The sequence below is a fragment of the Sander vitreus genome, chromosome 2, assembly GCF_031162955.1.
Source record: "Sander vitreus isolate 19-12246 chromosome 2, sanVit1, whole genome shotgun sequence".
Taxonomy (NCBI): Eukaryota; Metazoa; Chordata; class Actinopteri; order Perciformes; family Percidae; genus Sander; species Sander vitreus.
This window is the reverse complement of record NC_135856.1, coordinates 37,620,813-37,691,420: the sequence shown is the minus strand read 5'-3', so window position 1 is coordinate 37,691,420 and position 70,608 is coordinate 37,620,813. Positions and strand designations below refer to the sequence as shown.

At 41.7% G+C, this 70,608-nt stretch overlaps 6 protein-coding genes across 7 annotated transcripts in view; 3 read left to right on the top strand and 3 right to left on the bottom strand.

The window, feature by feature from the left end:
• The window catches only part of LOC144528899 (ladderlectin-like), a 128,231-nt gene extending 125,853 nt beyond the window's left edge, over positions 1-2,378 (top strand). For both annotated transcript variants that reach the window (XM_078267783.1, XM_078267775.1), the window contains exons 4-8: positions 121-174; positions 349-440; positions 530-655; positions 1,853-1,952; positions 2,072-2,378. In XM_078267783.1, the coding sequence (XP_078123909.1) occupies positions 121-174; positions 349-440; positions 530-655; positions 1,853-1,952; positions 2,072-2,145 (446 nt within the window). In that variant the 3' untranslated portion in view covers positions 2,146-2,378. The remainder of the gene's footprint in view (positions 1-120; positions 175-348; positions 441-529; positions 656-1,852; positions 1,953-2,071) is intronic.
• Positions 2,379-6,736: 4,358 nt separating this feature from the next.
• On the bottom strand, positions 6,737-15,130 carry gstt1b (glutathione S-transferase theta 1b). Its single transcript, XM_078267644.1, has 5 exons — positions 14,939-15,130; positions 13,422-13,509; positions 13,182-13,332; positions 8,533-8,709; positions 6,737-7,010 (listed from the first exon to the last, which is right to left on the bottom strand). Exons 1-5 carry the CDS (start codon positions 15,048-15,050, stop codon positions 6,816-6,818), a joined length of 723 nt encoding a protein of 240 aa, XP_078123770.1. The 5' UTR covers positions 15,051-15,130; the 3' UTR covers positions 6,737-6,815.
• Positions 15,131-17,271: 2,141 nt separating this feature from the next.
• ddt (D-dopachrome tautomerase) lies at positions 17,272-21,783 on the bottom strand. The gene is made up of 3 exons (XM_078267632.1): positions 21,600-21,783; positions 20,590-20,765; positions 17,272-17,623 (listed from the first exon to the last, which is right to left on the bottom strand). Exons 1-3 carry the CDS (start codon positions 21,705-21,707, stop codon positions 17,551-17,553), a joined length of 357 nt encoding a protein of 118 aa, XP_078123758.1. The 5' UTR covers positions 21,708-21,783; the 3' UTR covers positions 17,272-17,550.
• Positions 21,784-28,095: 6,312 nt separating this feature from the next.
• Positions 28,096-33,112, bottom strand: chchd10 (coiled-coil-helix-coiled-coil-helix domain containing 10). The gene is made up of 4 exons (XM_078267620.1): positions 32,935-33,112; positions 30,848-31,070; positions 28,642-28,783; positions 28,096-28,330 (listed from the first exon to the last, which is right to left on the bottom strand). Exons 1-4 carry the CDS (start codon positions 32,973-32,975, stop codon positions 28,311-28,313), a joined length of 426 nt encoding a protein of 141 aa, XP_078123746.1. The 5' UTR covers positions 32,976-33,112; the 3' UTR covers positions 28,096-28,310.
• Positions 33,113-36,810: 3,698 nt separating this feature from the next.
• On the top strand, positions 36,811-57,995 carry LOC144528772 (uncharacterized). The gene is made up of 5 exons (XM_078267596.1): positions 36,811-37,292; positions 39,257-39,387; positions 43,198-43,380; positions 47,567-47,633; positions 54,799-57,995. Exons 1-5 carry the CDS (start codon positions 37,004-37,006, stop codon positions 55,698-55,700), a joined length of 1,572 nt encoding a protein of 523 aa, XP_078123722.1. The 5' UTR covers positions 36,811-37,003; the 3' UTR covers positions 55,701-57,995.
• A 2,444-nt stretch (positions 57,996-60,439) lies between these two features.
• LOC144528769 (uncharacterized) lies at positions 60,440-68,724 on the top strand. Its single transcript, XM_078267582.1, has 4 exons — positions 60,440-60,897; positions 64,692-64,774; positions 65,022-65,136; positions 66,769-68,724. Exons 1-4 carry the CDS (start codon positions 60,663-60,665, stop codon positions 68,010-68,012), a joined length of 1,677 nt encoding a protein of 558 aa, XP_078123708.1. The 5' UTR covers positions 60,440-60,662; the 3' UTR covers positions 68,013-68,724.
• Positions 68,725-70,608: the final 1,884 nt, after the last annotated feature.

Genomic DNA, 70,608 nt, shown 5'->3' with positions numbered 1-70,608 from the left:
GAGCAAAAAACCCAGAAAATATTCACATTTAAGAAGCTGGAATCAGAGAATTTTCTTTTTTTCTTTTCATAAACAATAACTCAAACCTCTAATACAGACCTGTTGTTGCTGGGTTTACAGAGATGGATGCTGCTACTGATGTTGCTGATGGCAGCGAACCTGCTCAACCTCAAGGTAAGAAAATCACATGACATATCTTCACAGTAACATGAGGCGGCTGCTGCTGGAGCGAGAAAAAACTTCTCATTCATCCCTGTCCAGAGATACTGAAGAAAATCACATAATGAGTAAAAAAAGATCAAGTTTAGTATTGATTGTAATTATTATTTTTTTTCCTCATTGTTCCAGCCCGTTTTGATTTCTGCCTTGATGGTTGGCATAGTTTCCGTGGTAACTGTTACTTGTTAGCCAACCAGCCTTATTCCTGGAGCAGTGCAGAGGTAATAACATAGTTTATTACAACAGTACAGTATAACATTGTTTTGAATTAAAAAACCAACTCCTCCTCTCCTCTTGTCCTGTCCTGCAGCGCTATTGTGCCAGTTATGGTGGCAGTCTGGCTTCAGTCCACAACGTCTTGGAGTATAATTTCCTCCAGCGTCTGGTCAAGACTGGGGGCCACACTTTTGCCTGGATTGGAGGTTACTATTTCCAGGTTTGTTCACATATTTAAAAAGCCTTTATTTTCTGAGTGATTTCTAGACTGCAACGTATTCCTTTTTCTCTTGAAAGGGGAACTTTGTTTTTTTCAACCTGGACCCTATTTTTTTTATGTTTTTGTGTCTAAATGACTAATGGTATGGGAGCAACAATATTTAAAATGGGTCCAGTTTAACCAAGATTAACGTTAATGGGCACTTGCGCACCTTCAATTTCCGTCCACTAAAAGTGACAGACTCAGATTATTATTCTAAGTGTCTGACAACATTATGAAAGGATCCCTACAGAGATAGACCTTTTAGTTAAAGAGGAAGATCCTTTTAGTTTAACATGAAACAGCCCCAAAATCGCTATAGCCAATCCCACCAGCCTCCATTTAAATAAACAGTCATTTTAACATTGTGAGACACACTTCATTTAAAGTCTACAGAAATGAAATAAAACTGTCTTGGTTCATCTTTTACTGTTCCAACAATTACCACTCTGTTTTAGCTGAAACAAAACCTTAATTCACCCATTTACATGTGGACATATGATGGCTCTATATACTCTAAAAGTATTGTTTATTTAAATAGAGTCTGGTGGGTTTGGCGATGGTGATTTTGAAGCTGTTTCTGGTTAAACTAAAAGGATCTTACTCTTTAACTAAAAGGTCTATCTCTGTAGGAATCCTTTCATAATGTTGTCAGACACTTAGAATATTAATCTGAGCCTGTCAGTAGTGAAAACAGAACTTTTAGTGGACCAAATTGACAGTGCACATTTGTCCTCTAGGGTTACATTGCAGCCTGGTTCATGGCTGCCAGTTACAGCGCTCTCGCTCAGTACTGGACCGATTGCAAACCTTTTTGTTTACATTACTCACTTAGACACCAATGCATGGTAAAATAGGATCCAGAAATTATCCCTTAACATTTAGCCTAATCTTCAATCAAAGTAGATTATATTGTATTAAACTTAAATTCCATTTTTAGGAAGTTTTCAGTTCATCCATTAGGAATAGAGTTTTGGTTTGAAATGCATTTTGTAAAATATAATATGTGATTCAGTTTTTTTTTTTTAGAAAAGTGAAACATTCTTTGTGAAAATTGATGCAGTCTTTGTTTTTTAGTCAGAAATGCTCTAATTCTACACTAAAGGGTGTTTAAACTAAAGGTGTACTGAAGGGGACTGTAACGTTGATTTCCTCCAGGGTTTCTGGAGATGGGAAGATGGCTCAGTGTTTGACTACACCAACCAGGGATCAATGAGCTCCACTTCCAGTTACCAGTGCCTGCAGGTCAACTCTCAAAGTAAGAATAGAAAACCCACACACGGTCAACTGTCGTGAAAAAAACACTTGATCATACATTAATACAAGTTGATTGATGTCATTGTGTTGACATAGTTGATGATGCTGATGTTTTTGCAGCGTCCAAGGGCTGGTCCAATAACGGCTGCAGCACAAGCTACCCATTCGTCTGTCAGATAAAGCCAAACTGCTAGTCGTCACAGTGTGTGCAGTGCTCCTCCTGACTTCTACATTTGATGATTAAGCTGCTGTTTGTTCGCTATCCAAAGCGACTTATAATTGATATATATGTCAGAGATAACACGCCTCTGGAGCAACTATGGGTTAAGCACCAAAAGGCATGTGTCATATCCACACCCCATAATAAATATTGCTTTATCCGCCTAAAGACTGTAATAAACTGTATTCTTAAACAATAAAAAATAAATTTGTGAGCCTAAAAAGTTGTCTTGAATAGAATGCATGTGTTACATCCACCAAATGAGAGAAAACATACCTCAAAGCTAGACGGGTTGAACAACATGAATAACACATATGATGTTGGTCAATGTAAAAGATGAAGCGTGAAGAAAGTTTGTTTGTCGTAGCACCACTTAGTTTTGTGTGAAACCGCTCAGTGAACAACAGCTTATGTCATCTTGCACAATTTACGTCACCTAGCTTGCTGCTTGGCTTGGTCGCTAGCTAACTAGCTAAGCTATATTCCACAACACAACATTATCTTACCTGATGTGTTCTATCCAGCACTGCAAAAGAACGAACACTCGTTGCTCGTGATCATAGCTTCAGCTGGACATCACTTATGCAACTTTGAAGTGAGTAGTCTTTCTAATTACATATTTTCACAGTCTTGTACTTCTACTTCTTTTAAATTGATGAACAACATATGTTCATGGCTCAATTCAAACGGGATCAGAACATTATTTGTCTGTCCAATTTCACTACTGTAGATATCTTTTCCAAAATGAGGTCCTGGTGGTTGAACACAAAAAATGGAACTTTGCGCACAATTCAGAAAATAGGATGCTCATGAAAAGGACCAGACTCCAGACCATAGTTTGTACATCTATAAAGTATATAAAGTTAGCCTGGTTGACACCAGACCCTTCTCAGTTGTAACTGAGAGGGGGTCTGGGGAAGGTTCATTCACAGCCCATTTCCAAAAGGGTGTCACAAACGGACGCCGCTCAAATGCCTCTGGGCGCAATTGGATAGTCCTTCAACCAATCAGAGCAACGATCCGGGTGACGTAGCAGCGACAGCGGCATCAACGGGACCAAGAAGAAGAAAGAACCAAGCAGGCCTGCCTTGTTGCACGATCCACATTGTCTTCAAAACCTGCCATTTTCAGCGTGTAGCTTGCTAGCTCGAAGTTTGTTGTTTCCCGTAGCGAAGGCAACAAACAGAGCGGAACGAGAGGGACATCGCGCCGGATGTCAGGCTTTATCTGGAAATGTACTTTTTTCCAGTTCATGTTTATTTGAGCAGGGACAGATGCTTAGACATACATGTAGATATGTGTGCAACAAATCTCCAATGTACAGCATCACAGCATTTATAGCTATTGCTAATTTCCAATGCCCGTCCCTAGAAGGGCTTTTAAACAGTCATGAAAACAAACATTGCCACAATTTAAAATACATAAAGCACATAAACATACCTACATCTGTAATGGTTGCACCATGTCACAGAGAGCCTGAGTTGCCTGTTCATGTAAAAACTTCCAGATGAGATTGGAATTTGCAAATGAAATGTAGTTGTCAAATCGTAACATGTTTAGATCTCTCAGGACGTGATAATGATGTGATCTGGTTGGCCTTTTGCCCAATATTTTCTCTCTAATGGTTTAGTCACATATGGACTTGCCTGTGACCATGAGGTAGCACAATAACTGAGGTGTGAAAAAATCATTGTGTGCATAAATATTTTGGCAGCATCAAAGGTTAGACCCTAATTAGTCTAAATAAATATGAGTTGGCTTTTACGGTTCTGCCTAATTTCATCACCTGTTTGTCAAATTTCAGGAGGGGGTCCAGCATTACGCCGAGGTATTTGACCTCTGGAACTTGATTGTTTATCATGACATCTAATGTGGTTGATGTATGCCATTTTCCAGAGGAAAAACAAACACTTTTGTTGATCCAGACTAGGGAGGATGAAATAATAAGAGGTAATAATAGTGGACATTGTGGCAATCTCCTATATTCTATGTATTATAGTCTTACTCATTAGTACATGCATTTTAATATAAAACACTTGAAATGTGCTATGTATTTAAAATGGCCTTGTCCTACATTGCACAATTTTTGTTGTGGCAAACTGCCATGACACAACAGGAGGGGCTCCAAGTCAGACCTTGATGCTGTGGGGCATCCTGATCAAATATTTGTGAAATACTGATTCTTAATCTCACCATGAATTCCATCAAAGCTCTGCTACTGATGTTTTTTCTGAGAGCTTCAGCTACTGTGTGTGTGTGTGTGTGTGTGTGTGTGTGTGTGTGTGTGTGTGTGTGTGTGTGTGTGTGTGTGTGTGTGGGCCCCCTCCGAAAAGCTTTTAGTAGCTTATTTGGGGTCCATTTCACGCGGCCTACACATGATCATTGTACCTTCTGAAATTGTTTTTTAAAAGTACGATGATGACATGTGGAAAATAAATAAGTAAAATAAGTGTGTGTGTGTGTGTGTGTGTGTGTGTGTGTGTTTTAAAGCACATGGCAAATACAATGGCATAAAGGTCCGATATGTAATACTGACAGCTAGCGTTTAAAATAGTTACTGCAGTCCAAATTCAAAAATACTGAAAGAGTCGTCTCCCACGGCCCCTCCTCCCCAGGCTCGAAGTCCACGGGAGTTGCCAGGTCGACAACGCTAAACCCAACGTCACACATGATCAATGTTAGTTTGATGCTAGTCTCGCATTGCCAGACTCCACAGCGCAGCGGAGTTGCTAGAGTTATAAAAGCCCGTTCTCTAGTGGCTGACAGTCACCTTTTACTGACTAACCGTAACAACAACCACCGCTAAAAAGACCGCCACCTTGCGGAGCTTTGTGCTTGACTGACAGTCACCTTTTCTCGGCTTAACGTCACTGCAACAGCCGATAAAAAGACCACGACCTCGCTACACCCGCTGGACATAAGCGGGGGAACAATTTCGGCAGGGGGGAGATTGTCGGTACTACTACTTCCAGACCCGTCACACAGCTTGTCTATACACTGTACAGTCAGTACATTACACATTATGGTTGCATGCCATCTTACTGTCCAACATATCATAACCTTGAAGCTGGCGTTAGCCACAATAACATAATGTTACATGTTACATTGCAAAGCGACCTGTAGAGAACACTGTGTCCCAGTCCAACAATTTAGGCTACGGGCCAAAGTTAAATTGCATGTTTCCATTATGAGGAAGTCAAACTTGCGGTTTCTGGCATATGTCATGGATGCTACGTTAGCAGTTAGTGATATAAATGAATGAAGCTCAACACTCACCTGTTTAGGAGGAAATTAATCAACTCAGTATCCTTTTAGGCTCTAAGCTGTCTACATCTTTTAAATGCATCTCCAATAGAATGAATCTCTCTGTTGATCCTGTTCGTTTGATTGCTGTTTCCATGGCCTACTACAGCTGTAGCGCGCTGGGTTTACGTTTTTACAGGTATATCTGGCAACCCAGCCCGGCTGTCAAAATAGGCTGATGATACCAACACACAGGCCCAAACACAGACAGACATTCAGTCACGGAACGGAAATGTCAAAAGGAGAAAATACTGGCATTAGCATTGTTGTCAGAATACATAGTATTTCAACTTAGCATGTTTCCTTAACATCTGGTGACACATTGTGGTCATTTATTGATTAAATACAGTAAATATATTACATATTGCACCTTTAATTAGTAACCTACAAGCTGAGGGAAAATGGATTTATGTATTGATCGATTTGGTCAATTTAGGCACAAAAAACTACTTGGTTAAGTTTAGAAAACATTGTGGTACGGGTTCAAATCAGACGCAATTCACTTCTGGTTTAGCATATGACGTTGAAAATGGCATAGCCCCGTTAAAAACAAACTTAGTTAACTTTTATTTTCAAATGAGACTTGATGAGCCCCGGTCTCATGGGTGAAAGTCCTGTTTGTTTGACTTGTTTGATATGGCTCTCTTATACTTTGTCACATTACTTTCTGCTTTGCTCCCGTCATAATTGCTACGGCCACTAGAGGCGCCGCCATTATAAGCGTAAATATATCTCGTAATTTCTGCTTTAACAACCGACCTATGCGACACCATCGCTGCCAATATATGTAGAACCTTTTTATATCACACCTCACTACATTATATCCCACTGCAGGAGCCATACGATGAAACACATTGTCCCAGTGTGAACGACTAATCATAACAGACAAACAAAAATCACAAAACACTATTCATTAAAGCTTGAAAGAGCATTAACATGTCTTCTGACATTGAGCACAGCTGATTAAGTGCATTTACTATGTCCACAGTGAAGCATTAAGGAAATAGCTTGATGACTGTGGACACAGACATACTCCAGCTCCCAGAGTAGCAGATATCTCACATTTTACATTCCTCTGTTACATAATGAGTTTAGAACAGTGTCTGACTGCCTCCACCCAGCTCTGCATACCACAAGCTGCCGTACTAATGTTATACATTCTAGTGCTTTTACTTTCAAACAGTGGGAGTTTTTCACACAACAACCTCGGAATTTCTACTGTGTATTATCCAGTGTATAAGTAACAACAGTGCCACATGATGTTATGTGTAATCTCTTTATTGTCAGGAATGAGAAGGGCATTTTGCTAAGACAGTTTGGGCTGAACCATTTTTCTCCTCTTCACATGTATAACTTGATCATGGGCTTGAAGAATGCCATCGTGTTGGCGTCCATCAGTTTCATGTTGTCCTTGGCTCCAAGGACATTCTGGTGGACTTCGTCAAACAGCTCCTTTCCAATGGCGGCCCGGACTCTGTCCCGCCACGCACTCAGCTTGGGTCTCCCGTCAAACACATCTAGACCGGCGGCCACAGGCTGGCGGGGAGAGAATCACAGAGAAGGCCTGTTAATGTGGAACAAGCAGACTCTTCTACTAACCTACATCATTCCTTATCAATGCTTAAAGAGATTATTTTAACACCAGTCCCTTTAGTATGAAGCAAATATTATTAATATACATGCTAATCTTTTATTAAAACCTGTGGCAGTGTTTTAGATACTGCATTTCAATCTGTTTTCTACTTATTAGGTAGCTATTGGCCTCACTTCATTTATGTTAGGCTAATGTCATTACCACAGTGCTTCCCCTGTACAGACCTTTTTTTAAAGGCCAAAAATAACGCAAAATATCCATTGTGTCCTCTATATTCATTCTACAGCACGTATACACATCATGAACTGCTGTGAGTCCATGAACGAGTAAACTGTGGTTAGTTCACGTCTGTAACACCGGACAAGTCGAGTGTGTTATCTAAACTGCTAAAAGTCTGTTGAAATGTTGTCGGTAGCCTAATGGAACGCCACGCCACCGTGCTGATGGATTCTGTGTTAGCTGAGTTAGACCAAAGAGTATTTGGTTGAAACTGATCGGTGATGCTGTCTTGCCCTTGTTGTTCTCTATGAAGTATGCTGGAAATTAGGGCTGCAACAACAAATCGACACAATTGGATTATTAAAACCAATTTATCGGTTCGTTGTGTCGGGCGACTATTACGCCAGTCGCGGAGATGTTGGAGTATAAAACAAATTGAGTTGAGAACGGAGCAGAGCGGAACGAAAGGGGGGAGAGAAGAAAAAAAAAAAAGAGAGCAGACCGGAGGTAGAGGAAATACCATCAGAGACGTAGTCAGTGGTTATTTTGGGCCGGGGCACATTAGCCAGATGTGCCTGCTTGCAGTCAGTTGCCTACTGGAAATATGTCACATAGAATGTGATGAAAGTGATGCAAGTGATGCTTTTGAAAACATGATATTTGTGACAATAAATGAAAGATCTTTGAAATGGCATGTCTATTTTGTATCGGCGGAGCTGAGATGAGAACAATTGGAACACGGCAACAACCCGCACAGCACTGCAGACAATTCACCACTGTGGGTCAACTACATAACACTGTCTACGTCGTGTCTACGTACGTGTCTACGACGGTAGGATTAACAGATAAAATGCCTTCTCCTAAAGCTAAAAACCCCGTTCGCAGCGGTGGAAGCGCCAACGGCCGCTACGAGTTCATGTCACTGACCAAGCCGTTGAACCGGTCCTCGCCGTCGCATCTCCTCCAGCGGCAGGGCTCGCCTCCGAGCATCGGAGAGCCCCACTCGGCGCCGTGTGTGTGTGTGTGTGTGTGTGTGTGTGTGTGTGGTCTGTATCTGCTAGTAACTAAAACAACAAGTATGTATGTAAGTATGTATTGAGTTGATGTAAATTAATGCTTTTTGGTTTTGTTTTTTATCCGATTCATCGATTAATCAAAAAAATAAATCGACAGATTAATCCATTATTAAAATAATCGTGAGTTGCAGCCCTACTGGAAATGATGTAATGTAGCGTTTCTGCTCACCTGCATGATCTCCACAATTGCAACCAGGTCGGCCAAGGAGATGTTATCTCCTGCAATGAAGGGCCTATCCTGGATGAACTTTTCTTCGATGAGTTTCAGGGAGTTGTTCAGGTCCTCCAAGGCTGCGTCCAGCTTGTCCTGCGGGACCTCCATGCCCAGACCCTTGGGAATCAAAACCTACAGCACAAACACAAGATTTCAATTTGAATCAACAGGAAGTACAGCTTAAACAACACATTACACAACTCGATCAATGAGCTAGTTCTTGATACAAAGTGTTGTTTAAATGTCTTGTGTCGAAGTGGTTTGTGAAGAGAATGTCACTCTCATCCTGTCTGTCTATTTGACCTTAATGAGAAACATTGTATGTCTAGTTAGAAGAAGGGTGCATACCTGGATAGAATTAAAATAATATTTTAACACATTCTCTTTGGTGGATTATGCGTTTCCCGAATTACAGGAGATTAGTGCTGTCAGTTAAACGCGTTATTAACGGCGTTAACGCAAACCCATTTTAACGGCGTCAATTTCTTTATAGCGAGATTAACGTTGTTTTTTGGCCTAGCAAACTTTGTAGTTTTTTTCACATGCTGTTGCAACAACTAGTAACGTTACAAAAACTACACCACCACACCGGATCTAGCTAGACCAGAAACAGAACAACAGACACGCCGCACACACTTGTTTGGACTTGCGAGCTGGCCAAAGAGCAGTAGGCTAACGTGACGTTTTGAGTGGATGGTGAGCGCGAGACGCTGAAATGGATGCCGATAAGATTCTGAATGGAAAGTTTACTTTTAAAAAGTTGTCGAGGGGGACAGTAGTTTTCACGGATACACAGCCTGTACGACACGGAGAAAGCAGCCACACTGGAACTGCTGCAGAGTGCAAACGCTGTCTCATTAACCGGTGATCACTGGACGTCAGTGAGGAATCAACATTATTTATTTAGGAGTTACTAAACACTAGATTTACTATGTATATCAGCATACGGTTTTAGGACTGTGTTGTTTGTATCGTTTGACTGTTTTTGTCATTTGGGACATTGTCCACCCCCTTTTCTGTCCAGGAGAATTGTTACATTCCTTATTAACTGCATACAAATTGCCCTTCTGGGACAAAGAATAAACTGAACTGAACTGTAAGGCGAACGCTGCAACTCCTCATACCCTAAATATAGTAAGCTTTCTATGAAGAGAAGCCGAGATAGGGAGGTGGTGCGTCATGACTGTGGCTACACACCCATCCCCTGCCGGTCAAGGCGAACGCTGCAACTCCTCACTCCCTAACTATAAGCTTTATCGAAGAGGAGAGTTTTAAGTTTACTCTTAAAGGTGGTGACAGTGTCTGCCCCCCAAACCCAGACTGGGAGCTGGTTCCACAGGAGAGGAGCCTGACAGCTAAATGCTCTGGCTCCCATTCTACTTTTAGAGACTCTAGAAACCACAAGTAACTCTGCATTCTGGGAGCGCAGTGCTCTAGTGGGACAATAAGGTACTATGAGCTCTTCAAGATATGATGGTGCTTGACCATTTAGAGCTTTGTAGGTCAGGAGAAGGATTTTAAATTCAATCCTGGATTTTACAGAAAGCCAATGCAGAGAAGCCAACAGAGGAGAAATATGATCTCCCCTCTTAGTTCTTGTCAGAACACGCGCTGCAGCATTCTGGAGACGCTTAAGAGACTTACTGTATTTGAGCAACCTGATAGTAAGGAATTACAATAGTCCAGCCTGGAAGTAACAAATGCATGGACTAGTTTTTCAGCATCGTTTTGAGACAGTATGTTCCTGATTTTGCGAATGTTACAAAGACGGAAAAAGGCTGTTCTAGAGGATTGTTTTAAGTGGGCGTTAAAGGATATATCCTGATATCTGATCAAAAATAACTCCAAGCAGTTTTAAACATGGGGAACATGTGGTTAACATTATTTTTATGCACATTTTGAAGTATCGCATTAGAAAATGTTGATGGAAACGGAAAAATTAAAAAAAACGTCTTCAAATTTGCAAAAAAGTCTTTACGGTCGCTTGAGATGGTTTTTGCCTTTTTTCAAAAAAGAGTTGCGCAAAATGGGAGATGGAAACAGCTTTGCCGAATAAGTTGTGACATAGCGATCATGTTAGTCACATGACTATAGTCCCGATATCCATCGGATGGGGGAAGGATTGGGATATGGGTCCCATCCAACACGCAGTACACTTGTGGCACACGGTGCGCTACTGCCCGGGCCTCAGCCACGTCGGGTACAATGACAAATTGGTTTAACAGCTTGAATGGTACGGCCCTGCACACGGCGTGTACACAGTGCTGAACGCTTGTCTCGCTGACACCAAATGTCTCTGCCTGGATTCTGCACAGGTGGCCCACTTGTCCAATGCTACCTCTCTCCATTTAGCCAAAGAACTTAGCTTCTAAACTCTCTGATTTAGTAAAACGGTTTGCAATCTACAACCATGTCTAACGTCAACTTGTGACGAGACTACACTTTGCGTAGTGTATTCGCTCTAAACCAGTTGGCGAAAACGCTTCTAATTCGCATTCTCTTTTTTGCGACATTTTAGAAGTTTGCTTAAAATTTGCTTGACAATTACATGGAAACATGACTCTACCTAAAACCACTATATGTAACAGGTTTAGGGAAAAATTGTGTACGTGTAACATAACTACAGCGACACATGGGACATGAACCACGGTCTCCTGGGTGGAAGTCCTGTGTTGTTCAAGTGGTGTTTGACACCCTGGGAATGAAAACAGGCTGACTTTTCCATAGATGTCCATTTTTGAGCCACAACAATAGCTAAAATGTGGCCTGCAACTGACTAGGTAGGCTCATTTTTAGCCTAGCCCATTGCCGAAAACGCCTTTTGCTATGAAATTTGCAGAGATAATGACTGAGGGTGCAATTATCGAAAGGAACCGCTCCAAAATCATGGACATACAGTATACAAAAAGGCTGATATAAATGACGTAAAATGATTCGCCTTCTGAAATGAAAGCCTAACACTGGCCATACAAAGAATGTATTGTATTGATGCTTTTGTCTTCCTGTCACTGCTGAGGTCACTCTGTTTGTACAGAAACAGGGAGCGGCTTGAGGAACAGAAACTGACCCAGAAACCTGGATAATGTTAGAGTGACGTTTACAGGGAGGTTTCTCAATGTTCCATGTAAAACTCTTGTGTTGATGTGAGAGAATAATCTCCACTCTTTAGGTTCCGGACATTTACAGGAAGCAGAGCACATTTAGGCCCCGTTTACACGAATACGCTCACGGGTGAAAACAACAAAATATTTTATCAGCTCTGCCTCTCGTTAAGACGGCGACGGCATTTTTGGGGCTTAAAAAACGCAAAAAAGTGAAACCACCCTCCAGAGTGGAAATCTTAAAAATGCTCCACTGTCGCGTTCCCATCTAAAAGGGTAAAAACGCACTGTGTGTGTGTGTGTGTGTGTGTGTGTGTGTGTGTGTGTGTGCCATGTGTGCCTTGTTTGGAGCAATAACTCCACTTCCTCGTCTGTCCAGACTAAATTGTCAGCTTTTGTTGTTCTACTAGGGAGAGGAGAGGGAGAGAGGAGGAGGAGGAGGAGGAGGAGACAAGTAGAAGGAAGGTTCTACGCAGGCGTGCAGACTTGGTGGATCGAATTTCACACACATTTGCGTCACCAGACGCACGCAGATATCCCCCCCCCCCCCATAATGGTCGTCTAAACGTGGAATAAAAAGTGAGAACGCAACGCCACTTTTGCGTTTTCTCTTCAGATCGTTTCCATCTAAACAGCCTCAATGTCACACTGATAGAGTATGAAAAGAAAAGGAAATAGGATACAACAAACTTCTTTGAAACCAGCTACCAGCTAGCGCTAGCTAAATTGGTTGGCAGAACACTGAAGACATTTCTAAGTGACGTTTAAGATGAAAACATGGACAACACACAAAAACACGGTTATTTTAATGTACACAGGCCTCTAAGCCTCTGTTCTGATTGACAGGTTGGTCAGCATCCCCTGCTTTCTAGTCAATTCAAAAATAAATGGGACCATCATTTACTAAATGAACATCATGCTGTATTGAAGAAGACTTGAAACTGACGAAGAGGTCATAAACCTGTTATGTTAATATGGGTGTGTGCTTATTGAGGTAATAAATCAAGTGAGAAGTAGGGTCATTTCCCATTTGTCTCATTTGCCAGACCTTCCTCCACAGCGCTGCTGAGGATGTCTGGCTAGTCCACAGAGCATTCTGGGATGGGAGAAAAACGTGCTCTGGTTTATTGGCATTTCTTTAAACCAATCACAATTGTCTTGGGCGGGGCTAAGCACCGGGAAAAGCCACGGTGCTTCTGCTAAATAGCCTCGGGAAGAAACTTGTTTTGGTGGAACGTGTGCGTTCAAACGTTGTTTTAGTCGTGCAACAGAATATAGAATGCAGGTTTAAGGAACTTCCACATTGGCTTCACTTTTCAGACCCGGAAGTTGCTGCTCTGCCCTGACATATCTAACTGCACACACCAGCAGAACAATGGAAAGCAGCAGGAAACCTCCATCCGCGGCTCGAACTTAGAATAACACGTTACTCCTCAGTCTCAGTCTGGAGGTAAAGCCACACTTTTACAAACGGGAGACCATGACAGGTGTCAGTGAACATACCCGCAGCCAGAATATCCTGCATCCATGCAGACGCATAGCACTGTGCTGCCACGACAGATACTCGTTGACGCGAGCACGCTGCTGGAGGTCAGCTGGGTACCAGAAGTCTGGAGTCTTAAACTTATCTGCCAGGTACAGCAGGATGGCAATGCTGCAGAGGCAAACATAACCAATGACTACCACACAGGACACATGGGTTTATACAGGTGAATTACTTTTGAAGAACATTCAAATAATCACCTTTCAGCCAGGCAGAAGTCTCCATCTCGCAGAGCAGGGACTCTCTTTATCAAGCTTATCTTCTCAAACTCATCTCCACGCTGATCACCTGAAACCAACACACAGACACACCTGGGGAAAGTCAGCAGCAGCAGTAAGATGTTTTGGTACTGACTGAGTGTAGAAACCCACCGGTACGAAGAATACTTTAACTGCTTGTCAGACAAGTCATTTTGCACAAAAAATAAATGGTTTTCTTCCTTAGCATTTTAATCATCTAATGACCTCTCAGGTCCTGGGACCCCTTGGGGGGTTAAGGTATCAAAATATTAGGGGTGGGTGATATTTTCTGTGGCAATACTGTCCGATACACATACGCCAAGTATCGATCTTTTGTTATATTTAAATTGCATGTGAGAATTTCTTTTTGGTGCTAAAATCACTACTACTAAGTAGTAGAGGACAGTCCGCCCCGGTTGACAGCTGCACCGGGAGCAGGGGGCCCCGCCCCTCCCGGCGGGGAGAGAGGGCACAGCGAGGGTTATTAAAAAAAATCTGATCTGGGTCTGATTCAGGACCACATATGGAAGTGGTCTGAATCTGATTTGAAAGAAGTTGTTTAGATAGATTTGAGTGTTCACACTACTTCTGAAGAAGTCTGACCTGGTCACTTGACCCCAAAAAAAAATTCGGATTTGGGCCACTTTTGCCTGCAGTCTGAACGTAGGGACTTGTATTTTTCATTTCTCTCTCCTCCTCCTCCTCCTCCTCCTCCTCTTCCTCCTCCTCCTCCTCCTCCTCCTCCTCCTCCTCATCCTCCTCCTCTTCCTCCTCTTCCTCTTCCTCCTCCTCTTCCTCCTCCTCCTCTTCCTCCTCCTCCTCCTCCTCCTCCTCCTCCTCTTCCTCTTCCTCCTCCTCCTCCTCTTCCTCCTCCTCCTCCTCCAACATGCCTGGCCCTGACTCACTGCTGCGCAGCAGATATAATTTGAAGAAACTTCCTGAAACTGAAATGAGACGTCTTACCCTCGTGAATGGCGGTCTTGTTAAATAAGGGTTTTGTTAGGAGTAAAAGTAAGATTGAAGTTAAAAAAAAAAAAAAAAATGGCAGTTTGGAACGGAAACTGATATCAAACACTTTCAAATCATACCCACCGTTATCAATAATCACACATTCATCGCTAATACAAAGTTAACAATCATCCCCTAAAGTGTTGTTTTCCAATCTACAAAAACATGAAGAGACATGATTAGAAAACCTGAGAACATACATCAACTAAAAGGTGGACGTTTTCTGACGTTAACCTCGTTTAGAGAATAACAGCCTTCTGATTAACGGAAGTCAAAAATGGGCCTTCAGCTTAATGCTTTCAGCTGGATATTGCATATAGCTGGTGGAAAAGGTTGTCTTTACTTCATTATCCAGCAGCCTGTGTAAATGGCACTTTCCCCTGTCCTCAATAGTAGCTAGGTTAGTGTCCTGATCTGAACTCGCTGGTTAACTTTCCTTTCGTCCGTGTACAGTAGAAAGTTGAACTCACCGTTCGTCAGCGACACCGTTTTGAACTCAAAGGGAATGTTGTTCTTCTTTGCGAAGATGTACACTGAGCGGCAGGGCTGAGAGAAAAGGTCCAAGTACAGCTCTAACGCCATCGTTGCTTCTTGATGCTCTCTCGTTGACTATCTTCAGGTACCAGCGATCCTTTATTTAAGGCGGTCCACGCCTCTCCTATTCCAGCGAGAGACGAGTTCACTGTGGGAGCCAAGCTCCGCCCCTCCACTGGCCAGCCTCTCTGTCTGAGGCATTTCCTCTAGTTTCCACAACGGATGGATTATATTACGGTTTTCTCTCACTGCTGCTAGTAATAGACACTTTCAACTGACAGAACAGAGAGATGGGGATCTGTCTGGCAGACAGGAATTCAGTTGTAGTAATTGTAGTTAAAGAGTACATTTTGAACTTTGAGTTGAATCTGTTCTCTCTGAAAAAAAGGTTTAAGGAATAATGAATCAGACAGAGAGTGTAGAGCACTGGTTGGAAGGGAACTGACTCACCGCTGACATATAACAATATGTTCCTGTTGTTTCATTTCATTTCATTTATTATACAGGAAAGTTAAAAGTAACAATAAGTTACAATATAAACGGGCCTGACTCAGTTTAAAAACTGGTTTGCAGCAGGTTCCTGTTCTGCAGAAACATAGAACATAGGACACAGTTAAAACACATGAGGACAGAAACACATGTACAGGACATTAGCATGGGCTGGACAGATACAGACAACTAAAGACAGAAACACATGTATAGGACATTAGCATGGGCTAGACAGATACAGACAACTAAAGACAGAAAAACATGTACAGGACATTAGCATGGGCTAGACAGATACAGACAACTAAAGACAGAAAGACATGTACAGGACATTAGCATGGACTAGACAGATACAGACACATAAAACAACAATACAAACTTGGACAATACATGAACAATCAATGTGTGCAAGTATAACTGTTGAGAAGGAACAGTTTGTATGCCTTTTTGAAATATGTGATAGATGGTAGTGTTCTGATGTGATGGGGGATGGCATTCCAAATGTTGGTGTTTGTATGAAAAAAGGATTTCTGACCATAGTTTTTGTATAGGGGGGGGGGGACTGGAATGAATGCCTGTGAGACTGACCTAGTGAGGCGTACTGGTCTCATACTGAGTGTTGGGGGAAGTCCAGCAAGTGTTGGCAAAGTGCTATTTTGAATAACAGACATCTGTGTTTACTGAAAAGCTTGGTGTAGAAAATGTCATTATTAACAAAACAGGCAACAGTTCTTTCTTTCCATCAAAATTGAATGATTTCAACTTACTTTTTATTTAATAAAAATCCTTCTAAAATAATGTCAATAAGTCAAAGTAATGAAAAATCTGTTCTTCTGTTTCAAATTAAAGAATGTTTATTAAAGGTCCAGTGTGTAACGTGTTCAGTTGTTCATTATCAAAATCTGTGTTGACCGTTCACAAACTTGTCCTTTTTCATGAATATTTACCACCACCATCAATTCCAAGTATTCCTTTTGGCTTGACATTTTACATTTGCATTCGCATGAACTGGAGTAGACGCTCCATATTCATGCTCCATCTTGAAATATGTTAGCCAGTAAGGGACGTACAGGACATACTGCTCTGCCTTTGTCTGTGTGTGCGTGTGTGTGTGTGTAAGGGACATACAGGACATACTGCTCCACCTTTCACGTTTTCTCGGTCACATGATAAACTCACAGCTGCTGCTAATGCTGCTAACAGGTATCGTAGCTTCCCGGCCCCGGCAAGTTTGAAGAAGGAAACATGGAGGACCACACGTATTCAAAAGCCAAATTTCAGGAACAGAAGTCTTCTTCTTCTTCGCCCAGAAAAAGAAAAATGAGATTGAAAAGAGCAAGAGAGCGGCTTTTTGAAGCGTGAAGGCTCCCGTAGCTGTAATACGTACTTTGAACTGCGTGGTGCGAGAGAGTTGATTGAGATATATGATCTCAACGCTAGATGGGAGATATTCCTACATATTGGACCTTTAATGGTGTTTTTCAAATATATTATTCTTTGAACATTATTTGAAGGATAAGCTGAATGCCATTATTCAAATGAACCTGCTTTATGTAATAAAGAAAAAGAAAATACATGTATTATTCTAATACTAATAGTTTTTTACAGGTGATTTTATTCAAATGCCAGTCCATGAACTTGCTTCAATCTCATCAAGAAACTAAACAGTTCACCCAAACCTGATGGGGACAAACAACAGGTTCACCCTCAAACTGACATTGAGCCCACAGTGTTTGTTTGGTGTTAGTTGAGTGGCTGGATTGGATTCAACAGGGAGTCAAACTATCATTTGTCTTCTTTAATAATATGTAATACAAGTGAAGGTTACAAAAAGCAACAAGTCTTTTCATCAATAAAAATACAAGTTATTAACATGATGTTTTACAGCTTTAGGAACTGAAAACGTGAAATATATTGACCAGGCAGTGCACCTGGATATGGAACATACAGTACCTGACCTCAAAGTGAATTCATCTTTACTTCAATGTGTGATTCATACTGATCTAGTGTCTTCTTCCTTCTCCCAGGATTTCGATTGTGCAATGTATTAGCGCAACGTCTTTCACAAGAAGCTCATGACGGTTCCCTTCTTCCCGACCTGGTGAGGCTGCAGCGCGTGGAACACAATCACAATCCTGGGAATCAGAACAAAAGCCGTCAATCATTTACCCTGTGCATTCATTCAAATATGAAAGAGCCACCGCAGCTGCTGTGTGCTGATCAAGGAGTGCTGCTCTCAGTCTTGAGGAATTAGTTTATGATTCATCACTTCCTGTCAAAATCTGAAGCCATATTTCCTTTGGAGAAACACAGTGAATCTGTCGTGTCTTGTAGTTTTAACCAAGACAGTCCATTTTGCATGACTGAGCTCTGCCTGTCTACAAACCAAAAGAGGGCAGCCAGATTATAAACAAAAAATTACCAGGACAAGGGCACATACTGTACCTGGTGAATTTAAGTCCATCTGAGACATGTATCATTTATTAATAAGTGTGTAAGATTGTTCTGATGTCTTATTGTTAAATTGAAAAGACCAACCCAAGTTTGACATGAAAAGCAAACACAATGAATAACTAATTTTAGGTTAAAAATACAACCCTCCAGACCTGTAGGCTGAGCCCAGAGCTGTGTTTCTACTGGAAGGGACAGCATGTATAACAGTCAAATCAATTCAGACCAATCAGTTGGTTTCAATGGAATTGCTGACATCAGTGGATTCACACCCAGTGATGAGATTCTGTAAGTTTGCACTGTGGTTTTGCCTATAATTTAACTTTGCCATGTGAGTTGCTGTGGACCAATTGTAAATCATAGTGGCAATGCTGAACTTTGAGGGAATGGAGAGGGTCCAAACTGGAGGAAGCTATCTTATTACATATTTGTTAAAGCATCCACTTTTATATAACCTGGCTCTGCTGGAGTAAAACTGCTCCACAACAGAGATAACAGCGTTGTCAGTCAGCACACAGTAGTGGATGGCAGAAATAGGTTTTCTTGAATTAAAATACTATGTGGTTAGTAGGGACCTATACTATGACCTGCAAGGTGAGGGTGACAAAGGCATCAGTAGCCTTGCAAAGTTGTCAACAGTACTGCAAAAAGGTTCTCGGTGAAAAAGCCCAGTCCTCAAAAAACTGGTAAACATCTCTACAGCAAAGGGGACGCTTATTAATGAACCTGCTTTAAAAGTAAGATACTTGCCAAGTTGCTGCACAGCGTCAGGGGTTGTGCAAAACCTGCCCTGCTAACTCTACTAACCTGTATCTAACAAAACACCAAAAAGCCGGAACGCGGAAGACATGATGCACCCGGTGAGCAGGCCTGGGCTTGTGGCTTTAATAAATACACTGGATAAGAGGTACAACGTGCCCCCCCGCACATATTTTAGCCAGGTCGCCATACTGGAGCTACACGTCAACAGAAAGTTTTGACGTGGTCAAGCCGTAGGATCACTATGGCTGGCAGTGTCATACTATACATATTTAAAGACTGTCCAGTGAAGTTTGTGTGATATGTAACTGACTTCCATATTAATGTTTACACCTGGCGTATTTGTCTTCATGTTGTCATAATTATTACATGTTTACAAAGCTGGGCATTCAACAAATCAGTCAATACACTAGTCTATAAATAATAAAAGTAGTTTATAAAATAATAATACGTCATTCATATAAATTCATGCATCACCTAATTTCATAATAACATACAGGCCTGGCCTACAGGAAAGAACCGCTTATGTTTAATCTATCTATTATTATGTTGGTATATATATTGGTCTTTGTTGAATAATACAGTCGATAAAGAGCCTAACAAATAATCACTTTTTAAATCGCAATTGCAATGTTGGTTAAAAAAAAATAAAAAAATCGCAATTAGATTAAGTCGCCCTTCTAAAAAGGTTTAGTAGGTAACTTTTATAAAATAAGATTTTGTCATAATTGCTGATATTTCACAAACTCATGTTCCTCTGCGTCCTCCTGGTGCTCCTAATGGCATTTGCGGGTTTCCACCACGCCCGGAGGAAAACAACCAATCAGAGCCGAGGAGTCTCTAACCTAGTGTCAATGGCTGCTTGTGAGCTGCGGTCAAACTTTCAAATTAGGCAAAGTTTCAGCCCAAAGAAGAAAGTTTGTGACCCTGCCTCCACGTTGAAAAACATGCAAGCCAAAAACCAAGCACTGCCCACCAGGCCGGAGCAAACGGTCTCCTTTCACAGCCATAACAGTGCACTAAAATATGTTTCTGAAAACATTTGAGGCTAGAAATAGGCAATGCAAAACAGGATCTTGATTCATTATTGATCAGCGCTGCGTAGTTTGATCACAGTTCACAAGCCGTCACTGATGCGTTATTATGGATCCCACATAACTTCTAGGCAAGTCCCGTCCTACGAAGCAGCTCGATTGGTTGGGGTTAGGCACTGACCTCGAGTGGTCAGGGGATAGGACCTGAACAAACCGGGTTACGTTACCTTGCGTAAGCATGGAGGCCTGGCCAATAGCAGTGTGTGAATGCTATTGAAGGGCGGGTCTTGCCTCAAAGTTGCGTGGGTTCCATAATAACGCGTCACTGATACTGCTTTAAGAGACACCTCAGCTCTGATTGGTTGTTTATCTTGTGCCTTTTGGAGCACCAGGAGGCAGAGGAATGTGATTTCTACACAGATTATCTCTTTCCTGTAGTTCTGTCAAGACATAGGGACAGTTTATGCAAATATGACAAAAAGATATTTGTTATTAATTTATTAAGGTACAAACTGTAGCTTAGTGAACATCACATTGGGAGGTTGTGACGTGTGTATTTTAGTCATTGTTAATTATTTACACAAAGTTCATTCAAAATCTAATGTAACTGTTGTTATATTTTACTGAGGAACTTTGTGATAGCTCTCAGATTATCGAGGGGACAGCCCTAGTTTACGTGCAGCTGTAGGGTACAAAGCACAGATGTCCCACTACTGAATAAAAAAAATTAAAAAAATGAATTTGTGCATCCAAACTTTTGGATTAAGTACAGGCCTTGTTATTACACAACAGTCCTGAAGACTCCAGTGTGTCCTCACACTGCTATGCAAACTGATATGTGTGCAGGCAGAGCTCACCTTTCTTCAGCCAGACCAAGTTCTCCGGTCAGAAACTCAAAGATCTTGGCACTGTGCTCCTTGTTCTTGTCAGCAGTGTCAGTCACACCGATAGCAGACACCGACAGCATCACACACGAAGAGCAGGAGCCAGCAATCAGCATCGGCAACCCAGGCTTCACCACCACATTCATCCTCTGAAAGACGACCACCATGACCGACATCAGTGAGGGGGAAGCAGTTAAATATGGACCAACATAACAGAGAGGGAAGAGTGAGTGGAAATACACAAAATCCATATCAACAAAGACTAAGTGAGTTCATTCTCCTGTGTGTCAAAGCCTGCCCAAGTGTCCTTGAGCAACACATTGAACTCTATGCTGACACAGCCTTTACTGGAACCATGTGAAGGAGTGAATCTTAAAAAAAAATCTTCATTTTTATAGACGTACAGTGTGGATATTCTCCCAAAGACAGCAGAATATAGCAGATATAATACAGTTACAACGTTTCTTATGGCAGATACAAGTCTTCATGTCTGTTTGTATGATTGTAATCCTCATTATATTCATGTGCATGCAATAGATTTGTTAATAACTAACCGTTTAACCACGAAGCATTTTGACCGACTAGCAGTTACTGTTTAATCAGTTAAACAGTGAAAAACAATATTAATGTTAAAACAAATATTTAAAAGTGTGTTGCATGGTAAAAGAAAAATAGGCTTCAAATCTATTCTTAATCCTTCAGGCTGGGTTGCAATAGAGTCAAGAATTCCACTCATGTTAATGTTAATGGTTACGCTGCGTTTGACGTGTTGGTAGAGTTACTTCTGTGTTAGCTACATAACAAACGTAAGCGTCTTACACAGAGATGCATGTGAACATATTGATATTAATATGCACGACTGTAGGACAGGATTAACGTAAACCAACTGTGCTGCTTTTATGTATACACAGAGCAGCTTTGACATGCAGGTTCTATACTGTCTATGGTTGTAACCTTGTAACTTTAGCTGGAAATGTACTCACTTCCACCGGCTTTCCCAGAGCAGCTGCGGCGCAGGAGCTCAGCTTCTTCAGAAAGTCTTCAGAAAAGGAGCTGGCCGGTAAATTACTCTGTAACTCGATGAAAGGCATGTTTAGGTCTACTGGAATTAAGTCTGCTGACAAGTCTGTATGGAGGACGAAAGACGAAAGACGAAAGACCAGTAACAAGACAGCTGTCAGTACCCGATCCGTACCGCCTGTACGATCCGTTCTGCGCATGCGCAAAATTACGTGGTAGAAAACTAACGATGTCGTGTAGCGACGTCGTTGTTGTGTTGTTTATGTTAATGTTTTTACTTTTAATACGTCGTCTTGACTAATAACCATAGACTGTCTATTATTAATGCGATGAAGTGTAAACGTACATAAGTGTCCTTTTGAAGACGGGATGACAGCTCTTCCAGCCACCACTGCTGTATACCACTATAGTAGCTACACGCTCACGGCAGTAAACATGTCATCTTAGCTGGCAATGTTGTTAAATTCTCCCCAATTCCGGGTCACATTCCTGCTGAAACATGTCCGATTGTGTAGTGTTTGGTTCAGAAGCCTTTATCTGCGATTCTTGACGTTAGAAAGTGCTGCTTCGTTCCACTACAATCTAACGTTAGCATACTCATAGCTAACTATTGTAGCTGCATGCTAATGCGACATAGCGGAGCATATATAGCTAGCTATATATGTACGTATGTAGCAGGACTTTGTACCGTAAAAAAATCACCAATAAAGGCTCCTAAACCAAATACTAAACAAATACAAATACAGTAAAGTGACTGGAATTTGGGGTGAAATGTCCAGCATTGAGCTACATAATAGTTTGCTAGGAGTTTGCTGGTCTCTCACAGAGATCTCATTTGTAGCCCTGTTTTTACCTGATACTTTCATAGAAGTACAAACACATGAAGTGAGAGGTATACACATGCTTAAACTTTATTTAAAGCATGATTAACCTGAAGCAGGACGGAGTCATGACTTAAAACACCAAAGCAAGGCTTCTAGCTCAGGCTAGCTAGCGTTAGCAAATTACCTTCAAAGTTGCAAAGAAATGATGAAACCTAAAATTTGAAGCCTTTATTTGGCCGGACGACCCTCCGTATATCACTAACAGATACTTTAGGCAACTCCAGCAAGCTTCTTGTAAACTTCATCTCTGCCATCATAACAGTCTACTGTCACTGTCTAATGTTTTCTTCTGGTAACCAGAAATGTCCAAACATTTTTTTTCTTTTGCTTATTATTATTATTTTTATATTAATTTATTGAGAGCATTTGCAGTTACAAACAACACATACACGTACACATACACACAACTACAAAATAAATACATAAGCAATTAATATCCCAGGGAGTCTGCAAAGTCCATCAAGGCTAATCAACAAGCAGTCCAATTCATAGCATCACTTAACAGTTAGAGTTCCAATATCATTCAGTCACAAGATGTCACAAGTGTTGAGTATATCTGCACAGTCTTCAGAGCTTTACAGTTCTTTGAATATCTTATAGACTCCAAGTATTCACTGACTTCATTTTCAAACACAGGAAAGAAAGGTTTAGAGCCCCTGAACTTACATTTATGGATGTGATATTTAGCGAGAAAAAATAAAAGTTTAATAATGAAATATTTTCCTTCCTTATCCGTCTTAAGCTCAACCACACCAAAGAAAACATCTTTAAAACAAAAAGAGAAATCCGTTATGAAATAGGTTTGGATAAATTCGAGGACGTTTGACCAGAATTGTTCTGTGTAGGAACATTTCCAAAATAAATGGGAAATATCTTCATCTGACGTTTTACAGAAAGAGCATTCAGATTCAATATCTGGTTTATACCGCTTAAGCACACACTTTGCTGGGTAGAATCTGTGAATTAATTTAAACGTAACTTCTCTCACTTTATTAGTAAGCATATATTTGAAAGGCAACAACCAAATGTTTTTCCAAGGGACATTCTCTATTAAACTGTTCCAATATGGGATTATATAAGGAATAGAAACAATATCTTTTTGGTATAATGTCCTAATTGTTTTATTTTTAGTCCGACGCACCGCAGAAAAGCATAAACTCCCCACAGCAGTATCAGATAAATCCATATTGTGAGTCAGTGGCCATGGGAAATGAATGCCTCCCAGCAGCATTCTGACTCCAGAGGGAACTGCATCAAAGACAATTGCATAATCCTTAACCGAAACAGGAATTTGAAATTTGCCAGTCATGTCAAAGAGTTGGCCAACAAGTAAAATATTATTCCTGTACCAGTTTTCAAAAAATAAAGATTTGTTTTTGAAGAGAATGTCCTTATTATGCCAAATGTAACACCGACGAGGTGAGAAGTTATGTTTAAATAAGAGAGACCAAGCCAAAAGCATGTGTTTATGAAAATTGGACAGTTTGATTGGGAGTTTGCTAATATTATAGTTGCATAATAACAGAAAATTCAGGCCACCAATTTTAGAGATAAAATATAGTTAGGAATAAAATTCCATAGTGATGTTGGATTATTAAAGAATTGTCTGAGCCAGTTGATTTTGAAGGTGTTGCTTAAAGTTGTGAAGTCCAAAAAATGTAAGCCCCCCCCCCCACACTGATTTGTGTTCATTATTACAGACTTTTTGACAAAGTGAGTTTTGTTTTTCCACACAAAATTAAACAACATATTGTCAATTATTTTCGATACCCCACAATCAACATCCAAGGAGGCCGCCAAATAAGCAAGTCTGGAAATTCCCTCTGCCTTTGTCAGTAACACTCTTCCTCTCAGGGAGAAGTCTCTTTGTAGCCAAGAGTTTAACTTCTTTTTAGTTTTTTCAATGATAGGGCTAAAATTGAATAGACTTCTCATATTGTGGTCTTTAGTTATTATTGTTCCCAGGTATGTAACCTGATCCTTCACAGGGATATCACATATAGTTGAAACATCACATTCTTTAACTGCCATTAGTTCACATTTTCTTAAGTTTAATTTGAGACCTGAAGCTTGTGAAAATCCTCTGATCAGCTCTATCGCAGAGGGAATCTGGGAGGCATTTCTCAGGAAGATGGTCGTGTCATCAGCCAGTTGACTAAGGATGATACTTCTTTCAGCCAATGTTATTCCTTCCAAGGCACTGTTAGAGACATGTAGAGCTAAGAGTTGAGAGGCGATCAATAACAAGTATGGGGAGATTGGGCACCCTTGTTTGATTCCACGTGAAACTCTGAATCTAGGGGAAGTACCAAATTTCAATTTTACTGCACTACTACCATTTTCATACAGGGTCCTGACAGTTCTGCAAAAGCCATCTCCAAATCCAAATTTTGTAAGCGCTTGCAGGATAAAACCATGTTCAAGCGAATCAAACGCCTTATAAAAATCAAGGAACAGAATGAAGCTGTTGTCAGTGATAAGATCATTATAATCTAACAAATCCAGCACCAATCTAATGTTATTTGCAATATGTCGTTTCCTCATGAACCCAGATTGTGATTCATCTATAATGGAGTCTAACACTTCTTTAAGTCTATTAGCGAAAACTAGTGCAAAAATGTTGTAATCGTCATTTAAGAGAGTGATAGGACGCCAATTCTCTAGACAGTTTCTGTCCTTGTCTGGTTTCGGGATCAATGTGATGACACCCTGCGTCATAGTTGTTGGAAGAGCTTCTTTCTCTAAGCTCTCTGAGAAAACTTTTACCAGAAAGGGAGTTAATTCATCAAACATTTTGTATAATTCAGCAGTTATACCATCACACCCTGGGCTCTTGTTGTTTTTTAGATTTTTAATCGCCTTCAAAACCTCCTCTTGGGCTATGCTATCATCACAATAGTCTCTGTCTTCTGGGGATATCATTCTACAATGGCTGATAGAGTCCATAAATGATTTAGTTGTTACCTCACAGTAATTAGATGTGTATAGATTGTAGAAATGATAGCAGTGGATGGCTAACTCTCTTGGATCTCTTATAATGTTTCTCTCCACTTTAATTTGATCTACAGTAGCCAGGACATTTTTACTCTTTTCAAGTCTAAAGAAGTAGGCTGAGTTTTGCTCACCCTCTTCCATCCATCGTTTTCTTGACCCTATATAGGCTCCCTTAACTTTTGATTTAGAAATGTCATCCAATTTATTTTGTAATTTCGTATATTCACATTTTTCCTCATTAGATAGAGACTCTTGTTGAGAAACAAACTCTAGCTTCTTAATAACCTCGTCTTCAACTGCTCGTCTGTTCTTGGCCAGATCACCACCAAACTTCCTGAGAAACTTCCCCAACTCATATTTTAGAAGCTCCCAATTTGTCCCATAAGCTTTCTGAAAGTTTGCTTTATTCCAAAAGTTTTCAATCAATTCTTTGACTCTTCGTTTGACCTGATCATGTTCAAGGAGGGAACTCTTAAGTTTCCAAAATGAGGCTTTTGGGCCAGAGGACTGATCCGAGGACAGAGTTATTGAGAGGTAAATCGCTTTGTGATCGGTCAATGGGGTGTTACTGATATTGACTGAAATGTTGTTCTTCGTTAAACATCTGGAAACTAACCAGTATTCTGGATTGTCTTGAACAGTCCTTATTGGACCAGGTATACTGTCTGTCATTTGGAAACTGTTCCCTCCAAACGTCAACCAGGTCAAATGTATCCATGAGACAATTGAACACCGAGTTAGGAGAGCCTGACCTCCTTGGTGGCCATCTGTCTAACATATTATTCATCGCTATATTAAAATCTCCTCCCACAACTAAAGAGGCGTAAGGGTATTTGTTCAACCAGTGTCATATTTTATCCTCTATGGTATCAAGAAGCATGTTATTCTCCACAGAGGAGTTATAGCCATATATGTTTATAATGACTATTGTATGATTATTTTTGGTAATTACCATTATGAGGAAATGCCCTGAAGAATCTAAGTCGGTATTTTGAATATTTCCATTAAAATTGTACCTAAAGATTCCCACACCAGCAGAGTGTTCTGATCCATGTGCTAACCAGATGTTGTCTCCCCACTGTGACCTCCAAAAATTGCAATCATTAGCTGTTGATTGGAAAATTGGAAAAATATACAATATTCTCTCTAAACACTTAGTTAGAAAGTTGTTGTAAACTCTGCAATAGAAAAAAAACAAGCCCCTAGCAAAAGACCATGGGCATGTAGGTACATTCTGTAGAAATATTTTGAGAACTCTACCCCAAAAATAAAGCTATGTCCTTTGAGGAAAATATTTAGAGACATTTTTCCTCCAAGTAGGCTACAAAAGAGCCGTTAACCTTACAATTAACTGATTTTTAAAGTATAGCTACAAGAGCCATACGTAACTTTAATTAATTACCTAGCATATTTTTACACAAAAAATGAAATACCACATTTAATTCTGTCTTTTTAACTTGTGTTTTTTATCTGTACCCTTCATTTTTCTGTTCTACCCACCTTTTCTGAGGTCCTAACCATAAAACGATATTCAGCATTGAGAGCATTACATCTAAACTTGAAAACAAAACTGCCTATATGTCCATCTACAGATGACCCATATTCATGTCATCCAATCAGTGGAGAGTTGCTACCATTCATACAACTCATAGTAGGTTCTAGCAACTTTACAACAGAGGTATTGTGTAAATTATTCACACTAGCAAAAGTAGAAAATAAATCCGTAGATAACCTTGGGTGAGTTTGTAAATACAGTAGGTAAATCCTTTGAAGAATTTTTTTTATTTTGTTTGTGAATTAGATTTTTTAGATTATTATTATGAATTTTTTTAATCTGATTTGTGTTGTTGTAGAAATGTCCAAACATCCTTACGCCAATGCGTGCATAGAGCTGTGAAGTTTGCCGGTGTTCGCGCAAGCGTAGAACTGACCAGGCAGTGTCATAAAACCAAACACGTTGAGTTTGAGAACGGACCTTACAGGCGTTACGGATCGGGTACTGACAACAGCCACGGAACCTCCGTAGCCTACTTCTTCCGGTTGTAACTTTCAAAATACGTCCGATAAATTAGAACGATTGAGCCACATTTCTGCTGCTTCTGTGTTTTCCTATTTTGTAGTGCAGGGTGGTATTTTCTATTTTCTAATTTAGGACCATAGACTTGGAAGTGAGTTTAACAATCTTTTTACAGTCTTGATAACAATCAGCCTTACATTAGTCACAGGATACAAACTCTCCCCTAACATAAAACACCAGCAATTATCAATTTTAGTACAAAATAAATAAAATGTATTAATTTCCGAATTTGCAACCCATTTGTTTTCGCCAATTTGCGGTTTTATTTTGAAAGCAGAACCGGATGTAGCTATGTGCAGTCAGTTAGCTTAACGCAGCTACGACAGCTACAGAACCAGCTGAACCAAGCTGGAGCGCCTCTGCTGGTCCACTTCCTTCATTACAAAGAAATTACTGGCTGATAAATAAATGAGAAATTGGAAATATTAGAATAAATATTACAGTGAAGGACAATTTATGTCTAAAAACCTGACATGACAGAAATAAAGACAACACACGCTGACAGAAAGTGCAAGTAGATAGCAGCTATTTATTTTAGGTTAATCACTGTACAAACCAAAAGCATTTCATACATTAAATGGTCATCAATCAACAAAACCAATCAGGTGCCTCACTGCCTGAGGTACAGGCACACGGTTCACATTTAAGTGTTATGTGGTCATGTCTACAGTATGTTTCTTTAGTGAAATATGTCCGTCATGACAGCTGACGCCCATTCTTCACACCAGTGATTTCACACCTACAGAATAACAGATAAAAGAGGTCAACACGGGACATACTAAAATCATGTTATTTGAAACATATGTTCAAGGAGTTGCTGTAGCTCCTCATGAGAAGTTGCCATATCAAAAATCATAAAAGTTCATGATCATGTAATATGCCAGGATAACCAAATGTTATGTGTGTTACTTTAATTATTTTATACAAATCAAAACCAGTGCTTTATGTTAAGATAACAATTTTCGATAGGTGCTCGTGGCTTGCTGTGAGCAGTGCTGTATTACAGTATGTATCATGTATCAGTATGTATATCATTCACTCTGGACTCACCGTGGGAGAACTTGCACTGTTTGAGCGCCTCATTGAAGCCCTCACATAAACTCAGGTCAGTCTGGTTGGTGGCACAGTCCAGGAACTGTCTGACCTCAAAGTGACAGGGGCCTGTCTGGGCTGGGGCAGGCCGGGGGGGCTCCTGGAATGACACGAGCAAATTAAAAAGGAAAAAATAAATCACACATTTGAGTTAAAAATGTGACATTTCACAACAGCAGAGGTGCTACAAAGTCAGAAATGGGATTAGTAGTTGAGGTCAGCTTCGGTTTGGTCACACAACTTTACAATAGGGTGACCAGACGTCCCGATTTAACCGGGACAGTCTCGATTTGACCGGGACAGTCCCGATTCTGAGTTTTGTGTCCCAAGTCCCGACAAAAGCCTGTCCGGACGCTAAAATGTCCCAGTTTACACCAACCACTATGAAATTGTCCCGGTTGTCAGTGATTACATAGCTGACGTGGTTTTATTATAGCCCGATCTTTAACTAAACCCATGTAGAAAGACTAATAAAGTGTCCAGCGTATGGTTTTAACAATGTGTGTGTGTGTGTGTGTGTGTGTGTGTGTCAGTCAATCGTAGCGGTCTGCGTCTGCATAATCTGTGCAGCCAGCGTTACAATGTATATTTCTAAACAATGCCTCTTCTCATCTGTCTCGTTTTAATGGTTAGGCCGGCTGCGTGGCGTGAGCGTGGCGTGAGCGTGGCGTGAGCGTGGCATTTCTGTTGCGTGTCAGCAAGTTCAGTGGGTGCATTTTCCAAAAGAATGCTTTAATTCGCAAAAATAAAGTTGGTCCCACACGAAACTCACTTAATGTCTTTTAATATTATTTCTTAGTGCTAGTTTAGTAGTTAGTGTCTTTTAGCTCTTAGCTCTAGCAGCAGACTGTCGGACGTCCCGCTGTTGGAATCCTTTACATACAAAATAAATATACACACTTTACACCATTTACAGTTTAGCTGTCACCTTTTTAACCCTGTTTAATCCAGTTACTACTGTAGCGTAATTATGGCACCCATGCAACTTCTAGAGCTAACGGTAGGCTAACGTTACCTGCTGTCAAGTGTAACGTTAGTGTTAACTAGCGTGACATGCAGCGCTGCTTCTGTTGCCTCTAACGTCTGTTTCGGAGCACCAGAGAGCAGCGCTGACATTAAGCTAGGTGGCACCGTAATCAGGCACCGAAATCGACATTACTATTCCGTCCGGTATATAACTTACCGAACACCGGCGCCATATTAGCACCATATTTTAACATGCGGCGTTAACCTGAACAGAAAATTGCATTGCCTGTGTCTTTTCACGGCAAACGCGCGTGTGGAAAGTGGTCGCACAACAGCTGAAATGTTGGGTTGCGCACGAACGTAGTGTTTAAACTTTACGGAGACAACCAAATAAAATATTGACTTCTTTTGAAATCAGATTTTCCAGTTTTGGTTTGTTTTTTATATATATATTAATAAAAAAGAAAATATATATATATTTAACAGGTGGTTGGGCCACCAGAGACCACGAAACGGTTGCCATTCGACGCAACCGTTACTGTCGAGCCCTGGATATCCAAAATCTAAGATGATATTTAGCCACATATATCGATATAATATTGATATATTGCCCAGCCCTAAAAAGTCCCCTATTATTTTGTTATTTAAAAGTTTTTAATATGAAGCAGCAAATTCAGGAAATGTTGGGTCTTCATCAGCAGTAACTTAACACGACTCCTATAAGCGAACATGAAATGTAAAATAAAGCAGATATAGAAACTGAACTTCAAACCACAGAGACTCAGAAGCTACAAACAAGACTTTTAAAAACGTCTTTCTCTCCTGCACAAGTCCTGGCACCCGCTGGTAGACGTACTTATTTTTAGGTTCATAAAATGTACACCTAACCCCATTGCGCACACAGCATCTTTAACATTTTTTGAGCCCTTCCGTAAATTATTTCTGGGTACAATGATTCAGGAGAAAGGTAAAAGCAGCAGTAGTTCCTCTAACACTTGGACCAGGTGTAGAACATTCTGCTTTTGAACAGTTCCAGACAGGGGAGGGGGAAAAAAACAAAGACAAGTCAGACTCAAACAAACACAGAAGTGCAAGATCTCCAAAAAACAGTGATGACCTATTTGATGTGTTAAAAGTCCAGCTAGGCTTAGTTTTGCAGCCATCCTAATCCTATGTCCGATTATACTCTACCTCTTACCTGGTATGTCGGCTTGGCTGGCTCTGAACTGCTGCTGCTGCTGCCGCTAAATGCTCCTGTGAGGGCGCTGCCAACAACATGGCCCACAGCCGAGCCTACTGCCACCCCAGCAGCTGTGGTAGCCATCTGGGCCATGAGGCCAGGACCCTGGGACTGAGCTGGAGCCGGGGCCAGGGCAGCAGGAGGTGGATGAGCGGGGGCCGGAGCATGGGATAGAGTTGGGCTACAAACAGAGTAGAAAAACAGTAAATCTCTTGTGCATTAGAGCGGCTTAATAGGACAATACGTAAGTGACACTTTTGAAAGCCCTTGTGTCCTTATAAACCCATCTGTGGCATAGGTCTTAGTGGTGTAACGGACCGTAGTCGATCCGTGGTCCGTACGGATCAACACTCACGGTTCGGAATGCATGTGAACCGCGGATCAATTGTAAAGTTTAACGATAATAATAGTGTGTGTGAAATACATTTTTACTGTTGTTGTTACTTAAAGTAAGCTAATAAATCTCTATGAAGGGTTGCTGTGAAAAGATACAGGCAACAAAATGTTCTCTTCACCTGAACGGCGCGTGTTAAAATCCAGTGCTAAACAGGGTTAAAAAGTTAAAAAGCTAAACTGTAAACGGTGTAAAGTGTGTCTGTATTTCACTGTAGAGGATTCCAACAGCAGGGCGTCCAACAGTCTGCTGCTAGAGCTAAGAGCTAAAAGACACTAACTACTAAACTAGCACTATGGTCACTGCTGTTGTCAACCTCGTGGTGCATTCAAAGTTATTGTAAAATACCCTTTTCTCATCTGTTTTTGTCGTTTAACTGCAATTTAATGGTGAAAGAAGTAATTATTGTTGAATGTAAATGTTATTACATTTTTAATAGAACATTTAAATTCCCCCTTTTTTGTGCTGATCCGATCCGAACTGTGAGTTTTGTGATCCGTTAGACCCTTAACAGGGCTGTGCAATATATCGATATTATATCAATATCGTGATATGAAACTAGATATAGTCTTAGATTATGGATATCATACTATGGTAAGTGTTGTCTTTTCCTGGTTTAAAAGGCTGCATTGGGGTAAAGTGATGTAAATTTCGGAATTTACAGACTGTTCAAGCTGTTCTATTCACCTTTACCCACTTAGTCATTAAATTGACATTTCTGAAGATTTAAAAAAAAAACTCAAAGTCTAAATAACATTTTGTATCATCGCAATATCAACATTGAGATATTTGGTCAAGAATATTGTGATATTTGATATTCTCCATATCGCCCAGCCGTACTGTGGCATACCACCACCTTTCCTTTCTATTCAGCTATATCCGAATTGTAGATTATGAAATTTATGAATTATACCTTCATACAATGCACTGCAATAGAAATATGTATCTTTTATCAGTCAGGGCTGCAGAGAAAAAAAATCCACATTACTGATAATTATTTATCAAAAATCTCATTGTGTAAATATTTTGTGAAAGCACCAATAGTCAACACTATAATATCGAGGTATTTGGTCAAAAATATCGTGATATTTGATTTTCTCCATATCGCCCAGCCCTATTGCTACATTATAACTGAGCAAAGCAGAAAGATATTTAGGCCAACATTACACAGTGAAACTACACTGTTCTTAATCTTTTGTGGTGGTGAGCCAACATTTCAGCCTACATTCCCAATCACAACCCAAGAAAAACACTTGTCTCTGCACTGTAGTCGTTAACTGTATGTCATATATTGGAGCACAACTGAATAAGCGCACGGAAATGTAAGCCTTCCCAACTCCTCTCCTCTAAAAGCGCGACAACAACCCTAAGCAGCTCTATTTTGACTAACCTAGCGTGACCTTGCCAAGATCTAACCTCACTTCAGACTCCACATGGCCACGGTGACTTATGAAGCAACAATTATTAGGATATATATGCCGTAACCTAGGCGTAGTTTAGCCTGACTACATACAAACTATCTAGGCAATCAATGTTATATCTGTTTTAAGTCTAAATGAATGCCTGCGCTTCAAATAGGACACATTGGGACTATCTGCAATAGTGAGTCCGTTGTGCAAGTTATTGTAACTGTTGGGTTACATGTATTTACCTGGCTGGAGCTGAGGAACGGCTGCGGCTTCCTCTGGCCATCTCTGAGACGACAAAGTTAGTTTTATTGATTGACTAACCAGACTAAAGAACGGGAGCTTGGTCGTTGCTTCTAGAAAGTTATTTCCTAACACACTGCACTGCTTAGGTCACTGACAGATGGTGCTCATGCACGTACCACTGACCTTGTTAAGGTTCTGCTGTTGCCGGCGGCTACCTACAAATGTCGCGAGATGTAACGAGCTTGTTTCTGCTGTAGGGTTGAGCTTTGTAAAGGGGGGCACACCGCCACCTGCTGGACCGGAGTGCAGGCTCTTCACCACAGACCAATGCCTCCGACGCTGGAGTCGATTTTCTAACAAACCCAAATTCATAACTTGGCTGTATCCACACAGTTTTTCCTGCTATTTATTGTCTCCCCATGATCAGCCTTTTTTGTGTTAATTTGAACAAACTTGGATTATTTCCATTTTATACTTATACTCATTATACTCCACTATATTTCAGAGGGGCATTTTATATATATATGATTTTATAATATATGTTGTACTGTTATATGTTATATAGATTATAAAACTAGCCTGCCTATCTACAACACTAACATGCTGCTTATATAGGCTATTAATGCATCATTCATTATAGCACGTCTTTTTCTTTGAAGTTAATTATATACGTACATATAGATTATAGATCAAATGTCTGTATAGCTATAAATATGTTTTGGCTGATCCTGTGAATTAGATACTTTAATCCCAAATTACCATAAAGCAGCCATGCTTACTGATGTGCCCACACAACCAGAGATATTGAAGGTATATATCAAAATCTCTGACGGCTGAGTAATTCTTATCGTCTTGTGTTATTATGTATTTTCATGTCGCCCACCCCTAATTTAATTACAATACTGTAATATAACAATTAGGGATGCACCGATCCGACTTTTTCAGTCCCGATACCGATGCCAGGGCTTTGTGTATCTGTCGATACCCGATACCGATCCGATACCGTTGTTGAATTAATAATACACTGTATACCTTCCACCTTATACCTTCCTTCCACCATGTGGAAGAGACTAAAGGCACCAGACCTTCCTAACTAAGACAAAATAACATAGATGTAATATATTGAATTCTTATTTATTTGTACACTCAACTCTTCCAGCATGCAACACACGTGCGACAGAGGGAAAAACGCCTTTTCTGGCGGTTTATGTGCTTTTTTCAATGCTTTAGGTTAGGCACTTTGTTTTAACGGTTTTGACGCTTTACTCAATGTTTTGCCACGTTTTCCGAAGTTTTTGGTGCTTTTTACGATGTTTTTGTCACTTTTACAGACAATTCTGACGCTTTTTTCTGCCTTTTTCCAACTTTTTTGGAGCTTTTTTCAACGTATTTGTCGCTGGCTGAGGAACTTTTTTGCCGAACTTTTTTGGGGCTTTATGAGGCCCAAAATGTAATTGAGAAGACTACAGTATATGAGACATGCAATAATACAGTCAAAATATTTGACTTTTTCTCTTAAATAAATACGTCAATAATTTCTACATGTCTGGCCCTTGATGTGATTCTCATTTTCCAGTGTGGCCCTTTGGGAAACTGAGTTTGACACACCTGAAATAGAGACTTGAGACTGGACATATACATATAATCCAGCAATCATCATGGGATATCGTGTAGCAAAGAAAATAAGAGGTTATATTATATATATATTTATTATGTTTTCAGGGCTGCACATTTGTTACCATTTTGAATCCAAAATAGGTCATTTGTATTATTTGAGTCGATCCAATGAGTTTATTTGTTTAAGTGCCCTGAACTGATTTCCCCCTTACATAGAAGTAATTACATTAATTCTAGAGTGATTTTTTCCCCTATATCCTGAAGATAATCTGTTGCGGGTTGCATGTGTCGTCGCCCGCGTCCAGGCGCTGTTTCTCTCCCTCTCCCGCTCCCTCTGCATCTCCCTCTCCCTCTGCCTCTCCTTCTCCCTCTCCCGCTCCCTCTGCATCTCCCTCTCCCTCTGCCTCTCCTTCTCCCTCTCCCTCTCCCTCTCCCTCTCCCTCTCCCTCTGCCTCTCCTTCTCCCTCTCCCTCTGCATCTCCCTCTCCCTCTGCCTCTCCTTCTCCCTCTCCCTCTCCCTCTGCATCTCCCTCTCCCTCTGCAGTCATACATTCTGTTACTGTGTTATGGGTGGAATAATAGTGAAAATAAATGATTGCCCTTTGTCCTGGGGACCTCCTGGAACCTCCTCAAGGACTCCTGGGGGGCCCACGGAGCCCACTTTGATTGCCCACAGATTTCTTGCTAAGACAGAGTGAGAGCTAGGCCCAGATGAGAGGCTGAATACGCTTCAACTTCTTTTCACCGGCCATTATGACCGGAGAGAATAATCCAGGAAGTTATCTCTGGTCGTGTAGCAAACTGGGAGGACTCCAGTGTCGTGAAGCATGCAAAACTGCAGATAGATCCTCCTCGGTCAGTGCTACCAGAGCCTTTTCACTCCCTATTTAGCCCCATTGTACCAAATTTGGTTGCAGTTCCACCTGAGTTCCACTGGGGGTGATCGCAGTCCAGTGCTAAATGAATGGGACTCTATGGAGCTAGACGGCTACATTTGTCTTTCGCCTGATTGTCGTTGAGAAATCTCAGATTTGATTGTAGTTTTTGCAAGTTCAACATGGATTATAGGTCAAAAGTTGAATGAACGAGTACTTATGTCCTTTTGATTTCTTACAGGTTGAGTCGTTCTTGCCCATAACACGCTAGCATTCTGCTAATGAATGCTGATTGGTCAGTGAAGGACTGATTATGACCAGAGATCCCACTTGACGGCTAACCTGTCAGCTGTGTTGTATTAACAGGGAGAGTCTAACCTGTCAGCTGTGTTGTATTAACAGGGAGAGTCTAACCTGTCAGCTGTGTTGTATTAACAGAGAGTCTAACCTGTCAGCTGTGTTGTATTAACAGGGAGAGAATCTAACCTGTCAGCTGTGTTATATTAACAGGGAGAGTCTAACCTGTCAGCTGTGTTGTATTAACAGGGAGAGTCTAACCTGTCAGCTGTGTTGTATTAACAGAGAGTCTAACCTGTCAGCTGTGTTGTATTAACAGAGAGTTTAACCTGTCAGCTGTGTTGTATTAACAGGGAGAGTCTAACCTGTCAGCTGTGTTATATTAACAGGGAGAGTCTAACCTGTCAGCTGTGTTGTATTAACAGGGAGAGTCTAACCTGTCAGCTGTGTTATATTAACAGGGAGAGTCTAACCTGTCAGCTGTGTTGTATTAACAGGGAGAGTCTAACCTGTCAGCTGTGTTGTATTAACAGGGAGAGTCTAACCTGTCAGCTGTGTTGTATTAACAGAGAGTCTAACCTGTCAGCTGTGTTGTATTAACAGAGAGTCTAACCTGTCAGCTGTGTTGTATTAACAGAGAGAGTCTAACCTGTCAGCTGTGTTGTCGATGCCTCAAGAGAAAAAAGGAAGCGACTCAGATCTTGCCGTAAAGCAGTATCTCTGGCCGTATATGTGTATGACGTCATTGACATTTTAAAAGGCTTTTTAGGACAAAAAAAGCCTCTTTAAAAAAATCTAACACCCAGCAGTGTGTATTTTCTTAGCCTCCCCTTTCGAATGCAACATTCAAATTAATAGACAAAAAATGATATCCTGAGAAAAGTGGATTTTGAGGGGTACAGACCATATAGCTCCATTCATTCTGCACTGGCCTGTGAGCGCCCTCATGTGGAACCAGAGTGGAACTGCAACCAGTTCAGAAGCCGGAAGTATCGAGAGAGCGCAACCTCTGCCCTTTAAATTCTCCTGCTCCGCTCCTGAACAGAGGGGGCGCTGTACTGTAGTTCATACTGGAAAAATACCACACTGTTCAGCCAGACATCATATCAACAAAGACTGCAGCCTGGGTGCCCACGCGTTTCTCCGTTATATTGAAAAAGTAAAAAGCCACCTAGTAATGAATTTCAGATAGCACTGCAACGTTTAAGAACTACCAGTGTCATTTTAAAGACAACAGTCTGTTCAGTCCATCAAAAAGCGCTTCAAGCTCGCTGTGACAATGTCGACTGCCATGGACTTCCATTCTCAGATTGCCTCCATCATGGAGGTGCTGGCTAACGCGGCCGTTGCAGAAATTTGTAAAGTTGTGGACGACGGATACGCGGTGGTTCATCTGGAGATGTCCCGGAGTCAGAAGGAGAACGAGGTTCTGCGCAGGAAAATCAAACTGCTGGAGCTGCACATCGCCAGGTACCGAGCGGAGAGAGTGAAGGGATCGGAGGGCTCTCTCTGCAGCCGCTTCGCCGGGGTCCGTCTCCTCAACCGGCAGAATAGGGCCTCACTGGCAGGTAGCCTACTGTATGTAACGTTCACACCTGGAGCTCACCGCCGGTGTTTCAGGTTGACTGTTAAATAGTGTTTAGATAATTAAATGGTATTTATTTAGAAGCGGGCTGGTTGGTTAGTTAGCTAACGCTAGCTTGCTAATTCCACCAAGCATCCATGCTACATAAATAAGCCGGACAGAGTAGTCCGTCGTCTGGCGATAGAAACCCTGCTTTCCCCGTACTGTTGGCTCGGCGCTCCACAGCCTAAGTCCACAGGTTCAAATTAGTTTTGCACCAAATGTATCGCAAGAAGTGTTGTAAAAGTCGAGGCGCACATTCTTCACTTTGTGATGCGAGAGAGCACATACGTGAAGTTGTAGTGACAGACTCGAGAGGTTGTAATCACTGAGTTGTATGGAAAATGGACCGGAGGGAAAAAGTCTACGAGTAAATGTTGCACAAGTTTGCAGCTGTCATTCTGTTTATGTAAATGCCAATCTACACATTTCTGAATATTTTTTTCTGTGACTTCATATTCAGAATACAGGTGTGTGGACATGTTCTAGGAGTGCACATTTTAACTTACAAGTTCAGATTGTTTGTTCTGCAAGTTCTCACATCCTATTCTACAAGCTCTCACATTTTGCACCATATTTCCCTTCTTAATGTTTTTTTTTTTTAAATCAACCTGGACCCCATTTCCCCATGCATCTGTGTCTATTAGACTGATGTGAACAAAAATCTTTGAATTTGGTCCAGTATTGAGCGAGATCTCAGTGACAGGCCTGCTCGGGCCGAGCTGTAATGTAACCTAATGGGGCAATTGTGCACCCTCGATTTTTGTCCACTAAAAGGGATTGTTTTTGCCACTGACAGGCTCAGATTGTTATTAAAAGTGTCTGACAACATTATCGATCTCATGAGGTGACTTTTTGTCCCATGACAGAAATTCTAGGCTTGTTATCTAAAAGATTTTCAGTGTCGTGGCTCAATATTTAAATGATTTCGACAACGTGGATGAGGTCATTATAATTGAATGGCCGTCCGTATTCATTTGAGCCAGAGTTTACGGATGAAGAGCGGACGAGGGGAGAGAGAGAGAGGCTGCAGCTGTGGAGTGTTTGATGCGGTCAATAGGCTATAATACCTCCATGGTTTCGTGTTATCTATATCACCATAAACCTGGGGGGTTTTATTTTAAAATGTGTTTTATTTTGTAAAGTATCCGGCTGCACTGTGGCCTTCCTGTATCTGTCTGGCTTGACACTAGAAATAGAGGAGTCGCTGAAACGATCGCGTAGCACGCGGCCGTAGCGCGCGGCCGTAGCGCGCGGCCGTAGCGCGCGGCCGTAGCGCCTGATGGCAGCCGGTGGGGCCGGACAGATTGGATACCGAAATGAAAATAGCTCTGCTTCACGGCGTTTCACACCGCTTCCATGTGTGGTGTGTTTCTGGCGTTCTCTGCCTGCTGCCTCTCTCTTCATCCGTATACTTCTGGCTCAAATGAATACGGGCGGCCATCGAATTATGACCTCATCCACATTGTCGAAATCGTTTAGCCTAAATATTTAGCCACTGAAAACATTTTAGATAACACAAGCCTATAATTTCTGTACTCCAAAACAACAAACTCCCGGAACGCCTTTTACCTCGACTCGCGTTCCACTCTCCACACCGCTGTCTTCGGACAAGAAGTCACCTCATGAGATCGATAATGTTGTCAGACACTTTTAATAACAATCTGAGCCTGTCAGTGGCAAAAACAATCTCTTTTAGTGGACAAAAATCGAGGGTGCACAATTGCCCCATTAGGTTACATTACAGCTCGGCCCGAGCAGGCCTGTCACTGAGATCTCGCTCAATACTGGACCAAATTCAAAGATTTTTGTTCACATCAGTCTAATAGACACAGATGCATGGGGAAATGGTTGATAAAAACCGAAATTACCCTTTAACCAATTATTCTCCTTCTATTGGTCCACCAGGCCCTTCTCTGCAAGGCAGGACCAGGTTTTTGAACCGAGACCCGGGGACTCAGCAGTCTGTGCAGAAGATCCAGCCTATCAACGTGGACCAGGATCCTGACCAGGAGGTCGTCACCACCACCAAAACTGAGGTAGTTATTCCAACAGAGGAATGATATCACACTGTTCATTTTATTTAATTTCTCTGGTGGCTGGCGTAGCCTACTGTACCACGACACAGGAACACAGCTGTGACCTAGTGTGCCACGGCCGGAGCACGGCGGCCCGTGCTCCACACCAGACAAGCAAGCCGCTGCGATTCCTTAAAATATCCCCCAGAGCTCCGTTAAGCGTGCGCGCATGCAACATGGCAAGCTGAGGCAACAGTTCATTGCCTGTTCATACAGGTCATTGACTATAAGGTATAGGTTTGTACAGAGAGCGCGTGCAGCAGGATAGTTTAGCAGGACATTTGGTCTGTGTGCTCTGCTTCCCGTCACCGAGGGCGTGTGCCGGCTGCTAAGTGACACGCGTGCGCTCCAAATCACTTTCTACTAATCTTTTACATCCCTGCAGCACCTAGCATATGCATAAGAAGCTACTCTTTTATGTCTGTCTTATTCGGATGCACGTTTTCGTACAAAAAGGATCTTTACCAGTGTTTGGGGAAGTTACTTTTAAAAAGTAGTGTTTGCTCGTTACTCGTTACTTCTTAAAAAAGTAATCTGTTACTTTACTTAGTTACCCCCTATGGAGGGTAACTTTTTACTTTACTCGTTACTTTTAAAAGCAGGCGTCTCTGGCAGAGACTGAAGTTAATTATACCAAAACTATATTTATTTATTTTATAACTATATACCCGAGTCCAGCGGCGTTACACGGTGTTAGTGTATTCTATGTAATGTCTGTATCGACTTGTACCGGTCGCGCAGCCACGATGGTCCGTGCATTGTCGTAGACACATGCAGCCTCTTTTCTGGAAATCCTTGCGTGTCCGTGCAACCGACACAAGTCCACAGCGTGTATGTATGAGGCCGTCTCCACCGCATCCATCTGTGAGGTTGTCAGCTTTGTGTCTGCCTGGCTCAGAGCGCCGTCCAGCAAAAAAGCCACAAAGCTTAAAACGCTCTCAAAAGTTAGCGTTGGCTGCTTCTCGCTTGCCATGATCACTCTGCTACCAGCCTCTGTCACGTCCCGTGTGGAGCTTGTGAGCGCGCAGCTGAGAAAGCAGTGTCGCTGTCAAATCTGTCCCTAGGAAAAGTAACGCTGCGCCGAATTGAAAAAGGAACTACGGTTCGTTAGCAAATTTTTAGTAGTGGCGCGTTACACTACTTTTTACCCCAAAAAGTAGTTGCGTTACTGTGACGCGTTACTTTGTAACAGAGATGGGGACTCGAGTCGCACTTAAGTCGCACAAACGGCTGACTTCAGACTTGACTCGGACTCGACCCTAAAGACTTCAGACTCGAGACTCGTCAACAACCTGTTTCCATGCAATTATTGCTTTTTAAATCAAAATGTATTCATGTATTTCTATTTTCTTTTATTGGCGCCTATACGGGGAAACGTATAACGAGCTGTATGTCCCCTGTCCTTTGCCATAATGTGCAACGTAACGCATGCGTTATGCATTATGTGCGCACACTCACATAAAACAAAATACATTGATATGGCGACACCCAATCCTCCTGGAGTTGTGCCTTTTGTCATTAGTTTTGCTTTCAATAACTTGGTAAACAGTGGCAGTAAGCTAACAGCTACATGCTAGGTGTGTGGGACCAAGATAAATGATGCCGGATCAACACCGTCAGACTTCATCAGGCATCTCAAAACGCACCCAGATAGGTCAGTCACTCACACGCTAATGTGAAAGAGACGTTACATTTAGCATATATCGTCACAGGTAACAAGCTAACCATCGCAAAGTGTTGTGCTAATGCTGAGAACAGGCACATTGTATATTATAATTAGTAGTTGCTGAGGCTAAGAAATCCATGGCGCACAGGAGGCGGGACGCACGGATCCATCTCCCCAGGAACAAACGCTGGATCGGGGGGGGGTAAACTCATGTGGTGCGTAATTGATCCCGTGGATGATTTGTAGGCTATTAAATGAACAAGGTGTACCTGGTCCACCAAACACTGGGCCGTCTTGACTGTCTTAATTCTGCACATATTTCTGTTACTGTAGTCCTATTTACTATTTCATTATTCATCCATGCGTGGCGCAGCAGATCCGTGCGTACTGTCACCTGCTGTGGAGACGCCGGCCTCACTAACCTCTCCTCCTCTGAGTCGGGTCTCCCTCGCGCTGGACTCAGTTTCACTGAGCCTACTAACACTTAGAAAATAAATAAATGGCATTACATCAGTGAGTTCAAACTGCTTATTGTGCGTAATTTGGACTGACACTGAGATGCATGTTGTTCTGTAACTGGTGTGGCGCTGCCACTTTTCTCTTGATTTCCACAAGAGACGTTACATTTAGCATATATAATCACAGGTAACAAGTTAACCATCGCAAAGTGTTGTGCTAATGCTGGGAACAGGCACATCGTATCTTTATAGTTGTATCCATATGATGTGACAGACTTAGGTTAATATTTCACCAGGTCCGAGGTCTAGAGGGATGTGTTAAGTAGACCCCATAAAGTATCCTACAGCTGATGTTGATACTGGACTGTCTGGATGGAGCTACAGGACATGTTTTGAATTCATAAGATTTAACAATACAGTGTTAGGGACAGATCAGATAACCAGAGACTTGAGACTTGACTTGAACTTGCCCCTCAAAGACTTGAGACTTGACTTGGACTTACAAAAAATGACTTGTGAACATCTCTGCTTTGTAACGCCTTACTTTGTAACGTGTTACACCCAACACTGATCTTTACACACATTATCAGAGCTGAATATTTGATGACTGCAGGGTTATATTTTATGTTTACAATGCTCATTTACATTTAAAAGGGTTGTAAATCTGGTTATTCAAGTTAATTGTAGCAAACCATAGTCAACTATTCAAATAAAACGTAATTTTTCACAAAATAGTGGCTAGTGAAGCTGCTGAGTGGCTAGTAGCTGTGGCTGGTGAGCAAAGTTGATGTCAAGCCCTGGTTGTCTGTCTGCCTTCACTGTATATTGATGCTAAAAAGCTGCAGCTGGACCTAGATACCCCAAGCCAATGAAGCAGATGTGAGCTTCATATCTCAGGAAAAGTTGTAGGAACAATTCCTCTGAAAATGAAATGAATACTATAATACTATTTTGAAGTTTTGTTATCAAACTGAAAATATGAAATGAACTTCTGTCTCATGTATGAACTGAACATACTTACATACATACATTTTTATAGTTTTGAAAATAACAAAACAAAACCCCCCAAAACGTAATATCTTTTGGACAGAAACACAAATCTGAAGAAATATAGATATATGGACTTTCATTTAAAATAATGTTTTGTTACTATTTTATACTATTATTTTATGTAACAAATGGGTGTTAAAAAAAGGATTTAATATTGTATTCAAAGATAACAATAATTGTCAAGTTTTTGTGTTGTACAAATCCTATTTTTAATGTAAACTGGAATATTAGTATTAGAATAAGGGCAAAAAACTGAATATTATGTGCATGTAAATGTAGTTGTGTGTGTGTGTTCCAACACACTCCTCGAAATTCAGGATTTCATTGCTGCTATCTTTCTCCATCATGCCTGCAGCAGCAGGATGTGTTAGGAGGAAGTGGCAGCTTGATGATAAGTAACAGTGCTGCAAAGGGTCAAAATAGTAGCTGTTAGGCACGACGCAAAGCCGAGTGAAGTGTAAAATAAATTAATAAATGCCAGCATGCGATTTTAATTAAAAAAAAAAAAATCGTCGGCCCTTAATCGCATCGTGATTAAGGCGTTAACGCTGACAGCCCTAATATATATATATGTATAAAATCAGTTTGTCCTCTCAGTCAGCAGAACCTGAGGAGGAGGTGGGGGAGCTGCTGATCGTTAAGGTGGAGGGAACGATGGAGACCGGAGCCACCAACCACGAGGTGCCAGTAGACGCCTGCACCGGCAGCAGAGGAGACGCCTACACCGCCACATCACTCCCCGCTGCCTCGCCAGACGCCAGACACCGCAGCGAAACGGAGGTCAGTGGATCTGACATCGTCACCTTTGTTGTCGACAGGACAGCTGAAACTGACAGCAGCAGCAGTGACACAACCCACAGTTCCCAGCTGGAGCTAGCAGGAAGTGATGTCAGAGCATGGGAGAGGGAGCCGCTGAGCTCAGATGCTAGCATGACGCCAAGCTGGGAAGCCTTGCCAGCTTCTTGTGATGACGTAACGGACGGCAGGAGAGATAACAAGGCGGCATTAGACACCTCCGAGTCCTCCCTGTCAGATGTGGTAGTCGTTGATGGCGGGGGGGTGTCACAGCAGTGGGAGTGGTCAGCTGTAGACCAGACACAGAGAGAAGCAGACAGAGGCAGACATGAAAACACTACATCAACCATGATTCAGGAATCAGCAGGACACGGGTCCGTGCAGGTGCAGTCCTCTGTGCAGGCGTGGTCTGTTCTCCCTCGCGATGACACGCCAAGAACATCCAGTGGAGCAACCACTTTGAGCATCAACTCCTCCGTGAGCCACCAATTCAATTCAATTCACCACAGCCACAATCACCACAAGCCCTTCTCCAGCAGCTTCCACCTGGCTTTCTACCACGCCGTCACCATGGAGCGCCCGTACGGCTGCACCAGCTGTACCAAGCGCTTCTTCCTGGAGTCGGACCTGCAGAAGCACATGGCCAGGCACACCAGGGAGAAGCCCTTCACCTGCACGCTGTGCGGCAAGAGCTTTGTGTGCCAGAGCCAGCTGGAGATCCACCACAACGTGCACACCGGGGAGAGGCCCTTCAGCTGCTCCGTCTGCAACCGACGCTTCTCCCATCCCAGCAACCTCAAGAGGCACCAGAAGATCCAGCACCTAACACAAAGACCAGACCTCCCACAGCACTGCCGCACCAAAGATTTACAGCCAGGGGTTTTCACTGAAGAGGGCTAGACAAGGTTTTTTTGGGGAGCGTGCTTATGTTCCCACAGCCCTATGTTCCCACATTTCTAAGATTTTTTTTTTTTTTTTTTTCACTGAAAATTAGGCCCTATTTTCCCACAGCCCTAAATTTTTTTTTTTTAAAATTAGGCCCTATGTTCCCACATTTCTAAGATTTTCTTTTTTTTTTTTCACTGAAAATTAGGCCCTATATTCCCACAGCCCTAATTTTTTTTTTTTCAAAATTAGGCCCTATGTTCCCACAGCCCTAAGATTTTTTTTTTTTTTCAAAATTAGGCCCCATGTTCCCACAGTTCCCACATTTCTAAGATTTCTTTCCAAAATTAAACCCTATGTTCCCACAGCCCTAAGATTTTTTTTCAAAATTAGGCCCTGTGTTCCCACATTTCCTTTTTCATAAATTTGTATCTAACTTTATCCCCCTTTCTCCCAATTTGGTAGCCAAACACCCAACCTATTATCCAGTAGCAATGGACTACAGATGGAATGTAACCCTAACCCTAACATAGGGCCTACTTTTAAGAAAAATCATAGAAATGTGGGAACATAGGGCTGTGGGAACATAGGGCTGTTTTACTACAGCTACAGTTTCACTTTTAAACACTGAGGGTTATGCCTTATGATAAATTTGCTCTTTGCTCACCGCTGAGGTAGGGCACAGTGCAGAGCTCACACATTCGCTGAAGCAATGCTCAGTGCAGGTATAGCTTCATCATAAACAGCTAAGCTAAGTTTAGCATTAGATTTAGTGAAGTTCGTAAAAATTCCTAATCACAAACACTGTAGCCCAGGAGTCCCAACTCAACATCTTGTGGTTCTATGCACTGTCGGACTTAAAAATATAATGTATAAACTAGTATCATATATGATGAAACTGATGAGAAAATGAATAAGGAATTTTACTGTGAAAAGATTAACAAGCGTCTGTCACACTCACATTGGACCCTATCTTGCACTCAGCGCAATTGACTTTGTACACCGACGCATGTATCATTCCTATTTTGCACCCGACACACAGCAGACTTTTCCCTCCACAGACTCACGGCGGTAAATTAGGGAATGAACTTGCCCCCCCCGGGGACGGTTCAGCAAAAAGAGGAGGCATGTTCCAGCGCAAACGTTCCCTAGTGCTATTTTGCCGTTTCAGAAAACAGTGCTCTATCAAAAAAGTGACTTGAGTAGAAGTTGAAGTGCTCTTTAAGCACCACACTTAAGTGATAGTACTAGCAAAATACAGACACACTAGCAGCTAGCAAAATACAGACACACTAGCAGCTAGCAAAATACAGACACACTAGCAGCTAGCAAAATACAGACACACTAGCAGCTAGCAAAATACAGACACACTAGCAGCTAGCAAAATACAGACACACTAGCAGCTAGCAAAATACAGACAAACTAGCAGCTAGCAAAATACAGACAAACTAGCAGCTAGCAAAATACAGACAAACTAGCAGCTAGCAAAATACAGACAAACTAGCAGCTAGCAAAATACAGATAATAGCAGCTTCACATCACAGGGTAAAACGGTTAACATTCAGTACTCATTGCAGACTGAAACAACTCAGGAATAGCTTAATCTGCTGCAACAATGGCTAAATAGACAGATTACAAACTTACATCGTCTCTGACTTCTGAACAGGCAACCATAATGAAAAGAAACGCGAGGCGATCTCCGGGATTTATTATTATTTATTGATAATTAGCGTACATAACTAACGTAGCCGTAACTACACACACTGTAACGTACAGTCTCCGTAGCGTGAGGAATTCACAACAATGTATCGGAGTAAAAGTATTAAACTTATCGAAAATATGTACTCAAGTAAAAGTGGAAGTAGGAGAAAAAAATAACAGATACAGCCTTTTAGTACTTAAGTACAGTAGTGAAGTAGTACTATGCATCTCTGCACTCAACCCAAACGCCCCAGCAGCAGCATGGGAGAGGAGAGACAGAAGAGCTGCATCGTCTATAGTGAGGTCATCTCGGTCTAATGTTAGACTACATTGCAAAAATATCACCATGCATTCATAACCTCGTGATTCAGTGAGAGTGAGCCCAAAACATCGCAAAGTATGTTTTTGTGACATTTCTTCGCCCGTGGATGTATTAAGGGCGTGCGCCTAGCAAATCTGGCATTATAATAGCAATCTGCCATGGAACAAGCGCGCCTGCTTCTAAAGGGATAACGCTCTGATTGGTTTATTGCACGTTACGCCCAAACCACACCGATGAGTAATGTAGCTACTTCAGACCAACCCATTTTAGATTTGCAAGAGTCATTTCTCCCGCCGGTATAATGGCAACAGCACCCGAGATCTGCCCACAAAGCTACTTGCATTTGGCGTTTGATACTTGCGTTGCAGAGCGTTAAAATAGGGCCCTCTGTGTCATAAACGACGAAACAAGTTTCTTCCTTTCCAACTGTCCCTCTTCATCAGGTGCCAAAGGTCACACACTATTTCTGGAACAGACACTGACTGTAAAGACAGGGATTGGGTATCTTTGTCTTTGAGTGCTTTAGTGCACTGAGAATATTGGCATCAGGCTTTTTTTCTTTCTTAGATTTCTATTTTCTATCTAATTAATAAAGATTTGACTGAAAGAGGAGTTTTCTAGTGAGAATGCTGTTCTGTTTTCTAATGAGTTAGAATTCTATTGTTTTCCAATGAGAATTCTGTTTGTTCTTTCCTCATATTAATCAATCAGTTTTATTGGCCCAGTATACTTGCCTAAATAAGGAATTTGACGTTGGTAGGTGTTAACTCTACACATTCAACAGATAGACATTAACCAAGTATGATTACAGTTGTGATGGTACTGTCTACCAAATGAAAATAAAGATTATACATACTGATGTGGACATGGATACTGCATGGGAGCAGTAACTGTTCTAGTGTCCCCTGGATTCATCACATCAGATGTAACTGAATGCCATTTAATGTATCCTTTTAATCAGAGCTATTAGCTCACCAAAGAGAGGGGGGGGTTTACATGTGTACTGATGTATACTGTACATACAGTGTAGTGTAAATAAACATTTTATTTGTATGGCGTTGTGGTTTACTGTTTTAGTCACAGTGGAATGCATTTCTTTTCAGCAGTTAAAAACATGTACACAAAGTAAATCTTAATGAAATAATTTGATTCTATCTAGCACATAGAGCTTACACAATGACTCCTATATTAAATAATGCGTATTACTGTGTGAGAGCCTGGTGGGTTCTTTGTGTCAGCTAAAAGCCTGCCTCCTCTTTCCAGGGCCAGAGATGTCTGAAAAACACGAGCAGCGCTCAGCGCAAGGTGGAAAAGATGCATGAAGTGCAAGGTATCAGTCTGTTCTTCTGTCACACCGTTCAATCACTCCAACCCACACCAAACTACTGCACACCCCAGCTCTCCAATTAGTTTAAAGTGGCATCATTACCAAACTGTCCATGTTTACCTCCTCAGCTGTTCTGTGATTAATTCTATGGAAGCATATAAGAGAGACAAGTATTTGAATTTTAACAGCCACTGAATACTTAATATTGGAGTATTTTACTCTGAAAACCATGTATCTGAATGTATTTGTTCTGAATTCACCTCTTTTTAAATGAAAAGATATTTCTCGCTATTTCAGGAGCTGAATTTGAAGAAAAAAATGTATTCAATGGTCACAAAATCAGATTAAAAAATTTTAGTTTCAGAATTGAAAAAAAAAGATTCAGATTGCTCAAATTGGATTGGTCAAATTCAGATTTAAAAATTAAAGTTGAAATAATTGACATACCAACATCTGGGCTACCCAGGACAGGGTAGAATTAATATTTCCCTCAGGATGAATAAAGTACCTACCCATCCATCCATCCATCCATCCATCCATCCATAACTTTACATCTGAAGCATTTAAAGTCTCTATTTGTCCGTTGTTTATTTCTAAAGAAACACGACAACGTATAAAAGGCTCCATTACCTTGTACCTCACGTTATGGCTCCGTAGCAGACGTTTTTATAACAATAGGCTAACGATTGGGTCATAACCACGAGACTTACTGTCTCATAGTAGAGGAATTACTGTATAGTACAGGAGAAGCTCTCAGGCAACCGGGGGGACGTGGAGGCATACAGTCAAAATGACAAAATAATCAGAATACTTAATACATACCAAAAGTTGCTCCTGCTCCTACGCTCATGGACAGCTCCTACTCACGCTCTCCATCTCTGCTAGATTGGGAATGATTGAGATTTCTCTTGGCACAGCTACCAGAAGACTTCCAACTTTCAGACAGGTTGCTCACGTCACATCTACGTCTTCAAGCTCAGTTGGAGGCTGCTCAGTAACGCTCAGTAATCACCGGGAAAGAGCTTCTAATGTCCTTCACTGGTCCATTCTTTTACTGTCTATGGATTTTTACATCTAACTACCTGTTTTCTCCAAATAAGTTAATATACAGCATAGTATGATATATATCAACATCATGCTGGAAATAAAAATGTGCAGAAAAAGAAGCTTTTAATATATCTTTTGTGTGCGTGAATAAATCCAACCGCTCCATGACAGATTTTCACTTTCCATGATCTGTGACCGATGGAGGAGCATCCTGGCGCCAGGGATTTCAACCTTTAACTGAAAATGTCTGGTAAAATGAAAATCTTAAGTGTGGGTGCACTTTGAAATAGTAAAAGATGATCCAAAGTAAGATGCAAGTTGTGTGCCACCACCCGATACAGAAGCACAGCCGTGATCCGTCCACCCCAATGATCACCAAATCCTGCACACCAGACCAGCAAGTCGTGGCGATATATGCAACGAGGCAACGTTTGTGACAAGAGGATTGTAAAAAAACTAAGTATAGAGCACGCCAGCAGGACAGACTTTTGCGCGTGCCAGCTGCTGACTGCTTGAATGACACGCGAGCACGCCCTTCAAACCACTTCTACACCCCTGCAACACTTATACAATAAGAAGCTACTCTTTTTATGTCTGTGTCCTTTACACACAACCTTATCACATCTGAATATTTCATCATGGTAGTCGGCCCCTCAAATAGTTGAACTGCACAGGGTAATTCATAAACTTCAATCTGGTTTTCGCAAATTGTATTCCACTGAACCAGCTCCTTACGGTCTTAAATGATGTTTTGATGGTTGCAGATGCTGGAGATTTTTATAGGACCTTAGCGCCGCATTTGATACTGTTGACCACCATATTGTAATCGACAGGCTAAATGACCATTTCAGGGACTGCATTGGAGTGATTCTCTGTTGTGAATTCACAACAGACAGTTGTCTTCAGTCTTGGGACCCATTTTATTCTCAATATACATGCTGTCACTAGGACAGACTGTGGGGCACAGAAGAAGAAGATATATCAGACTTGAAGGTAGATACATACAAGAAGAAAAATAAAGCATATCACTAGATTTGTCCTTTAGGTTTCTTCACTTCAATTTCCAACCACTGACCACCAACATTAGAAAATCATTTTAGAAAGCAGGATACATCTACACCATTGTAAATGGATCAGATTTGCTCACTGTTGAGGTCCCATAAGACTCACATTACAAATGATTTCTTACTGTACCTTCAGCCATTAGTTCCACTTTGATGAAAATCAGCCTGCAAGGACTTGAACATACAGTGGTGTGAGAAAGTGTTTGCCCCCTTCCTGATTTCTTATTTTTTTTGCATGTTTGTCACACTTACATGTTTCAGATCATCAAACTAATTTAAATATTAGTCAAAGTTAACACAGGTAAACACAAAATGCAGTTTTTAAATGAAGGTTATTATTAAGGGAAAACTATATCTAAACCTACATGGCCCTGTGTGAAAAAGTGATTGCGCCCTAAACCTAATAACTGGCTGGGCCACCCTCAGCAGCAACAACTGCAATCAAGAGTTTGCGATAACTTGCAATGAGTCCTTTACAGCGCTGTGGAGGAATTTTGGCCCACACATCTTTGCAGAATTGTTGTCATTCAGCCACATTGGAGGGTTTTCGAGCATGAACCAGTCCTTCCAGAAAAATGCGGAGTTTTTTTGTGATTGTTGCGGGCAAAAATCCTTGATTATGCGGCACGTTTTCTTAAAAAAATGCAATGGAATATGCGGCATATTTATGCAATTTTATGCGATGAAATTGCTGGAACTTGCAAAAACTGCGGTTTTATCGTGGCTTCATCGCGGGGTTTGCAGCTTTTTGATGATGTTCACGTTGCGTAATTACGTCACTTCGTAACATCACTTCGAAACATCACTTCGTAACGTTCCCATGGCAACAGGGGAAAATGGCTGCTCTTGTGTGAAGTAAACGCAACATTTTTCAACTTTCTGCTAAGATATATGGGACTTTTTTGCAAAATGCGGGGATTTTGAAATCATTCAAGCCCCGCATATTTTGTGCGGAAATCGGCAATTTATGCAGCGAAAGTGCGGCGTATTTGAAAAAATGCGCCCCCCCCTCATTAATATGCAGACTTTGGCTGATTATGCGTTGAATTATGCGATCGCATAATCACGTTTTTCTGGAGGGACTGATGAACTTCCTTTTTAAGGTCATGCAACAGCATCTCAATAGGATTCAGGTCAGGACTTTGACTAGGCCACTCCCAAGTCTTCATTTTGTTTTTCTTCAGCCATTCAGAGGGGGACTTGCTGGTGTGTTTTGGGTCATTGTCCTGCTGCAGAACGCAAGTTTGCTTCAGCTTGATGTCACGAACAGATGGCCAGACATTCTCCTTCAGGATTTTCAGGACAGCAGAATTCGTGGTTCCATTTTATCACAGCAAGTCTTCCATGTCCTGAAGCAGCAAAACAGCCCCAGACCATCACACTACCACCACCATATTTAACTGTTTGTATGATGTTAATCTTCTGAAATGCGGTGTTACTTTTACGCCAGATGTAATGGGACACACACCTTCCAAAAAGTTCCAAAAGTTTTGTCTCGTCAGAGTATTTTCTCAAAAGTCTTGGGGATCATCAAGATGTTTTCTGGCAAAAATGAGATGAGCCTTAAAGCGCCCATATTATGCTCATTTTCAGGTTCATAATTGTATTTTAAGGTTGTACCAGAATAGGTTTACATGGTTTAATTTTCAAAAAACACCATATTTCTGTTGTACTGCACAGCTCTCTCTCACTGCTGCAGATCCTCCTTTCAGCTGGTCTCTGTTTTAGCTACAGAGTGAGACCTCTTTTCTTCTTCTTCTTCTTCTTCGTCTTCTTCTTCTTCTTCTTCTGTACTATCTTTGATTGCACTCGCACATGTGCAGTAGCTCAGATGTAGCTCATGTCAGCTAGCTAGCTCCATAGACAGTAAAAGAAAGGCTGTTTCTCCAACTTCGGTCAGTTACAAGGCAGGATTAGCTGGGAGACTTCTTCTAAATGAGGGCGCACATGGAAGTAGTTCTTTTGGAGATTATGGTGAACTTGTGTGTGTTGTAGCAGTGCTTTGCTATTGAGAACGAGGTAGCATGTTGCTAACGCTACGAGCTAACGGTTGCGGTTAGCCGGCTCGTTTCGGCTTGTGACGTCACAAGCTGTGCCGATTTTGAACAGTTCACCCAGAGACTGAAGGCAGGACACATTCAGAAACCGTATCTCACTCAAAACAGCATGGATGGATTTTTTTCAAAGTTTGTATGCGTGTGGAAGCACCAGAGACACAAAAGAACACCCCAAATCCCAGAAAAAGTGTTTTTTTCATAATATGGGCACTTTAATGTTCTTTTTGCTCAGCAGTGATTTTCGTCTTGGAACTCTGCCATGCACTCCATTTTTGTCTCTTTCTTATGGTGGAGTCATGAACACTGTGAGGCACTGAGGTAAGTGAGGCCTGCAGTTCTTTGGATGTTGTTGTGAGGTCTTTTGTGACCTCTTGGATGAGACGTCGTTACGCTCTTGGGGTAATTTCCGTCGGCCGGCCACTCCTCAGAAGTTATGTTTTAACAGGGAGGGGTGGGCACACAGGGCCATGTAGGTTTTGGATTTTTTTTTTCCCTTAAAGGGATATTTCACCGCTGGAAAGCTGAATATATCTTTAAATTGGGTCACTTACTTAAATGTGAATTTCTTTTGTAAATTGGTGCCTTCTAGGCCGAGAAAAGCCAGGAAATGTGTTTTTGGCTCATGTGGATGAAAGACACCAAATCCCAGAATGCACTTGCTTCGCTGCTCTGAGTCCACTCCCAAGCCACGCCTATCGTTAACAGACAGACAGACAGTGAGACGGTCAACTCAACTCAACTGTGTTTTATTGTCATTTCAACCATATACACGAAACAACGTTTCACCGTGGCTCTAGTGGTTACACATTTAAAATATATAAAAACGACATACGAAACAGGCTACATTTAGCGCGCACACATTAGCTATATGCTCCGTAAAGTTCAGCTAACACATACTAGCATTAGCGCTTGGTAGGCTGTAAACAGAGCCGTACATTTGCGTGGAATGTACAATTTTCGGCATCTTAACAGTCACAAACTCCACTGCAAAAGCTGTCAAGTATTCTGGCTAGCGGCACCGCAGGCTGAAGTTCTGGTCTCCGTAGCAGGCGAAGTCTGGCACAGGTGGCTGGCTATCGTTAGCTTCCACCTAGCTCCAACTCCTACCCTTGTCCTGCTTTCCGCACACCGCTGAGGATGTCCCCTTACCGGCTAGCAATGTATCCCGGTGGTACATGTGTGCGGTAGTTTGTATGCACATAATTGTTTTTCTAAAATTTCTTCAGGATGAATAAATCTGTTTCTGCTGAGAAGCTAAGCGATGATTCAAGATGGCTGACACTCGTTTTTACCTCCGGAAGAAGCCGAGGTCCAACCCCCTATGGGCTATGCGGAAGTACTGGCTGTAGTCCTTTGCCTCTGGAAAAATGTATACCGATGACGTAAAACTATGATTTTTGCGTCATCGGTATACATTTTTTCAGAAACCACAATACAGACATCTCCCCTCTCAGGGGGACATGAGGGAGAGAAGCACGGTCATTAAAAAATACTACTGGCTTTCTACTGATACAAAGCTTAATGCTAAATCGGTGAAGTATCCCTTTAATAATAAAAACCTTCATTTAATAACTGCATTTTGTGTTTACTTGTGTTATCTTTATCTTACATTTAAATTAGTTTGATGATCTGAAACATTTAGGTGACAAACATCGGAAATCAGGAAGGGGGCAAACACTTTCTCACACCACTGTACACTAAAAGTCATCTCCATACACATTTTCAAAATGTCATTATTGTTATGTGGTGGAACAGTTGCAAGCAATATCTTCTATATCATCAGCCAAGGTTTCTGACTCACAGCAATGCACCAAACTAAGTATGTGTCCAAAATGTTTTTTTTGAATTTGTAGTTTGATTTTATGACACCATTTTAGAGGTGCAAAGAGTAATCGATTCATTGATTAGTTGTCAACTTTTAAATTAATCTCCAACTATTTTGATAATCGATTAATCGGCGTGACTCATTGTTTTTATGAAATAAGTAAAACATTCTCTGATTCCACCTTGTCTAATGTGAACATGTTCTAGTGTCTTCTCTCCTCTGGGACAGTAAACTGAATATCTTTGTGTTGTGGACAGAACAAGACATTTGAGGACGTCATCTTGGGCTTTGGAAAACACTGATACACATTTTTCACCATTTTCTGACATTTTATAGACCAAACAACTCATCCATTAATCGAGAACATTATTGACAGATTAATCAACAATTGAAAATAATTCATAATCAGCCCTACACCATTTATTATCAATGTGATGCCCATCAGCACTTTCTCACAGTTTAAAATACAGCAACTGCTCACAACTGGTTGGCAGAGATGTAAAGAACACACAGTTGTAGTTATTGAAGGGGCTGTACTGGAAATACTGACAATAAGTGGTCTGGGATTTCGTCCACGTAGCTCTCACAGACCGTTCCACAACTCGTCCAAGACGCTCTGTCACGGCCCTCGCCGGCAAACGAGGCACTCACGTGCACGTGTGGCCGGACGGCTTTCAGAAAAAGAACAGAGCAGTAGGGCTGCAACTCACCATTATTTTAATCGTCGATTAATCGGTCAGTTATTTTCTCGATTAATCGATTAGTTGTTTGGTCTATTTAATGTCAGAAAAATGGTGAAAAACATCCCAAGATGACGTCCTCCAATGTCTTGTTTTGTCCACAGCTCAGATATTCAGTCTACTGTCACAGAGGAGAGAAAAAACCAGAACATATTCACATTTAACACGCTGGAATCAGAGTTGACAACTAATCGATTAATCTTTGCAGATCTACAAAGAAGCTTGGATTACAACACACACACAGAGGGAGTGTGACTTCATTACATACTGCTACTACACATTACATAGATATTTGTTTGCTGCTCTATTAATGTACTGGCTATTGAGGACAGCCCCTTAATCATGCAGCTTCAATAAGGATGCAAGTGTTTGTAAAAAGAATACAGCAACTCTAACTCTAACTTCTAACTGTTTTCTTTGCTGTGGGCTCATCAGGTGTTACCCCAGAGAAACACAGTCCCTCCCAAACGCTGCTGGGATGGCAGGAGAGCAGCGAGACTGAAGATGGGGAGCGGCCATCTTGTTCCACACACGCAGCAGAAACCGTAGCAGGAAACTCATCATTTAGCCAAGTGAGGACAGCCCTTGCCTCCGTTTCTAAAAGGCCTCAGTGCAACAGAGACCAGACACGCCCTGCGACTAACTCCCTCCCCTATGCAGCGGAAGACAACTACGGGGGGGCGTTGTTGTCCGGGCGAGGTGGAGAGGACGGAGCTGAGGAAGTAACCCCTCTCACAGGTCAGCCGCGGCTGTGTATTCAGATCAATGAGCCACGCAGTGAAGGGATGTTTGAAGGTAATGCAGCCTACAGTCTTTCCACCTTTAACAATAACCCGGTTGCCATGGGGACAGTGAACTCCCAGCAACAGCAACCCCAGCATTCCTGGTCCGGAATCCGGCCGTCGGACAACGCCCTCTTCCCCAGTCAGAACCCCCTTCATCCAGCATCCAGCAGTCAGAACCAGGAGTGCGTGTCAGCCCAGTGCCAGCAGCCCTGCCTCCCCTACGCCTGCACCTTCTGTTCCCGCCACTACGCCCACCAGTGCCAGCTGCGCATCCACGAGCGCGTCCACACAGGGGAGAAGCCGTACCAGTGCGTCCAGTGCGGCAAGAGCTTTGGCCAGGTCTGCAGCCTCAAGCGCCACCAGATGGTCCACACAGGGGAGAGGCCGTTCCCCTGCCCCCACTGTGGGAAGCAGTTCTCCACTTCCACCAACCTGAAGGTCCACCAGAGCGTCCACACCGGGGAGAAGAGGTTCCACTGCTCCAAGTGTGGCAAGAACTTCTCCTTCCTCAGCAACCTCATCAGGCACCAGGCTCTGCACACCGCCAAGTAGAGCAAGTCACGCAGGGACCAACCCCCCTGCATGTACCTGACGGGACAAATTAACATGAACACTGGAGCTGCACAGATTAATCAATTAGTTGTCAACTCTCAAATCAACTATTTTGATAGTTGATTAATCCGTTTGAGTATTTTTAAGTTTCTAAGTAAAAAAAACTCAAACTTCCCTGAAGCTTCTTAAAGTGCTCATATTATGCTAATTTCAGGTTCATAATTATATTTAGAGGTTATATCAGAATAGGTTTACTTGGTTTCATTTTCAGAAAACACCATATTTTTGTTGTACTGCTCATTGCTGCAGCTCCTCTTTTCACCCTGTGTGTTGAGCTCTCTGTTTTAGCTACAGAGTGAGACCTCTCACTTCTGTTCCATCTTTGTTGGGAGTCGCACATGCTCAGTAGCTCAGTAAGGGACTGTTTGTTATTTATTTCAGGGGCCACCGGAGTTGTTTTGGGACCTTTAGTCAAAATAGACGTGACCCTCCCTTCACCAGCCATACATTTTAGATGACCCTCCAAAATGATTGGGAGAAAAGAGATGACCTTCCCCAACAACTTATTGTACTGGTTTGCGCTTGGCAAAGACATACAGATGGACATTGTTTTTTTTACAGCCATGACATATGTGTCTAAACCTCTGTTTCTGATCTGACACATCCCACTCCTCTGTTATGGTGGGGGGGCCATTTCAGTAGATTTACTCACTGACATTGTTGTGGAAACACAATAAGCATGGACACTTCCTGCATTACTGCATTACTTCAAATACTAAGTTACTCATCTAGTAAACTAGTATTCACATGAAATAAAACAATAAAACATTGAGACCATTCAGCAAAGCACACTGGGTAATTCAACACTGGTTGCTATGGACTCGTCACTAGGCTTCCTCAGTCATTGTATATTTTAGCATATAGGTAAAGCTATATTTTATCCAAAACATTATCCAAAACTCCATTTCTCAGACGAGTGTCAATTTGGGAGCTTGCATGTTACCACTCCTTCCTTCTCAAATGCCTTTAAAAGGCTGTCGTTTGCACATTTTCACAAATAATCACCGGGACTGAAAGTATACCTCCCGTCTCATGCCTTCCCGGCTGCCGCCTGGAGCTGTCTGCGGCGCGAGTTTCGGCTTTTCAAAATAAAAGCTTGCGTCTGGTCAGCTACGTTTTCGTACGGTGTTTTGGATGTTTTTGAACTAAACAGTACGGCAATCATGCTAATGAATACAATATTGTTTTCAGCAGATGTCATAGTTACAACACGATTGAGCTAGCAGTTTTGTGTTTATATGTGCGAGCGGGATTTATTCAGTTTGAGACATCCCACGGTCTCTAAGCTACAGGTCTGGCTGACAAAACAGGGAGGAACCCATCTGCTAGCGATAGGGGCCGAGACTCGGAGAGCTACATGGAGCTACATGGATAAATACGCACCAAACAAGCCACTTTGAAATGTTGCTCTTCTCATGAATACAAAAGTTGGGTGACCCTCCCCCTTTGACTAAAAAAAATGTGATGACCCTCCCATCAACAAAGAATAAAAAGACATGACCCTCCCCTATTTTCCTCCGGTGGTCCATTCCATAAATACCGAACGGTCCCTAACTTGAGCTAGCTAGCTGTTTCTCCAACTTCAGCCTGTACAAGGCAGGATTAACGAGGGCGCACTTCCAACTTTGTGTGGAATACCTGCAGAACAGGGACATGTAAGTAGTTCTATACCATTTATTTTGTAGATTAGGGTGAATTTGTGTGTGTTGTAGCAGTGTTTTGCCATTGAGAACGAGCTAGCATGCTAACGGTTAGCCCCCTAGCCCCCTCGTCTCAGCTAGTGACGTAGAAAGCCGTGCAGATGTTGACCAGCTGACTCGGAGACTGAAGGCAGGACACATTCAGAAACCGGATCTCACTCAGAACAGCATGGATGGTTGTTTTCAAAGTTTGTATGCGTGTGGAAGCACCAGAGACACAAAATAACTCCCCAAAACCCAGAAAAAGGGATTTTTAAAAACAAATATGGGCACTTTAAATGTCATTATTTTCAAATGTTTCTCTCCTCTGTGACAGTGAACTGAATATCTTTGAGTTCTGGACGAAACAAGACATTTGAGGACGTCATCTTGGACTTTAGGAAACAATGATATACATTTTTTCTGACAAATTATAGACCAAACAACTCATTGATTAATCAAAACAATAATAAAAAAGAATTGTTAGTTGCAGCCCTAATGATGACAACACAACCATCCACATTTGTTTTATGACATTAAACGGTTCATGTGTTTATATTATAGTGTCAACCCTCTGTGGATAGATGAAATATGTCTGGTCTTCATTTCAACAGCATTTACATTTACATTTAGTGCCATTTCATGTACAAGTATGATGACGGTGAGGTTGGGAAGTACGCCTCCATGTTAATCTGTTTTTCTTTGGATTCACTTTGTTTGGAAAGTCTTGGACAGCATCTGGTCATTGAAAGGATATCTGACAGCTGGTTGACATAAGCCTTCCTGTAGTTCCTGAATCAGGTTCAGTTTTGAAAAGATTTGATGAAAAATGAGCGATGTACTTGGATCGTTTCTAACCTGCAGAGTGACAGGCTTTGGAGCTGATGGTGGGGTGTTGACAGCTGAGGAAACACGTCTGTCCTCATCATGTCACGTCATGTAAACATGTGTCTGTCTCAACAAACGAAATGTAACTTACATGTGCTCATCTAGTTGCTTCTTAAACGGACTAACTGATTTCATAAGCTGCGGAATAGATGAGGTGATACTCAGTGAATTAATCACAATACTTTAACGTGGAGTTATTTCATCCAGAAATCACATTAAAAAGAAAAAGGGGAAACAAGAGAAAATAGTGAATCAATCACTACTCTACTTCCATTTATAAATTGAAGTGGAAGTAAACTGAATGCTCTACCATGTTCCCCAGTTCTCATAGGGAATGAATTGAATCGCTCCTCCCTGCCGTTATTTCAGCTGTCTGTGGAAATCCAGCGTCTCCAACTGTGTCGGTCTGCTTGCTGAGCAGTGTTTTAACGTAAGAGTACTGTACAGTTATGGGATGGAAAACGATGAGCTCAATAACACTATAAAGCTCTGTAGAGCTGAAGGTAACTGCAGAGAGGGGTGATCACTTTCTGTGGGTTTGTCACTTTGAGCTATAGTTTTGATATTACACAGCTGTGTAATCCATTGTTAATATAAAAAATATTGGTTAGTGCGTTTTATTTTTTCATTTCATTTCATTTTTTCATTTTATATTGTGTTGGCATTTTCAATTAGGTGGATTTGTGAGGACTATGGTTAACTGCTCCTCAGATCTCTGCAGGGTAAATCCAGACAGCTAGCTAGTCCATTTCTGCAGAGTTTAGCACCGCCCACAACGATTCTGATTGGTTTAAAGAAATGCCAATAAACCAGAGCACGTTTTCCTTTCATCCAGGAATGCTGTGTGGACTAGCCAGACCCTCCTTCAGCGCTCTTTGGAGGAGGGTCTGGCAAAGCGAGACTAGCAGTTGTCAGACAGGTACAGGAAGTGTTGGACAAACAGAAGTCAGGACAAATCTGACGGCATGGCTACAGCATCCACCTCTGTTATCTGTGTCAGCCATGTTTCAACCATTCCTCCGCCACCTCTCCTCATCATCATCATCATCATCATCATCAACCAGAGTTAATACTGACCAACAGGGCCAACCACCCCCTCCCCAGTTAACACAGTGCACATTCCTTTCTCACCGTTTTGATTTGTATAACAGCCCACTCAAACTAGAAAATGACTCAAATATGGTCACAAACTATATAACTGTTATGAGGCCAGGATTCACTTGACTAGGACATTCCCTTTAAAGACTGATTTCCCCATTCAGCATCTATCTGAGATTATAATTTTAAAAAAATACGTCCGTTTACTTTTTTGTGTGCTACAAATGCAGAAATTTATCTTTGGCTTACATGTGCAAAGTGTGCTATTAAAAATGATACATTAAAACACATATCACATCCAGACAGGACACATTAAAACACATTTGCATCAAAATACACAATAGAAGCTACATAAAAGGAGCACCAGGTACTCCATGGTGAGGACTTCTCCTGTCAGTGTAACGCTGAAATCAAATAGTAAAAGAGTTAACATTTTACAATGAAAATGTGACACGTTGGGTTATTTAATTCATTGGCAAATCCAGTATTTTTGGGGTCAATATTTTTTTTAGTACAACCTTTGGGCCAGCAAAGTACATTCCTAAATAAAAGATTCAGAATTTTTTTTTTTATACCTGTGTGGAGACGACTTTAGAAATAAACAAATAATACAATGAAAAGTTTGGAAAAAAATGACTGAATAAACACAATATGAAAACAAGATTTTATTTTTGCTGTGTGTGTGTATGTGTGTGTGTGTCTGTGTGTGTGTGTGTGTGTGTGTGTGTGTGTGTGTGTGTGTGTGTGTGTGTGTGTCTGTCTGTGTGTGTGTGTGTGTGTGTGTGTGTGTGTGTGTGTGTGTGTGTGTGAGTGAGTGTGTGCGTGCGTGCGTGCGTGTGTGTGTGTGTATATAGGCTAATACGGGTCCGACTCATGACATAATGACAAGTATTTGTACAATCCTAGCTGCTGGCTGAATACCCCCCAGTGTGTTTACAGCTTATGGTTGTAATGTAATTGATGTGAAGGATTCAACAGTCGTCCTTACTCTGGTGATTACGGTACCGTACGGTACGCTAGGAGCAACCCTGCGGCAAACCCGGAAGTAAACAGAAACTTTGAATTGATGAGAGCCGCTCCTCTGACGGCAGTCATTACGGAGAATGCCTATTATTGTCTCCTCTCATATGTCTCACGGGTGACCTTATGAGGCTGAATTCATTGTTTTTGTGTGTGTCTGTAACTCGGCAGTAGTGTTGTTGGGAGAAACGTAACGTTACCGTACCGGTAGGACAGTATGGCGAGTTATGTGAATTTCCACAATCAGTTGGCGGCCATCATGGAAGTGCTAGCTAACACGGCGGTGGCTGAGATCTGTCAGCTCGTGGATGACGGGTTTGCCACCCTGAGGCTGGAAATGTCCCGGAGCCAGAGGGAGAACCTGGCCCTGAAGAGCCGGCTGCGGCTCATGGAGGCCCGTTCAGGAGAGCAGCCCCACACAGAGCCCACCCCCCCGGGCTGCACCAGGAGAGGTTAGCCTGCTCCACTGCTGGACGAAGTACACTGGCAAGAACGACTATGTGAACCTTTTGGATTGTCATGGTTTTCTGAATAAATTTGTCATAAAATGTGATCTGATTTTCATCCAAGTGAAGGGTATTGACAAATATAATGTGTCTAAAATAATAACACATATCTTTCATGTCTTTATTGAGAACAACCAAAAAGAAACCTCATAGTGCTTGTGGAAAAGTATGTGAGCCCTTGAGTTGATGACCTCAAAAAGGCTAACTGGAGTCAGGTTTTAGCACACCTGGAGTCAGGTTAAGATGAGTTTGGAGGTGTGGACTACAGCTACTTCGACTGATAAAAACACACAAGAAGAACACGCTTATGTGAGCCACGCCTCGCCAAAAAGCTTTCAGAGGATCTACGATCAAGAATTGTTGATTTACGTAAAGCTGGCAAGGGTTACAAAGTTATTTCAAAGTTCAGAAATTCACCAGTCTACAGTTAGACAAACAATCTACAAATGGAGACACTTTGTAGTCCTTTTTTGTGATTGTTGCGGGCAAAAATCCTTGATTATGCGGCACGTTTTCTTAAAAACTGCGATGGAATATGCGGGATATTTATGCAGTTTTATGCGATGAAATTGTGGGAACTTGCAAAACCTGCGGTTTCATCGTGGCTTCATCGCGGGGTTTGCAGCTTCGTAATGTTACGTCACTTCGTAACGTCACTTCGTAACGTCACTTCGTAACGTCACTTCGTAACGTTCCCATGGCAACAGGGGAAAACGGCTGCTCTTGTGTGAAGTAAACGCAACATTTTTCATCTTTCTGCTAAGATATTTGGGACTTTTTTGCAATGAAAATGCGGGGATTATGAAATCATGCAGCCCCGCATATTTTGCGCGGAAATCGACAATTTATGCAGCGAATGTGCGGCGTTTTTTGAAAAAATGCGCCCCCCCCGCATAAATATGCAATGTCATCGCATAAAATTGTATAAATATCCATCATTTTTTAAGAAAATGTGCCGCATAATCAAGCATTTTTGCCCGCAACAATCACAAAAAAACTCCTCATTTTTCTGGAAGGACTGAATGGGATACAATTCCTCCTCAACGATGTGCAGGTCTGATCCACAGCTACAGGAAGCACCTGGTTGAGGTTATTGTTGCCAAGGGGGGGTCAACCAGTTATTAATTCTAAGGGTTCACATACTTTTTCCACTGCCATTTTGAATGTTGAATGAGCGTGTTCAATAAAGACATGAAAGATCAGAATTTGTTTGTGTCATTATTTTAGACACATTATATTTGTCAATACCCTTCACTTAGATCAGATCACATTTTATGACAAATGTATTCAGAAAACAATGAAATTCCAAAAGGTTCACATACCTTTTCTGGCCACTGTATTCAGATCCTTTACTTAAGTAAAAGTAGCCTACTAATACCACACTGTAAAAATACCCTGTTACAAGTAAAAGTCCTGCATTGAAAATATGACTTAAGTAAAAGTAGCCTATGTAACGTTAAGGATCATCAGGAAAATGTAGGCCCACCAAAAGTATTAAAAGTAAAAGTACTCAATACAGAGAAATCCTCCCATCTTAGAAACTGGAAACGATCCAAACTGTTGAGTGTTTCAGGTGTTTAATCGGCTAATCATTTCAGCTGGACTTGTAGGCTGTTATATTGTTGGTTAGTTACTTTTTTTTTATAATACATCGTATTATGTGTGCAAAAAAAATCTTAATGTGTAAAGTAACTAGTAAATAAAGCTGTCAGATGAATGTAGTGGAGTAAAAAGAACATTATTTCTCTCTGAAATGTAGCGGAGTAGAAGTAGAAAGTGGCATGAAAAGAAAAGACTCAAGTACAGTACCTCAAATATGTACTTAACCCTTGTGTTGTCTTCCCGTCAACTTTTTTTTCGACGTTTTTGACGCCTTTTTTCACAGTTTGTTTTTGCTTTTTCCAACGTTTAAAATTGTTAAATTTTTTCTTCTACACATTTTCAGCGCTTATTTCTACGTCCCATATTTTCTGATGTAAAACAAAAATTGAAAACGGGTCAATTTGACCCGAAGTCAACACAAGGGTTAAGTACAGTACTTGAGTGAATGTGAAATCTGAAACTAACCCAGCTCCTACAGAGGGGGGTCAGCTGCCCCCCTTACCCACCTGTAGATCCGCCCCTGCGTATCAATAAGCAGTATCAGTAAGAGTAGTAATACAGTTAAAATATTAACAATACCCATCCCTATATTCTAAGATCCTTTAAAAAACAAAACAATTTACAACAATATGTGGTCATATTATAATTTTGAAGAAGAGTGGGGGTTTCTGGCACAATTTCACCTCCAAAGCTGTGTTGGCTACAGAGGCTCAGCATGCTCCATTTCTGGCAGCTACGTGCACTATTTTTCAAGCCATTTGAGATAATAGAAGGCCTAAAAATCTGTACATTATTTAAGAAAAACATAATAGTTGCCAAGCAAAAGAATCGTCCTGACGAGCCTACATCCTGTCCTACGTCAAATTGTTTTCCAACTGTCTTCATCATTCTGAAACCAGAACACAAGAAATGTTGAGGACGACTTATTTTCACCCCTGCCACCTAAAGAGAAAAAAACATTTCTGATGTTACTGTTTTTAAGTTGCATAACATAGGTAGGGTAGTCATTTGACTTAAACAGCATCACTAATCTGGAAACAAAGGCAATATTTTCCCAGTAAAAGAACTTTTGCTCCTTTGATTTGCCGGTCCAGTCGGAGAGAATGAGTGAAAATGACAAAAAAAAATTTCAAATCCTAAAAGATTCTGGGCTTTTGAGAAAACATTTGGGGCTGGAGCCCTAGAAGCCACCCCCCCGCTCCACCCCTGGTTGGGTATATGGTCATGTGGCTACATGCTGATTGATTGTTGTCCCAGAGAGGACAGAGAAGCAAGGGGGGGGGGGTGTCCAATAAGGGACATGGGTTACACCCTATTTTAATCAGTCTATGGGGACACCATTTTGGTTCATAAACTGGAGAAGTGCAAGAGGTGGTACTAAGTTTGTACAGGAGAGATCGCAACCCAAAATATGCCTATTTGATGTGGCATACTTTCAAAAACACTTTGATTTAAAAACTTTTGATAAAGTGCTATATATAGAAAGAGTAGGAGGAACAAGATACATCAGAGACAAATCCATCACAAGAAATCCGTAATTAAGAAAAAAAGATCCATCTTGAGAACCATTACAAACCACATTAATGAGAGATATTAAAGGACAATTCCGCCGCAAAATGAACCTAGGGGTTAATAACACGTGTAGCGAGTCGACCGTTCTCTGGGATCTGTTTTCATGCTAATCTAATGTGTCTCTAGCTTGAAACAAGCTAGCGCAAACCGGTGATTAGCTTATAACGCTAGCCTTCGGGGCACAGGGTAAATCACTATTTCTACACCACTAACAAGGCTCAAAATATCACCACACTTCAACGGTAGCATAATGAGGGTCTCTACATGTAAACTGAAGCATTGAGAACTTTGTACGTGTACAGACAGTTTATTAAAGGTGCGCAATTGCCCTATTAACTTACATTGTAGCTTGTTTTGCTGACTGCTGACTGCCGACTGCAGCGATCTCACGTTAATACTGGACCAATGTCAAAGATTGTTGTTCCCATCAGTCACACTTAGATAGAAAACATAAGAAAATAGGGTCCAGGTTGAAAAAAAAAGAAATTACCCTTTAAAGGAGCTGTAACTTGATAGTGTAACAGTGAACATATTATAACAAAACTCCTCTGATTTGCTTTGAGCAGATCACTTCGGAGAAGACGGCTCTGCCATTACCAAAACAGTCAAGTTCCCTATGGTGGAGAATACTGACCCTCAGCAGTCCCAGGTCAGTGCAGCTGTCCGTTTGTCAGCTTGTCTTACGATATCTCTTCTTCTGTCAATGTCCACACACAGTACAGGTGAGAAATCCTTGCTTTCTAGCTGAAACGTAACCAGTTAAAGTAAAGATTTTGTTAAAGGCCATTAAAAAAAATGTATGCATGTGCATGGCTGCTGATAACTTAGCCAATCACTTCTCAGATTTGTAGTTCAGTAGCAGTAAAGACCTTCCATACATGTTGTCTGTCTGCCAGATGGTGGTTGTGACGGAGCAGCCGGTGGAGCCAGAGGTGGTTATAATAAAGACGGAAAGGCAGGAGGAGGAGCTGAGTGTGTTGGAAGACCATCAGACAGCTTCTAACAGCAGCGGTATGTACAGCTTTAAGACTTTTTGACCAAAAACCAAAAAGGAAGAGGAAGACAAAAACATCTAACATGTAGAGACTGATCACTACATTTCTTTCTATAACTTTCAAACATTGCTCGGTATAACAGAAAGGTGCTGGAAATCTCACGTGTCAGTCTGCTGCCCCTGACTCACTTTTTCATCAAAGTAACAACAGCATTACTAGGCCAGAGAGAGGGAGAGTAAATGTGCCAAATATCATACAAGAGTTGTAGCTATAATGGTTCTGTGCCATCTTAGAGACATTTACATAACATAATGCCTAAAAGCTAGCCTGGAAATCCAGACCCAAATCCTAAAGATTAAGGGTCCGGCATTGAGTAATGAAAATGGCCCAACTCGAGGGGCGGCACCAAGCATGCATTTGAAAATCTCTCTGCACGCAATTGGATAACACTACGACCAATCACAACGATACACGGGGTGACGTCTCCAGAGCCCCATACGCTTAGCTACCAGAGGAGCTAACTGGTAGATTACACTCTTAGCTACCAGAGGAGCTAACTGGTAGATTAAACTCTTAGCTACCAGAGGAGCTAACTGGTAGATTAAACTCTTAGCTACCAGAGGAGCTAACTGGTAGATTGAAACTCTTAGCTACCAGAGGAGCTAACTGGTAGATTAAACTCTTAGCTACCAGAGGAGCTAACTGGTAGATTAAACTCTTAGCTACCAGAGGAGCTAACTGGTAGATTAAACTCTTAGCTACCAGAGGAGCTAACTGGTAGATTAAACTCTTAGCTACCAGAGGAGCTAACTGGTAGATTAAACTCTTAGCTACCAGCAGAGCTAACTGGTAGATTAAACTCTTAGCTACCAGGGAGCTAACTGGTAGATTAAACTCTTAGCTACCAGAGGAGCTAACTGGTAGATTAAACTCTTAGCTACCAGAGGAGCTAACTGGTAGATTAAACTCTTAGCTACCAGAGGAGCTAACTGGTAGATTAAACTGTCATCTGTTTAGCCCGCCTCTGGCCCGCCTATATCAGATACACCGATGTGATTGGTGCAGCTCGGCTACAAGAGCATAGTTAATGAGCATCATTACTCAATGCCAGAGTGACTCGCTGAGCTAATTCAAATTGTGCTCTCGCGAGAACTCTGGATTTCCAGGGTACCTAAAAGCTGTTATTTGAACAGATTATGAAGCCAGCAATATTGCAGCTGCTTTCATTTGAAAAGTGTTACTCACCAGTAGTCAGTGCATGTACAGGTAGCTGGTATTACTGCCTGTCGCACCTCCTCCTGGCCCCACGGGGGCCAGCTGCAGAGTCGTCATCCTCAACGTTATCTAATCCAGCTGTCTTTATACTGGGTGCACAGCCTCTCCACACTGTCAGGAATATAAGTCTGCAAAATGAAATCCCTCTATATTTGAATTGGTTCACGTATTTTATTTTATTTTCCAAAAACCTGTCAATTTGAATATATGAGTCTAGATAATATAATAACAATGTGTATATTTGTCAGTTGTAAACATTTTTAAATACAGGTTGTGGTCCGAAGGTGTGAAGTAATGTCAGATGAGTGAACTGATGCTGCTGATGATGGAAGATTGATATAATCTTGTCTTTTTCTCTCTGTCCATTCTCCAGTTGGACCTCTGGCTCTGGCCCTTGCTGCCGAGAGCGACCGCCTGCTGCTGAGTGTCGAAGCACAAACCGCCATTGTCAGTGTGTCAGGTCGGTGTGAAAATCAGGACGTAGCCAGACCTGAAGCTCAGCAGCAGGAGAAGAAAGAGAGAGTGGATGAGGCCAGTACTCGGAGTCGGCACTCTCATCCTGCAGAACAAAGCCACGGAGGTGGTGGTCCAAACACAGCCAGGGAAATGACAGACTTGACCAAAGAAGATGACAAACGTCGTGTTGACCCTATGTCTGCTGAGTCCAGTAGTAGTAAAGTTCCTGATATAGACACCGCACTGATAAAGAAACTAGATTCAGCGCTGTCACCTACAAATACCGGAGGGAAGGGTTTGTGTGGTGCAGCAGCAGACTGGAGGGGAGAGGAAGTGTTAGCAGCAGTCAAACTGGAGGCTGAACCTTCCTGTTCTGAAGCTTTTAGGACATATGATCCTTTAGTTTCTATCACTAGAGATGAGAGTCTGAGTAACTGCAGGTTAACTAACACTACCAGTCAGCACACAGAGCGTGAAGCAGCAGCGCTGGACACCAGCAGCTTGGACGACTCCTCCTTCGATGACCTGTTCTCCTCCCCAGAGGTGGCCAGGTCTCTGACAGCTCCTGCCAAACACTTCACAAACGGAGTCACATGCATGGAGGCGCCCCTGTCATCCTCATCTTTTTCTTTCCCGAGCAGCTTTGGGAACTCTCCCATGTCAGACTCTCTAACCGTCTCCTCTTTCACTAACGCCTCCCCTGACTCCAGGTGCAGAAGCTTTTCCAGCAGCGCAGAGCGAGCGTTTAGCTGCCAGCACTGCGGCCGCCTCTTCTCAGCCTCCAGAGACCTGGCGGTGCACCAGCGCTCCCACACCGGGGAGAGGATCTACAACTGTTACCTCTGTAAGAAGACCTTCGTCCACCCACACCAGCTGAAAACCCACCAGCGGGTGCATACCGGAGAGAAACCGTTCAGCTGCACTCAGTGCGGCAAGCGCTTCTCCCAGTCCAGCCACATTAAGAGACACATGAGCGTCCACACAGGGGAGAAGCGCTACAGCTGTAGCCTGTGTGGGAAACGCTTCTCACAGGCCTGCAGCCTCAAGGTGCACCAGACTGTCCACACCGGAGAGAGACCCTACAGCTGCACAAATTGTGGCAAAAGCTTCTCTGTGCTGGGGAACCTGGTCCGCCACCAGAGCGTGCACATCAGCAAATAAAGGGACTGGAGTGAATCAGAAATATACAAGAAGTGTAATGTGCATATGAAGTCGGTAGGGCACATCATAATGTCTGTCAGAATGTGTTTAGCTGACATACAGTTAAACGTACAATATGTAACTTTTTGTCGCTAGGGGTCTCTCAATCAAAACAATGGATGGTAAACATGGACTTTTGATGACGGGAGGTTGCGTGGGAGTTGTAGTTTGTATTGTTAAACACCATCGCCGATTAGAATGCATCTGTTCACGGAAGAGTTTACCCATTCAAGTTTATTCCCATTACGTTTAGTTACGTTTATTCATGTCACTAATAAAATAGCTGCAGTTTCCCCAACATGGCTAATTTTTCTTGATTGGTAGCTGACCAGTTAGCTAGCTAGTGAGCAAGCAAGCTAACATTAGCCAGCAGCTAAAACCACACTATTGCAATATATTTTACTAGGGCTGTCAAACGATTCATTTTTTTAATCGCGATTAATCGCCAAATTTCTATAGTTAATCACGATTAATCGCATTTTTTATCACATGAATAAAATTCTATTATTTTGCATTTCAGAACAGTTTTTAAGTACACATTAACAATGGAAATACATTCTTACCAGTGGATCTTAATTGGGAATCAAATGAATGCAAAGAAAGTTACTTTATGAACTTGACTTTAAGATTTGTAATTGTTTATTATGTATTTACTGTAAACAAAAGAAAAATGTGTGAATCTGTCATTATTGCAAAATTCCTCCAAGTACCTAACCTAACTGAGATGTAACACTAACACTTTGCTGAACAAAAGGTCCAAAAACCGGATGCCACAGCAGGACATTTGTAACCTTTATGTTTTTCTAATAAGGAATGTAACAATTCTCCTGGACAGAAAAGGGGGTGGACAATGTCCCAAATGACAAAAACAGTCAAAAAAATAATACAAACAACACAGTCCTAAAACTGTATGCTTATATACATAGTCAATCTAGTGTTTAGTAACTCCTAAATAATTGTGATTCCTCACTGACGTCCAGTGATCACCGGTTAATGAGACAGCGTTTACACTCTGCAGCAGTTCCAGTGTGGCTGCTTTCTCCGTGTCGTACAGGCTGTGTATGGTGAAACTACTGTCCCCCTCGACAACTTTTTAAAAGTAAACTTTCCATTCAGAATCTTATTGGCATCCATTTCAGCGTCTCGCGCTCGCCATCCACTCAAAACGTAACGTTATTCTACTACTCTTTGGCCGGCTCGCAAGTCCAAACAAGTGTGTGCGGCGTGCCTGTTGTTTTGTTTCCGGTCTAGCTAGATCCGGTGTGGTGTTGTAGTTTTTGTAACGTTACTAGTTGTTGCAACAGCATGTGAAAAAACGACATTTGCTAGGCCAAAAAGAACGTTAATCTCGCGATAAAAAATTGCTGGCGGAATCTCCATTCGCAGCGAGGATGTCCGAACAGTCCGATGGCTGATGTTGTGCAGCAGATCTCCCAGCTGCCCGGGATTATCTCCTCTTCACTTTTTGTTATCTTAGCTAGTCGTTATGGTGCCTAACCCCCTTTTGTCGGGGGTAATTTAGCTAACTGTAAAGACAGCTAAATGCGAAGAGGGGAGAAATTGGGCAGGGAGGAGATTTTTGACACGGGCACCAGTAACGCTACTGGAGACATAACGTTACGGATGGCCGCTGTTGTGACTCGGGTAGCTGGGGTCTGATATGATCTGTTTCCCGACGGTTCAGTAAACTGCCGTTAGCGTCCTTAGCACAGGCGGTGGAGTTAAGTACTGGCCAGGTTTGGATTGCTGTAACGATAGTGGCTGGCTGCTAGCTGGCTGGGGGCTGACTGTGGATGTGTCCCCGGGGCTGTTGTCAGCTCTCATCCCGACTGAAGCCTTGCAGCACCGGGAGAGTGAGGCAGACAGACAGGGGTGTGCTAGCTGGCTAAATTAGCATTAGATTAGTCGTCTATCTGTACAGCTAACATTACTAATGAACTTATTCGTGGGTTAGCCCAGAGTTGTTAACTGTGGTCAAAACAATCGTACTAAAAATAACTTTATAAGTGTCGAATTATGTCGTAACCTTATAATGTTACCCACCAAGAATTAGCATTAGCTAACGTTATACACCAAGCATGAGCATTAGCTACTTGTGTTGCTAATGCTCATGCTACACAAGTTAGCTGGATTGATCGATACTGAAATCAATCAATATCAATAAATAAGGTCTCTGCTGTACTGTGTTGCAAAGTTTCATGTAATCAATGACAAAAATGATGCCATGTGGCAGAAGAAGCAGTTTTACAGTTAGTGAGTATAACTTTCTGTGACAGTGTATGATTTACAATTGCTCTCGAACGTATCGTCCTGCTGCCCGTGTTATGACGGAAGTTGGAGCACCAGAGGGACAGGCGACTAAAGGAAACGTCCCGTGTCAGAAATAAAATAACACGTTTGTCTGGGTTTGAACATTGCTGGAAACACTTGGGATAGTGTAAGTACACAACTCAACAAAATATATAACATAGGTTTAGTCACTTTTAGACGTTTTAATGCAGAAATGTTACATATTGTACCTTTAATGTTTACAATAAAATGTAAACAATACTACCTT

What these genes read in the sequence shown, in the direction of transcription:
- ddt (XM_078267632.1), bottom strand. Translation starts at nt 21,707, where the DNA reads ATGCCTTTCATCGAGTTACAGAGTAATTTACCGGCCAGCTCCTTTTCT. An exon ending in CTCTGGGAAAGCCGGTGGAA is followed by an intron (nt 20,766 to 21,599) that starts GTGAGTACATTT and finishes GTCGTCTTTCAG; the next exon opens with AGGATGAATGTGGTGGTGAA. An exon ending in CTTGGTCTGGCTGAAGAAAG is followed by an intron (nt 17,624 to 20,589) that starts GTGAGCTCTGCC and finishes TCTGATTCCCAG; the next exon opens with GATTGTGATTGTGTTCCACG.
- chchd10 (XM_078267620.1), bottom strand. Translation starts at nt 32,975, where the DNA reads ATGGCCAGAGGAAGCCGCAGCCGTTCCTCAGCTCCAGCCAG. An exon ending in CGTTCCTCAGCTCCAGCCAG is followed by an intron (nt 31,071 to 32,934) that starts GTAAATACATGT and finishes CTCTGTTTGTAG; the next exon opens with CCCAACTCTATCCCATGCTC. An exon ending in CAGCCAAGCCGACATACCAG is followed by an intron (nt 28,784 to 30,847) that starts GTAAGAGGTAGA and finishes GTGTCATTCCAG; the next exon opens with GAGCCCCCCCGGCCTGCCCC.
- LOC144528772 (XM_078267596.1), top strand. Translation starts at nt 37,004, where the DNA reads ATGTCGACTGCCATGGACTTCCATTCTCAGATTGCCTCCATCATGGAG. An exon ending in TCACCACCACCAAAACTGAG is followed by an intron (nt 39,388 to 43,197) that starts GTAGTTATTCCA and finishes TTGTCCTCTCAG; the next exon opens with TCAGCAGAACCTGAGGAGGA. An exon ending in GACACCGCAGCGAAACGGAG is followed by an intron (nt 43,381 to 47,566) that starts GTCAGTGGATCT and finishes TCCTCTTTCCAG; the next exon opens with GGCCAGAGATGTCTGAAAAA.
- gstt1b (XM_078267644.1), bottom strand. Translation starts at nt 15,050, where the DNA reads ATGGCGTTAGAGCTGTACTTGGACCTTTTCTCTCAGCCCTGCCGCTCA. An exon ending in AACGGTGTCGCTGACGAACG is followed by an intron (nt 13,510 to 14,938) that starts GTGAGTTCAACT and finishes TGTTGGTTTCAG; the next exon opens with GTGATCAGCGTGGAGATGAG. An exon ending in CAATTGTGGAGATCATGCAG is followed by an intron (nt 7,011 to 8,532) that starts GTGAGCAGAAAC and finishes TCTCCCCGCCAG; the next exon opens with CCTGTGGCCGCCGGTCTAGA.
- LOC144528769 (XM_078267582.1), top strand. Translation starts at nt 60,663, where the DNA reads ATGGCGAGTTATGTGAATTTCCACAATCAGTTGGCGGCCATCATGGAA. An exon ending in CCCGGGCTGCACCAGGAGAG is followed by an intron (nt 60,898 to 64,691) that starts GTTAGCCTGCTC and finishes TGCTTTGAGCAG; the next exon opens with ATCACTTCGGAGAAGACGGC. An exon ending in GACAGCTTCTAACAGCAGCG is followed by an intron (nt 65,137 to 66,768) that starts GTATGTACAGCT and finishes TCCATTCTCCAG; the next exon opens with TTGGACCTCTGGCTCTGGCC.